This window comes from Nothoprocta perdicaria, unplaced genomic scaffold (genome assembly GCF_003342845.1).
Source record: "Nothoprocta perdicaria isolate Ctin4 unplaced genomic scaffold, notPer1 scaffold_134, whole genome shotgun sequence".
Lineage (NCBI taxonomy): Eukaryota > Metazoa > Chordata > Aves > Tinamiformes > Tinamidae > Nothoprocta > Nothoprocta perdicaria.
This window is the reverse complement of record NW_020454472.1, coordinates 380,114-452,202: the sequence shown is the minus strand read 5'-3', so window position 1 is coordinate 452,202 and position 72,089 is coordinate 380,114. Positions and strand designations below refer to the sequence as shown.

The 72,089-nt window shown below is 37.7% G+C and overlaps 1 protein-coding gene and 1 long non-coding RNA gene across 2 annotated transcripts; one reads left to right on the top strand and one right to left on the bottom strand.

The window, feature by feature from the left end:
* Positions 1-24,073: 24,073 nt before the first annotated feature.
* LOC112942835 lies at positions 24,074-27,543 on the bottom strand. Its single transcript, XR_003248460.1, has 2 exons — positions 27,482-27,543; positions 24,074-25,340 (listed from the first exon to the last, which is right to left on the bottom strand). It is a non-coding gene; the product is annotated as an uncharacterized LOC112942835 (long non-coding RNA).
* Positions 27,544-29,411: 1,868 nt separating this feature from the next.
* Positions 29,412-59,332, top strand: TRPA1 (transient receptor potential cation channel subfamily A member 1). Its single transcript, XM_026033873.1, has 27 exons — positions 29,412-29,534; positions 31,890-32,052; positions 32,668-32,843; positions 33,533-33,640; positions 34,260-34,368; positions 34,729-34,874; positions 35,580-35,716; positions 37,764-37,812; positions 39,940-40,039; positions 41,068-41,168; positions 42,005-42,174; positions 42,263-42,427; positions 43,851-43,965; positions 44,710-44,876; positions 45,774-45,867; positions 46,434-46,493; positions 46,901-46,999; positions 47,905-47,975; positions 48,408-48,555; positions 50,221-50,310; positions 50,531-50,700; positions 52,729-52,858; positions 53,021-53,203; positions 54,399-54,467; positions 56,308-56,418; positions 56,960-57,057; positions 58,272-59,332. Exons 1-27 carry the CDS (start codon positions 29,412-29,414, stop codon positions 58,501-58,503), a joined length of 3,384 nt encoding a protein of 1,127 aa, XP_025889658.1. The 3' UTR covers positions 58,504-59,332.
* Positions 59,333-72,089: the final 12,757 nt, after the last annotated feature.

Here is a 72,089-nt window from a genome sequence, read left to right as displayed (position 1 = left end):
GGCGAAACAGAGGCCTCTTTCCGCTCTTCCAGATGATTCTTATCTGGAAGAGAGTGAGAAGTTCAAAGTTCCCTGAACCCCCAGGCTTTTTCTAATATGTAATAAACTAAGACTTTTTTTCCCCGTAGTATTCCCCTACTGCATAAGTAACTTGTGAAAATGCTGCCATCATCTGGATGATTTAAAATATAATTCTTGTTATCTTGCTACTCTTGTGCTGTTGTGCAAAAAAAATCAGAGAAAGTAACAGAGTAGATTTCTACAAAAAAAAAAAAAAGGTGCAAAATCATAGTGAATAAAAAAACAATTTCAGGATAAGAGCACTGCTGCTGTAGCTGTGGCACTCTRTGGAAGTAATGACTCTTTAATACATTTAATACAGCGATTGATAGAGCTGGTGTATGTTTGTGGGAACATAAACTTCAAGAAAGTGAAGAAATATTTGTATTTCCAAAGAATCTCTGTCTTCTTAATGGCATCCATAGGCCAGTTATAACTTAATACTTTCCCCTAAAGATTTAATCTGTTTTGAGAGACATTCACAAAGTTTCATAATTCTCCTCAGAATCAATCAAAATTCCTTCAAAATCATTTGTTTTTGAGCTCGGAACAATCCTTAGATGTCTTTTGTACTTTTCTCCTTCCTCTATTTTTTCTTTCTASTGATAGTCAAACTGGTACATATATATGCATTAACATTACTAAATCTAAATCTCATCAGAAATTGTGTGAGATTTGAAAGACAACAGTTTTGCAAATATTTTTATGTTTTGTGAAAAAAACTTGATTCTGCTTATTACTTCCATATCCAGTAAGATATAATAATTTGATACAATTTGAAATTTTAATAACACTTTATGTTTTTAGTTTGAAAAGTTTGTTAACTGAATTGAACCTTCATTGACTTTTTTAAACTGACAAGGACCTATGTTACTCAGAGAAGGCAAATCTCATATTTTTTTGCCCATTAGAGAAAGGCAAAACTGCATATATTCATATACTGTGTATATATTCATATACTGTGTATATATTCAAATTAATTATCAGAATGAACAACTCCTAAACATTTAAAATGAATCTAAATGCACATGCTGAAAAGAAGGATAAAACCAGAAAACATTTTATATTATTTCTTTATAATCCAGAAAAACTGTGGTTCTGTGAACTGTGAAAACATCCAAAGAACATTGGACAGACTTCATAGAGTCTGAGCAAATCGTTCTGCAAAGTGTCTAGATTAGCACAACATCTTGAAACTGTCAGCAATCAGCATAAGACATAAACTTGCTAAGGTCTCTGTAAAACTTCAGGCTGTTAAATGAATTTCTCTCCCACTATCTGTCCCTGATTGTACATGTATCTCTTAATATTTTTTATGGGAATTTTAACGTCTAGAGAAGAGAGAGAGAGAGATGATTTTAAAAAGTCTATGACTGTCATATGGTGAAACCTGAGAAAGTGATTACTGCCATGGATTCCCATATGGAGAAACTGCCATTTGTTATCCCATACTGTTCTCAAAGGAATCTGCTTACACATCTATAAACACTGAAGTAGAAATTCTGAAATAATCCCTCCAAATCTTTAGAACAACCAGGAGATAACCAGTAGCTAAAAGTCAATAAATACAAACCATTTTTTTTTTTCAAGGCAATTATCGAATCCAGTACAAAGGTCCTGCCTTTCCCCTGGGCCTCCCAAGCAGGATCGGGGAGATGCTCCCATGCATCCAGGGTACCTCTGATCCTCTTCTGGGTGAGCAGTGAGAGAGCTGCTGCCACAGAGATGCAGTAAACTCAGCACACAGCACATTTCTGCAGCATCAGAGAAAAGAGTGGCTTTCAGCAGAGATCTGTGCAAAAAAAGTTTTTACGTGTTTTTATTAGAATCATATTTTTTTACAGAAAGTGCACGCTTTTAAAACAAGAGATCAAAGCCCCATCAGTTTGAGATAGCCATCATTCCAACTTATAAGACTTAAAATGAAAGTGGCTCACTTAGCAGCATATTCATGACTGAATACAGAGTCATACCTGCTTTCTTTTATTCATTCTTTACAGTACCTCTATGTTTGACAGGAGGTCCCATGATTTAGGTTCTCACTTCAAGAGGGCCAAAACACAAATGCTTGAGCTCAGGCTGTAGGTGSGATTCAGCAGTCCCAGAATCACATGGAGTCTGGACTATGTATTGGTGGTTTAACGATAGCACTGTTTGCTTGCCAAATATAATCCTCAGTCCCTTGGTAACTTGTCCATGCAGTTCAATGTAGTACTGCTGACTTTAGATGCTTTCCATCTTAAGAAGATAAGCACTGCTATGCTTGTATGCTGAGGCACCTTAATGGCAAAAACTGAGGTTCTTCCAAATAAGTAAGAGGCCAGTATGAGGGCTAGAATGCTTTGTTTTCCCTATATCTCATGCATTTACCCATGATGTTGTAGCTAAGAAATCGAACATTCAAGCCTCACAAATTTACTCTAAGCAAATACTGACAATTCAGAAAGAAAATCAGCTAAAAATTTCCAGTGAAATGAGACTTGCCAGAAATCATCAATTCATCAACTCATTGATAGGGAAACATTTATATATAACAAAAAATCTTTGTTTGTTTTTACTGCTTTCTTGGATGCCTAGACATTCTTCCTGTGCAAACTGTACTGGTGGGGGAACTCTGGAGCCAGTGTCCATTCTGCCCCATGGACTTCCCTGCACTGGTCAGGATGCCTTTGTCACCAGGCACTTCTGAGGACCCTTAGAAAGGAGCAGGTGAGGTTTCCAGGCTCAATGTTTGATTTTTTTTTTTTAATACTTCAAAATAGCTGCATTAAAAGAAATAGGGAGATTTTCCTTTCTGTGGAAAACGTCAGCATTTACTCTCCATACTCATCACTGTTTCCCCTTTCCCTTCCACACTGTAGATTTTTCTGGGGATTGCCAACCCTGTGTGCCCACACTTCATTCCATAGCACCACTGGTGGCTGCTACCACCCTTCCAGAGCCTTCTGCCATTCACTGTAGTCAACTGGAGCATTTATGCTGGATGTGAAGGTGGGAAATATCTCTTATTGGTGAATTTGCAAGAGGGCAAAATTGCCATGACTGAGAAAACCACACTTACCTTGACAGAAAGAAAAGCAGTTTCATAATACTTGTTTGAGTAGGAGCATGATATTTCACTACCAAGGAGAAGAGATGTGAAAGTATGTTTCTATATTAATATGTTGTTTGTAACACTATTTTTTTTTTTCCATAGTTAGCTAGGGCGGGCAATAAATAGTGTATTATAACCTCAATCATTACTACAGGAACAACACATCTGCTGAGATCTACTCCAGCTCTCAAGTAGCATTTTACAGCTTTCCTGATTTGTAACTAGCTCTGACTTATCAGAAAAGCCTGAATGGCCCAAATTAAAATGTTTTTGTTTAAAGGGAGGAATGCTTCTTGGCGATTCCCCTCTGCTTACCAAAACAGGATATTTCGTGTAAACTGTGGCTGACATATGCAAGCAACTGGCATTTCCAGGAATCCTCAGGAAAACATTCAGATCATCTTCTCTGAATTAGTTGCAATAGTGTGCAATCACAGTGAAACTGCAAAACTGCTGTTCCACAGACAGAAATAAAGTCATGCTAGGAGTGTTTCATTGCTCTTATAAGCAAGTTTTAAACCAGTCTTAAGTAGGAGTTGTGCCTAAGTCCTGGAAAGAAATTGTTGAAATAGTTTCTGTGTGAAAACTGGCTTTCAGAGAGTCTGCTTGGGGATTGCAGTCAGTCTTCTGGCTTCAGGAGCTTCACCTTTGGAGCCTGCAGGCAAAGACCCGGGTTTGACAGGGAGGAAAGCAGCAGAAGCAGAACGAAGTGTTGATACTGTGAAATGGTAGTTTCTAAAAGAAGGGAAGCACCTGAGCTTGTGAAGATAACAAAAGCTAAAGGGAGATGGGAAACAAGAAGGGATGGCTAGGACATGAAGAGGTGGTGGACATTCTTGGGCTGCAGTTCATTGAAGCACTCAACTGTGATCCAAATCTACTCACAAAAGGTGCAGCAGAAGCCATCCTATCTCTAGCATCCTTCCTAAATATTTTTCTGTCTGTTCCAACCTGCTTCTCCAGACCTTACTAAGGAATAAACTTGGTGAGTACTTGTACTTAACAAAAGTGTGCTCTCGATGCAGAAGACTGGCTTGACTGTTGTATATGCTGAACCCTAAAAATTGTTAAGCAAACTCCATTTGAATGCTGTCAGAATATATATATATATATATTTTAATTGACTTAATTAAAGGCTTCCTGCAAAGGCAAATGGGTTGTACCTCCCTTCTGCTTTGCTACTTAGACTACAAAGAAAAATCTGACTTTATTTCATAGTTCAGCATGGTCCTGTCTTTGTCTTTTTAGGCTCTTTTACAGTGTCTCAGACGAACTTTTTCAGCTACCTCACTTGGTGTTAGAGTACAATTGAGTATTACTTCATAGGATCAACAAGTTCTTCCTTTAAAGGTAGGTTCAAACTGAAAGTTGGCCCAAAGACCTGCTTATTTGCGACAGGCTAAAATTCCTTTGGTGATTGAGGCACTGCTTTGAATGGAAGGAGTCCTGTATAATTTGGTACTTGAAAAGTCTAACTTATTTCTGATCTATAGAGAGTATGTGATTTTACTGATGAGTTTATATACCTGAAAATGGTACTTAAACTAATTAAAATCAATACCTTTGAATATCATGCCACAGCTTTATTAAAACCTTATTGCTATTTACCTTTCCCAACCCCATTTTTCTATATAACAGAGAAGAAGAGAAAATAAGAGTAATAGAGACAGATGCATCAACCAGATAAAGAAATCGAGTATTTCTGTACCATGATTTCTCTCGGTAAATATATCACATTTCTTAGTGTGGAAATCCTATTAATGCAGAAATTAACACAATTTGAGAACCTAGAAGGCACCCAATTTAGACCCAATATGTTCATAATTTGCAGGTATGTACTGTATGAATAGCACCTGTATATTATGTATATTATTATCATCAACAATTTTTAAATAATTTTTAAATAATTTTTAAATTATAAATTTATGCCGCATTTTGTTTTTACAATTCTCTTAACTCACTAAACATCAACAATGCCAACTTCACTTTCAAATATTCATTCTTCAGTGTTTGGTTTAACAGGTAGGACAAATGTTTTAAAAAGCCTCTTGTCTTCTATTAGAGAGCTAAGAAATATCAGGATTTTACCACACCAAAATTTCTGATGACACAACAGAGCTAAACTGAAGTTGATTGCATTTTAGAAACACAGGTGAAAAGGGAGTATGATCTTAAATGTTTATGTGGTTTAATAATGTTGACTCATGAATTGCATTCAATTATCTGTGGAAACAAGATTTACTGGTTGGGTATCTAGTTATCTCCTGAAGACTAAGAATTAAAAATAAGGAGCGAAATTCCCTTATATAAAATGATCCATTTCTGTTTAAATAAATAAAGTTCTGCCAGTTCTTACTGATTTATCTGCCTCCTACAAATATTTGATAATTAGTTAAGATATCTTTAGAGAATATGTTCATTCTTAGAAGAAATTACAGGAAACACATACTTCCTATGTGGCAGTCAGATGTCTGTGTAATTTTCTCCTTTAAATCCTAAAAGTACTTCAGTGGAAAGAACAGATATGCTTAACTGCTGGATAGAATTTCATCCAAGTCCAGGCTAGATAGTGAATACAAGTCACATTTGCTCGCACGTTTGTTAGGAATATATGAAATGAGTTGCTCGTCATCTCCTCTTTCTGCTTGACAGATGTGGTTCACAAATCACCAGTAAAAGGGATTGTGTTGGCAACGCATTTAGTAGGAAGGCAAAATAATGAACGTGTATGGAGATATTTTAGGGAAGTCTGAAGATGGTCACGAAGCTAAGGGAGGAAGCTGCATTTTTGAGTTCCTTTTAGCTACTGGACAGATAAATATTGGAATCCACTCAGAACTATTTGTGAGGTTACTCTCTATGTATCTTTTCCATGAGTATTTTTAGTAGTATCCCATTATTATCAAGACAGTGTGCATACAGATAGATCTGCAGTGACAGACATGAAAGGGAATTAAATAATAATGCTATTAATTTTTCCAAAGGTTTTATTAGCAGATTACGTTTTCTCCTCATAATGAATCACAAAAGAGATTGTATCAGGGGAAATAACACAATATTAATTGAGGAAGAAAGAAGAAAATATCATGAAAAATCTTTCAGAAATATTAATAAGGTGAAGCTAGATACAGAATACCATGCAAAAGACAAACCTACACAGAACTGCAGTGGTTCATGGACAACAGGCTTAATATACTGGTAGGATATTTGAAGTGACAAATCTACTGTGAATGAAAACATCATTTGGTAGGTATTTTGCTTAAAACACCTCAAAACTAACACTGGTAGATCAAGCCATAAGAACAGACAGGAAACCAAACATTTAAAAATAGCAGTATACTGAAAGATGTAGTCTCTTCAGATTTCTTCTATATGAAAAATGTACTTATTTTTAATGCTAAATCTTCTTTATTATAAAGGTGAGTGCTTTAAAGGTGAGTGCTTTAAAACACTTCTGAAATATTGAACTGAAACACAAAACTAAATACAGGATCTCCCTACTATAAAACATATTTTTCATGTTAAAGAAAATTCCAGAACTGTAGGAGAAGGATAATGTCAACTTTAATTGAAGCTGAATATAATGTAAGTAAATTACATTTTGATGTTGAAAATTCATCTTCATCGTGATTCCAGTTATTTACAGAAAAAAAAAAGGATGTTTTGCCTCCCCTTATTTTTTGCCATATGGATGTTGTTATTGTTTGTGGGTAAGAATTACATTTCTAAGTGGTCAATGTTTCTTTTTGTTGAATAGCAGACTAGACATTTTCAACATATCTCATTTTAGAACATTTTAAAATTGAAGCAAAGTTCTGTAATACGGCAAGTATTCTGATTTATAAGGAGTCACTGGCAATAAAAGAAAGACATTGCAACTTGCACACTAAAAGAAACTAATCTCAGTATTGCCTTAGAGGACTGAGGTTTTGTTTAAATGGCATAGGTCCACGGTTTCAGCCACAATTAGAAGCGTCTTCCTGACTTTCATGACAGCTGTAAACTACTTTAGGAAAAAAAAAATCTCATCAAGGGAGCAAGTAAAAAGGTTTAGAGAAAAATGCACTGCAGAATCCACAGAATATTGTCTGTTGGAAAAATAAAAGAGCATCAATAAACTAAGGAGTTCATGCACTTAAGTTGCATCCCATGTCTCAGAGAAAGATTTTCAAAATGCTTTTCTTACAGATAGGTGCCTAAAAGTCCATACCAGACAATACAGTCCCTTATATATTGCCCAGAGCAGAGGCAGCTCCATTTCTGTCCACCCACATGCCCCAAAATCTGTCCTGCTGTCATGCTCCGAGCTGCTCAGCATGTTACCTACAGCAGTTTCCTTGGTATAACCAAAAAGCAAAGAATCTTTCCCTCTTCTGAGCTTAAAGTCTTACGAGAAAGGAAAACACAAGATATCGGGAGTACCTTTCTGTATTTAGACATCGTCTCAGAGGAGAAGGTTATTAGATGGTTAAGGCATCCAAAACACAGCTTTGAGGCAGAAGTATATGTACCAGAGAGTAGAATGAGCTGAGTTTCAGTATTTGATGGAACACTCCTCCACAGTGCCAGGAATGTTCTTATTAAGTATTGTGAGGGCTAGTCTTGACTTGAGGATTTAACCCCAGGCCCATTASCATCCATGAAAAGACACTTCCTTGACTTGAACTAATTGTAAGAGGTATGAAGGTCTCATTGTAGAACCTTTATCAGTTACTGAAATACAAGAAAACAGACCCATTTAACTTTCTCAAGTTCTAACTAGAACTAGTTCTATGTTCTAACCACTCTTTAACTATGAAGTATCTTCTGAGTAGAAATGATTTACAGGTTTTTAGTGAGGCTGAAGTACTTCAAAACATTTTAACAAGGACTGAAATGCAATATACGCTTTATGCTTCACATTAAAATTCAATCTGCATGACCTTTTCCTTAATGGGAACTCTGTTCCAAAAGTTATAAGGCCAAAGTGGTTCCACTAAAGCACTAAATGCTAGAATTTTAGTTTCAGTGCTTTAGCCCAAAATTTGTATCCTAAAAACCTGCTCTCCAGTTCTAGGAAGTTATAAGGTCTATGGTCAAAAAGGATTATAGCAGAAACAGAGATGGTGCAACTCTCCTAGAAAACTCCTTAAGCTAAGCTTTATCTGCTAAAGCTTAGTCTATTAAAAGTCCTTTAGACTTAAGTCCTTAAGTCCTTAGTCTATTAAGAGCAAGCTGGGCCTGCATGAGAAGATGGCAGTTGCAATGTCTGTGGTCCAGAGTCAGTGATCCAGTAGCTAGAGCCCTTATCCAGAATCTGCAAGTCCTAACGTAGCAGTCTTCTTCCTCTTGGGTGGATCTGAACCTCATCCTTTACTTCTTCAGGGGAAATTCAACTGGTCGGAATATTCTGGAATATTCCACAGGATATTCTGGAAATAAGCCAGTCACTCTCATTTCAAATGAGTGCTTAAGCCATTAGCAAATTTTCACAACTGTCTTGCCTCCTTTCTGTCATAAGAAATGCTGACAACACCTAATCCCCACATGCACTGTGTGGAGAATCTGCTCCTGACCATAGGAGGGGCACCTGATCAGTGTCTATAAATGCCTTAAGGGAGGCAGTGAGGAGGATGGGGCTGGCCTCTTTTCAGTGGTGGCCACTGATAGAACTAGAGAAAATGGCCCCAAACTGAAGCACCAAAAGTTCCGCAGAAACTTAAGGAAAAATTTCTCAAGAGTGAGGGTGACAGAGCACTGAAACCTGTTGCCAAGAGAGGCTGGGGGTCTCCTTCTCTGGAGATCTTCAAAACCCGCTTGGATGCAGCCTTGTGCCATGTGCTCTAGCTGACCCTGCGTGTGCAGGGAGGTTGGACTAGATGACCTCTGGAGATCCCTTCCAGTCTTAAGGATTCTATCATTCTACGATCTCGTGAGAAGACACTGAAAACATAGATATTACAGCTTATGACTTTTATCCTATAGCATAATTTTTCTATGTTGCTCTGCCTAAATTACAATTATCATCAGGTGAAATGTTGTCTCTTCAGAAATTATAGGATGCTTTTAGCTAACTTTTATGAAGACACTACTCTATCCTAACCAGTGCCAGAAGATAAGCTATTATAGAAAGTCTGCCACTCTGAGGCTGAAAGGATTCTTAGTGAACCTAAAAAAATATCAAGAGAAAAGGAAGTACGAAGTGATAGTGTGAAGGTAGTCACTGAGGTCCAAAGAAGTTGAGGTTCATAGGAAAGGACTATCTTTATCAGTTCCTGAGGCAGCAGGGTAGCATTAATCCTTCTCCTAGATAATGCACTTTACATCACCTATAGATCTTCAGTTTTGCCATCTCTTAACCTCTGTATGCAATAGCTGTATACACACTGTAAACCTTCCTGCGGCATTAATCTGCCATGGATGATCTGTCAACATGAAGTCTTTGAAAGTCATTCTACTTAGGCATTTTGAAAAGTCAGACATGATAAAAAGGGAAATGTCATAATAACTAGTCGAACTAAAACATGGGTGATGATTAAATGCTTTTGTTTTAAACAATAGTTATTTTTATCCAGATAGGACTATAGATTAAATTTGTGTTTTAAAATAATTTTTCACTCTCAGCACATTTCTTAAGATTCAGTTATCAGTCTGTATTAAAGTTTTGTGGAGGTTATGGAGGCTGGAGGAGGAATGGAAACAGATGCAAGGTCTGCAATTTAACCTGCATTTCTGAGGATTCTCCAGAAGGAAAGAAGAAAGCAGTAATTGTACTTCTCTGCAGAGTGAGGGCCAGCAGCTCAGGTATGCACACAGATCCACACTTGGGGCTTTCCTATCTAGGGAACACAGTACACATGCTACTGCATATTCACAGGGAGCAAATGACTTGTGTCAAGATGGCTCTATGCTGATTGAGCAGGAACCGCGTTGGCTGCATCACACATGCCCTATAAATTTGTGAAAAATATTTTAGAGATAGCTCCTCTTAATTCATAACTTTTCTTATTAGTAATATTTCAGTTTAATTCTCTTACATTTTGTTGCTTTTTTTTTCCCCTTCACTTTTCAGTCTGAAAGTGTTTGGTTTTCATTTCTACAATGAGGAGGCACTCATTGTAGAAATGAGTATAAGGCCAAGAAGAGGCACTGTGAATTCACATTTACTGAAGAATAGTAGCTCAGTTCCTTGGCTTTTAGAACAAATGAACTAAAGGAAAAAATCTTCTCTTGCCTTTTTACTAGCAGCAGTGTAAGATGTATGACATGTCTAGCCAAAGTCGATGAGGTTTTGAGAGGTGTTACATGGATGTTTCAGTTGGAAATGTCATTCATACTTACATTTTACAACCTCTGTGACTTCTGCTATACTATAATGTGTAGGAAATTATCAAAAAGACATAGAGATCCTTCTGTGTCTTTTCATATCTAATTTGGGCATTATATTTTGTGTTCACAGAACCACAGAATGGTTAACGTTGGAAGAGGCTTCTAGAGATCATCTAGTCCAGTCCCCCTGCTCCAGCAGGGACACCCAGAGCATGGGGCACAGAGCAACACCTGAGCGGTTTTGGACGATCTCCAGAGAAGGAGCATCCACAACCTCTATGGGCAGCCTCTTCCAGGCCTCTGTCACCCTCACAGTAGAGAAGTTCTTCCTCATATGGAGATGGAGCTTCCTGTATTTTACTTTATACCCATTACCCCTTGTGCTGTCATTGGCTACCACCAAGAAGAGTTTGGTCCCATCTTCTTTACATTCTCCCCTCAAGTACTTATAAATATTATATTGACCAGATCCCCTCTTAATCTTCTCTTCTTCAAACTAAACAGGCCCAGCTCGCTCAGTTTTTCCTCGTAAGATGGGTGGAGCATAACTGCTCCATTCCATTAATCATCTTTGTCACTCTACACTGGACCCTCTCCAGAAGCTCCATATCCCTCTTAYACTGGGGAGCCCAGAACTGCCCACAATACTCCAGGTGCGACCTCACCAGGGCTGAAGAGCCCTGCTAGCAACACTCCTCCTGTTGTAGGCTAGGATCCCATTGGCCTTCTTGACCACAAGGGCACATTGCTGCTTCACGGTTAAATTCTTGTCAACCAGGACTCCCAAATCCCTCTCCATGGGATCTTGTTTTACGTAAGGGCAAGTAAATAAAAGTCTTTTTATACTGAACAGTTGAAAAATCTTCACAATTTATCATCCTATTCTTAGACCTATTCTGGATGTCACCTCCATATTGTTTTGCTTTCAAGACTAGATCAATTAGCTTTTGACTCTGGAAAGTCTTTCAGTTTCTTCTGTGATGAGTCAAGTACATGAAGACTGTGAAGAGTGCTCAGAATCTCAATCTGTGGAGATGAAAACATGGAAGGGGATTAAAAAAAAAAAATAGAAAGTCAAATCAAATCTTGCCCTTGTATTACTGCCTCTACAAATGTGACTCTGACTCATTTCCATGCAAGTGTGTATAAAGCATTTGRTCAGTCCCCTGCAAATGTTCTATGTCAAAACAATATATAGTAAAAGGAGGACAGGAACAATTAGTGCATTTCTTATTCTCCAGTAATCCATCATCGCATCACACCTGGCACTAATGTAAATATTATAGCCTCTTGTAAATTAAACAGATATTTTAAAGTATAAATATAAGAAGAGAAAAAATATGCAACCAGATGTGTAGAGCAGTGAGTTATTTTCCTCATTTGGAGGCTAACTATCAAACAACAGGTGTTTATCCTTGTTTGTTTTTTATAGTCACTTAAAAAAAAGGAATGAAATTGATAAAAGAATAGCTTGGTTGTCTGAGCATTGCACTGAGAGCTAATACTCATGTTAAAACGTCTATTTCTCTCCATAACCTTATGCAAACCATTTCCCTTCTCTGCCTCTGATAGGCAACCTGTAAAGCAGGGACAACAACGATTACCTAATTCACTATGATATGAGAATTATTTGATGTTTGCAGAGTATGTTGAATTGGAAATTAGCGAAGCTTCAATATAACTCCCCATAAAATGCAGTGTACAATCAAAGAAAATAAAAGCTTTCCATTGCTATAATTTCTAGAGTGAACCTGTGTCCTGCTTCCACCCATGTTCCATGATGGAATTGTCATTTTCTCTGTTCGCTTGACAGCTCCTGGTCTTTTTGCTTGTTGCTTGGGAACAGTCCTATTTACCAACTTTTTCACCACTTTAATCAACAATAGAATGACAAATTCAACTACCTGAGAAATAGTTTTCCTGTTCAATAGGGTGTAGGTACACATTTTTTCCCCGCATCAAAATAATAAAATAATATTCAGTATTTTGTGAGCAGTTTTTGATCATACTACACAAAGCATACTTTTTTTTTTTCCATTTTGGCCTTTATTTGTTAATAGTTTTGTGAAGGAATTAATAGGAAATTCATACTTCCCTTTGTTATTTAACCAGAAAATGTGACCTTTTTGAAGATCAAAGCAGTGTATTTTCCATTTTGAAATGGGAAGGGAGGCCCCCTATACAGTCATTATCTCCCAGATTTCAACACTGACGCAATAGAGGTCCAAGAAATGAAGTGTCTGGTGAATGTTTCATTATAGGAGCAAAGTGTTCTTTTATTTAGGTGCCTTATCCTTACTGCTTTTGGATTTCCCATTGCATTTTTCTCACTGAATACTGACTTTAGAACACAAGAATTTGATGATCACAGAATTTTGTAGACAAACAGTTGTGCCAGATATATGCTTATCTTTGGAGGGTAGTTGCCAGTGAATAGTTGTCATTAAGTTCCCTTAATTCCACTAACTTCAGGCATTTTCCACAGTGGAAATGGTGGAGGTCGGGGTGTAATGGGTTAGTGCTCCACATACTTACCTAGTTCATAGCCAGCTGGCTTATCTGCAGGACAGTGCCTTTGCATTTTATCTTGCTCTTTTAACTCTGGTTCTGCAGATTACTTAACTCTGTGCTTAATTTTGTGCTTTGCAGAAGTTGGGTCATGGTACTTGATACTAGACCATTAATGGGCGAATTTGCTACTTTTTGCTTGGAACTTCATATTAGAAATTTACAATGAGAAGAAAAAAAGTATCAGAACGTATGGAGAAAAAAAAAAAAGCAGTACTTGCAGCACTTCCATGTCATTCTTCACATGCCACCATGAGAAACGCCTTTAAGTAATGTCTACCCAAATAAAAAGACACATGATGGTGGTGGTGGGTGCGTATTCCTCATAGTTGTTGGACAGTCTCATGATTCTGTGAATTGCAGCTAAAGCCTCTTTAGCAACACTGATAATTGGTTGTTCACAATCACTATCTAAACACACCAGCAGCTTGCACAAATAAGAAATGACTCAGGTACACCTGCTCATCCTAGGTGCAGATTAGGCGTTGTATTTTTCAACTCAAAGTCTGCCCGAGCCCTATGTCAGTAATGCCAATCTCATTAGTAGTGGAAAACGACATTTTCTTCTAAATCATAGAATATGTACAACAGACGACAAGCCTAGGTAACAGTCTAATTTTCAGTAAAACAAGATTTAATGGATAGAGCTACTCTCAACCTACTGCAGAAAGTGTAATGAATGTTACATTTTCTCCCATAAATACCTGAACATTAGTATTTAAATTGCTAAAATTACTTAGAAGACCTACTGGGAAAAACATTGTAACATAAAACTAAATTCCCAACTACTTGGAAATGCAGAATGATAAGCCTGGAAGAAAAGGCAGTAAGAAAGTGTTTTGAATCTACTTATGCTGAGGGCTCAATTGTTTTTTGTTTTTTTTTTTTGTTTTTTTTTTTGTTTTTTTTTTTGAGAAAATACATAAAAAAGATTTTTTAAAAAAGTTAATAATTGCAGTTCTGTGGTTTATGCTTTATGGTTGACTGAATAATGTATGAGACAAAGGCCCAGCTCTACAAAATATTAGGTACCTAAATCCATTGAAATCACTTTGAAGTTAGGCACAAATTGTCTTCCTGGATTTGGGCTTCAGTGATGAAGAGCTCTATGTCATTTGTGAGTCATGAGATCAAAGCCCTGTGTGCAGCTGTGAGACAGAAAGACAACTTTCTGCCATGAGTCAAGGATGAGACATGCTTTGTTTGCTTCTACCTCTTGCTTATGTTCCTTAGAACAGGATAAACTCTGCTTGCCTATACTACACAGAGAACCTCTACAGGAAGTTGCTAACTACATCTGTGTTTTGAGTTTCAAAATACATCTACATCTCTTGTTGGTAAATAGTGGGAGGACCCTGTACCCTTAGAAAAACTTTTTGGGTAAATGGACATATAATGAAGGGGAAAAAAATGCATTTGACCAAGAAAAACAAAAGATAAAACACATGGAAGAGAGTTAGTATGTTTAGACCATCCAAGACCCTAAGATCCATAAGCAGTAGGTAGGGAAGGAAAGATACAAATCTTAAGAGGTCTTCTATAACAAGTTTTTAGTCTGGTCTGGCCCTGTGCTGCTTACACAGATTAGCAAGCAAAAAATTAATTACTTCTGAAATATTTCATTTGATCACTTCCTTTCTGTGTACAACCCACATGCACRATGTATCTGTGAAGAAAAGTAAGTATTATATATCATGTCTACAATTTACTGAAAATCTGTTTACACCAGCAGCAGGTGTGATGCTCTTACATACCAAGAGCAAAAGAGGAACAGTTGCTGTTAAGTGGTTTTGATCTTACGTTTCAAGATGTAGTGTGTTCACATCAATCTCATTTCAATGGCAGCCTGTCCATGTTGAATGCTTGAATTGAAAAGCAGTGTAATGTATGCACATAATTCTTTATCTTCTCAGCTCCATACTCTTGAGGGCTTCCATTTTCACATTTGTAGCCATGTGAATCTGTGCTATTATCTATGACTTTAAAGCAATCTATAAAGAGCAAGGTGGCAAGAGAGCTATCTTTGGGATTAGGAGTCCTGGGATAACTGTCTGGGATAAGACAGATTTCAAAAGGAAGAAAAATACATTATGAAAAGAGAGACAGAGAGTCCCTTGTACTGTGGCTTCTAAAAATCTAAGCTTGCCTAAGTTAGCTACTGTAGGGTGATATACTTCAAACAAAAGTGATATGCAAAAGTGTGTTCTGGCTTAATCCTTACCTTTTTTGCACATCTTCCTTAGTTAATATGCAGGTGTCTGTGCAGGTCTCCTCACTGTGTGGAAGCAAGTTATTCAATTGCTTCTGTACAGGATCCATATGTTGCCCCTACAAGACCAGTTGTTTGTCCCCTGAAATTCTGAATACYGATCACCAGCAATTGAGTCAAATGACTTCAATGCACTATGTTCAAAAACAACAGAGCAACTTTTAGTTGTCAAATGAATTAATTTTCCTGTGTAATATAAAAAACTCTGTATCCTTTTCTGTGCCACATGCTCTAGGTGTCCCTGCTGGAGCAGGGAGGTTGGACTAGATGATCTCTAGAGGTCCCTTCCAACCTTAACCATTCTGTGATTCTGTGATTCTCACAGTTTAAGCTTTTTTTTATATGTATCTCAGGTAGAAATTATTTTATTCCCATATCTTRGAAAGACTATGAAATGTGGAAATTAGTCCACGCAAAGTTTCAGTCTACCATGACTAGATTGCTCCTTGTACAYGTTAGCTCCATGCTTCACTTCTGTTTTTATCATCAGAAAAGGTAACATTCAAAAGGTTATAGACAGGTGGGCTATATAGAAGTTATAAAATAGTTCATAAACAGATAAAACCTACAAAGGATTTATAATTAGGAAAATGTAWCATGATGTTAACGGGAAGTCCATTACAATACACAAGAAAGTACTCAAGTGTAAAGGGGCACAAAGGCCTCTRGAGAAGAATAAAAATAAGTGGTTATGACACTAGAGCAGGCAAATGCTCCACTYGTATTTCAGGTGATCTATGGCTGCTATTATCACCTACGGATCTCATTACTGAATCTGTATTGCATCTTTCATTTGGATGTCTATGTAAGTATGATTCCAACTCCCATGGGCTGAATGATGTAAATATGGAGCTGGTTATCTCCTATTTACGCGCAAACAGTCACGTATGAAGTATCTAAATGTCCATTCAGGACTCAGCTGCACCAAACTCAGTCAAACACAGTCATACAAAAGTTCCCCAAGCTTTTTCCCTAGACATTGCCACCTGCAGCAGCAGCAGCGCGAGGCACTGTCAGTGATGGCAGCAGCCACAGCTCTGGGCTCTGTCACCTGYTATGGGTCATTTTTAAGAGGCTGGAAATCTGCTGGTTCTGCATATAGCGTGATTCATATTACATTACCTAACAAGGATGCATCTATCTACAGCACAAATAGTTTTATGCTTGKAATTAGGAGTTGCAAACATACAGTGCCTGAACAAATCTCTCAGGAGATACCATGGGTTTTAAGGGATCCAGCTCTTATTTTTTTCCTTTTTCTAGCCTTGTCATGGACATGTTGCTGCACCCAAATTACAACTGAGCCTGAAAGGAAGGATCCTAGACCCATGCCAATCATCARACACTAGACCATGCACAAGTGATACAGGTACATTCCCTGTAATGTTAATAGTGTAATACTTACGTACGCCACAGTGCAGGGTACCACAGTGGTGAATTCTGCATGCACTCTTCCGAAGCAGAGGCATGGGAACAACCCGTTGGTTTCACCTCAGTCTAAGCGTAGTCCCCTCTTTGCTATCAGTCATGGGCGGCTGCCATAGATTACTATGCAGTTCTATACACTCAAGCTCTAAAATTGGTTCTATGCAGCTTTCAGAGCTGCATTTCTTTAATGATCAGAACTGACAATTTTTGTGTTGTTGGCCACCTCCGACATCTTGCACTTGCACTGTTAGGGCCCTCTGCTACATCTCTCTCCCTGCATTTTTTTTCAGCAGCACTTAAATTGCAGCTTCCTGATAACATAACAAATGTTTGGTTAGCACAGCCTAGTCACACAGAATCCGTGTTCTGGGGGTCATTGAATAGCTCAATCTACAAAGGTAATGGTCCATTAGAGGAGAGAGAGAGTACCTGAAGGGAAGAGAGAATGCTTTGGTAACCACCTGTTATTAATAACTATTGGTTACAGCAGCATCACTAGTACCTTCACTAAACAGCATTAAGAGACTGTAATCATTGACTTCAAGGGAATATCCAATACCAGTCTGTACCAGCAACATTTTTTATGAGTATCCTCACAGAGGCCATTGGGCTTGAGGCTATGCAGAAAGTAACTACATATTCAGGTTGTGGTTGATGGGGGACAGCCAAAACATCCTCATGTGTAAAGAGCTTCTCAGAACTTTCTCATGCAGGCAGTGGTAGTTGACCCTCAGGCCATCACGACACAGGTAAAAGAGCTACCCTGTGGCGAAGGACAGAATCATTTGCAGAATTTTCTGAAAGCTGTTAYTTTCGGCAGAGCTAGCTCTCCAACTGCCTGATGGACTTTGGTGGGATTAACAAAAGAAAACACTGACAATTTCAAAGGCCCTTAAATTTGGGGAGTCCAAAAGAGCAGGACAGTGAGCAGTTCCAAGCCTCTAAGAGATTCAAGTTCATCTCCTGGGGAGTTTCTAGAAGATCAAAAAGAACTGAACTAGTATCATGTAAATATCAAGTATGTGTCCAATTGAACAGATCAGTTCTGCTCTTCTAAACACCTTGCTAAGGTTCTGGTGTTTAGTTCAGGTTCTCTAGGACCCGCTGTCCTTGCAAATTTATGGAAAAACTGTAAACTTGAACAGTACTTTCAGCTACATTGATAGAATTAAATGAATCTAAACCAGGCATGAGGACACAACACATTATGGAGAAATGTATTATTTTGGATTTGAGCTTGGAATTTTATAAAGACGATTTCACTTTATGTTGTTTCTTCTTAATGGCCATTCTTCAATGACCGAGGTTTTACTCTTGAAACTGGATTGTGTTATCGAGGGTATTTCCTTCTATTACTCCTCCTGCTGCTTTCTAATTACCTTGCTCTACTTCCTCCTTTCCCTCAGTCTGTCAAACCTATCATCTACAGCAAACATGTTGCCTTCAGTAACTTTTATTTTTTTCCCTCTGAGCTCACATTTATCAGGTTCTTTTTCCCTCAAGGTTGATACTGGTATATTAGATTAAGTCAGTACCCATGGCATAAGAAGTAAGACTGATGATTTTGTGCAATTGCATGAGCAATTTTCTCTTCTGTTTCCAAAGGAGTGTAAGAACCAACTGCAAGCATATATTCAAYACTGTCATCAACTGCAATCTAGCAATTGCTGTGTTGTTTCAAGAAACATATTATTTTAATTTAGATTGAATCAGAGTGTAAACAAAGTACCATTTTATAGTGTTTGCAAGAACATTATTGAAATCCAAGCTAATATTTACAGTGCACAATCCACATAATAAAGTTTTTACTAAAGTTATAAACACAAAAGAAGGAACTTAATGTAAATATTTAAAGCACAGAGATCCTTATCCAGCCTATGGCTAGGGAAGACGGAGTGGCAGCTGCAAGCAGTCATTCCAGGTCCTTCAGCCAGGTTGTGACGTAGGCAAGACATGAGCTAATTTCTATTTGGAAGCCATGTAGCCCATCTTGCATCATCTGATGCCTCAGTAACCATGCCCCAGCTAACAGACCAGCAGCATTTTAAAGACTCTTTCAGACACAAACATCTTACAAATCTAACACATTCCTGCCTTTCAGCATCCCCCAGCTGTATTTGCATTTTTCATGGCAAGATAATTATATTTTTGGATGACATGACTGGTGATCTTGATGTATCTTTTGCAATGTTCTTAGGAAAATAAGAAAATTTTGAATGTCTTATCATCCTCAGTAAACAGAATGAGTCATATATTAATGGATGTGGCCTTGGCTTTTTCCACAAGTAAGCATACTGCTTTCTAGTGACTTCCTATGTCAGTGTCATATTTGCTGCTCTGTTTAAGTAAGGCAATCAATACAGGCCCTCAAAACAGGCAGATGGAAATTTAACCCAATGGGCAACGCTGAAAAACACTGTGTAAAAACTCAATCATTTCAAAAGATCTAGGGAGAGTTAGGAACCCAATTTTAATGGAGTACCTACTGTTTTAGGCTTCTTTAAAAAATCTTAACTGACTGCAAAGCCACGTGTGCAAACAAACAAAATATATCAAACAAACAAACAAAAAAACTCAAAAGGCTGACATTGGACGTAGAGATACCCTAAACTACGCCTATAAGCGTAGGTTCTCTACTAACCTGTGGAAAGTAGGAACTTAATATCCTTTTTCTTCCTAATAATGGCTGTATAATAAGCACTTCTACTACTTTTTCCAGCAACTAAACTCAACTGTTGGCAAAATCAGTACAGCTCTACTAAATCCTAATGCAATAAACATGTAGTGCTGATACAGGCCTTCTCCATTATAAGTACCTCCAATAAAATCAACTGGTTTTGATTACAGCAAATAGTTAATAGCATAGCAAGCAGCACCTTTTGCTTTGTCTTCAGGCAAAATACAAGTGAGGTTTTTTTTTTGAGTTCTGTTTTTACATTGCATATTCTTACTTCATATTGAACATATATTCAAAGAAGACTTTTTAAAATATGATCATTGATATGAATGTAAATACAGAATCTGTATAGGGCTCAATGCAATAGACTCATGGAAAKCATAGAAGGTGGTTAAACTTAGACAAAAGACTCAATATATTATACTTGTTTATCCCTTGATAGAAGATATTTTAAAAAATGGCCATTTATCAAATACGAGGGCAATTGCAGAACTCGGGGATGGGTTCTATTTGTTTGAATTTCTGCAGTTTTGAAAACGCAGGGACATAGTTTCCACCAAAAGCATCCCATTGTGCCTTTCTGGTTTTAAAAATCATCAAACATACAGTCAAAATAGGTAAAACACATCCCCAGTATCTGAGAATCCTGTGTTAGGAGTGGAGTGGTTCAATGCCATCTCTTTCACAGAGCAGTTACAAAGCTTAATAATGTTCTTGGCACAGAAGTGGTGGCTTGAAGATACTTCCTGGATTTATATTAGAAGAGTTTTGCTGCTCTTTGAATTAATGTGAGAAATGACAGCAGAGAAGATACAAAGGATTTGATTTTTTTTTTTTTTTTTGAAAGATATTTTCTTCTGTTTTGGCCAAAAGAGACAAGGCAATCCATAATGATTTGTTCCAAGTAATTTTGTTGAAGTGTTATAATTCTTTAAAATACACAATAATGCCCTAACAATACTGGATAATACTTCATACTATCATCCCACAGAAGTCTGCTACAGTGTAGCTGTCAAAATTTTCCTTAAGTAAAAACAAGTATCTATTCAAGAATCAAGGGTGTAATGCATTTTTTGCAGTGTGCTTTTGACTTTTATACTAAACAAAGTGATAATGAATTGAGATTAAAAAAAGTTTCTCCTTTTCTCTAAAGTAGCACACCTAGTGAGAAGCGCAATGCAAACACAAAGCTTAAACTAAATACAAGTTGTATCTTTAGACATATATTCTACATTATTTTAGCACCTTTTTAACCTCAGCTCATCTAAAATCTTTGCTTTGACTTTAGCACTGCTACCCTTCACTCTTTCTCCATTCTATGGAGCTATTTTCACAAAAATATCTTGGCAGTGATCTTTTTTGCTTTCATTCTCTTTGATTTCTCTGCTGGTTTCGATTCTCAAAGTTGTCTGCTTTCATCCTATCTGTTCCTCCGTTACAGGCATTTTGCTGTGCTCATACATTATCACCTTTCAGTTGCCACGTGACTTATGGAACATTGATTCTTCCTCCTTCACCTCTATCACTTTTGCCACTCCTGTGAATTCCTTTTTACAGGCAGTTTTCCTAATGTTTTATTGTCAGTTTTAAAAACTCAATTCTTAAAAAAGGCTAAATGACTCAGGTTCAAGTCCCCAAGGTATTTAAGCAGCTAATTCCCATTCATTCAATCAGGGTCCATTTTTGATTTTGCACATAATGACTTCTAAATGTTAAAGGAAGCTTTCAATACTTATGTAGCTAGACTCATATTTAAAAACATGGGGCAAAAAGTGAATTTATCTCCACATTATTCGTAGTCTGGGTTCTATTCYGGCTGGCACAGTTGCTTCTTGGTGTTCCTTCTTCCTCACATTATACTACCTCTTGCTTGATTTTTTCCTGAGGGGAGTGTTAAAAAGCTAAATATCCTTATTATGCTTTATGAGCWTCTCTGTCTGATTTATAAATTAAGGTTGGTAGAATTTCTCTATCCCCTGGAGGGATATAAGACAAAAAGAATAATGTAGACCATAGGGACACAGTCAGGAAGGAGAGAGAGGGTGAAGTCTTAGGAGTGCTGTTTGTCTATATATGAATAGTCAAAAGGATGCAAGGGCAACAGAAAGGGTTAAAATGGGTTCAGTAAATGTTCTGAAACTAACTGGCAAGTCATATCTGGAAATCTTGAAAGATCTAATACTAATGTGCCTAAAATTGCTAAGAAGGAAAGAATATGAACAAACTGGAACAGGTTCTGAGACTCTGTTAGGACTTGATACCATGGTGAGGGAAGAGCAACTTAAAAGAGACAAGAGCATTGACCAAGAGCAAATGGTTATCCCTAGAGCATGAACAAATTAGATGAGAAAATAGAGATAGAGTTCCTGACTATTGCAAGGGCTAGTTAGATATTGGAGAAAACTTTTAGCAGGAACAAGAAACTTAACTGGCTTTGAGGTAGAATTTGGTCAATTGGGGAATATGTGAGTCCTTGTGTTATCAGGTGACTTAGTAACTGCAGAAATTCCCCCTTAAATTCATTGTTTTTGAAGATTCCCATCAGAAATAGCATAGTAATATTAACAGTTTCAGAGCAACTTTTAATTTTGAAGAAAATGATTACATCAACTAAATACCATTTATCTTTGTATCAACGAACTAGGGCACAGACCTTCTGTTTGTAGACTCTGTGAACAGGTAACCAATAAATTTCATGGCCCAAGCGATCTATGATGACACTGGAAAATTACTCAAGTGACAGTACTACATCTATCAAGTCTTTCTCAGGCTCCTTATTTTTTAAAAAATAAGGTCCTCCCCTTTTTTTTTCCCCGTCACGATTCTTATTTTTTAGAGATAATCACACTGTGCTACCAAACTTCAGCTATTATTGACATTCTTAATGTGGGTGCAGCTCTTTACTGAGCTAGAGATTCCATTCCCAAAGAGATGCACAAACGGAATGATGCCAGACAGCTTCTGTAGGGAGACATTTCCAAGTTGTGTGATTGTCGCTGGGCTATCATGCTCTTCTTCATCTACCATCTCCAGTCACCAATATATTTTGCTTGTAAGCAGAGCTATCATGCCTAACTTGCCACATCAGGTGTTTTAGCATGCTTAGGAAAGCAAGCTGCAGAATCAGGAGCTGCAGTCCTTTCACTTGCCCATTTAGACTACTTTAATATTTTCTTCTAAATATTTGGTGTTGTTCACCTGCAGTGGGATCAAAATAATGGAAAAGTATTAGAAATGTGCCACTTTAAACCACAAATCAAAGTCCTTGTTTAAAAATCAGAGAGGCATCCCGAAGCAAGAAGATGAAATCTTCCAGAACTTAGGCGGTTTAGATGCATGAGCTACTTTTTCCAGATTATACAGTTATGTAATTTAATATATGTGGAAAGATAACTTGACTGGCATATGCTAATACAAGAAATATTTTCCCATATAAAATTCTAGCCACAGAAACTGTTCTAGCATCCAAGGACTGTATAATCTGACTTCAGTCTAATGAAGATGGGGCCAAGAAGTCATCTGAGAATTAGTTCAAATGAACCAAGCAATTCCGTGCTACTTTGAAAATAAAGTGCCTAAAACGAAGTTTGATTTTCTTTTCAAAGAAAAAGTACATGCAAATCTTATGCTGCCCCTTATTGCATTAGGTATTGATCACAGTCTGATACACTTCATACACCAATTCTAATTTTTTAAACATTTATTAGTACAGTGAATCTTCATAAGTAGACAATATTCTTCTTCAGTGATGTTTAGATCTTCCATTAGAAGCAATTAGTTCATTGCAAATAGGTAAACAAGTACCCTCTAGTGACCACCTAACAAAACTGAAACTACTCTAAGATATTGCATTAGAAAAACTACTGGAACGCCAGGTACATTTGCAACCACGAATGAAAATGGATGAAGTTTGGCCAGATATATTAAAAAAAGAAAGCTTCAAGGGTCACTCGGTAAATATTGATGCTCCTCCCACACCAACCAACACATACCCACTTCTTTTAAATAAGCCTCCATTTACACAGCCTAAGCCACCGAGTGACATAACTGGTGACTTCACACGTCTCAAGAACTTACTGATATAAACATCAGATAAGGATTCAAATTGTTTTATCTGTATTTTTTGTGTATATATATATATATATATATGTTGCTTCAGAGAGAAATCACCTGCAAACTTCTTGAATGGTAAGCATAATATAGTTTTCCTGTAGCTCAAATACTGTTGCTCAAGTTTTTGTTGGTCCTGTTTTCCTTTCGCTTTCAGGCAGCTTTTTATATAGAAAATACAAGATAAAATATTTGGAATTCATAATTAAATTTACATTTGGCAAAATTTAAGCTAACTCGAGAACTGCATGATACATATATGAGTGAATTTTAATTAAATCTATTTTTTGCAAGCAGGAAGATGAAAATAGGACATCCTTTCCTGTTACGACTTTACATTTACTTGCATTGGCAAAACTTTTTCACAACCTAAGGTTTASGACACCAGATATTGTTTGTTTTCCCTAATGGATGCATGTGAAAAAAAAATTCTAAATATTGCACCTATCTCATTGCCACATATTTATTCAACTTGAAAAATAATGTTTCTATACATAAACGATTTAATTTTATTTGCTGAGATTAAAATAGATGATTATTACTGAGGGTCTAGTCATAGTTATATATTTACTAAATACAAAATAGAAAATATTGCAGAAAAACTATCCATATGTATTCCATAATAATAAGCAATGAAGCACAACATCTTAATGACTCTGAGACTACTACCTTCCTTCAGTTACGTTAGTAATGTACAAGACTTGAGGAAATCAAGACCAAGAAAATTACCTTTAAAACTATTTAGCATATGAATACTGTAGTGAAAGATGAGCTATTTTAACCTCCCTTTTATCCTTTAATTATATTTGTTTAAAGTGACAAATTTAAAAGAAACTAYATACTCCTACACTTTACAAATTCAAGTTCAAAACAGGTAGTTTTCAGCTGTTAGTGTCATTTTGGCAGAATTTTCGGCTACGTTGGTCCCATTTTCAAGACAATGTTTTCTTCAGTTTTAAAACACATATTTTGTATGGCCTATATGACAGATCTTTTAATAATTCTGCCTTTTAAGGTAGAATTCTTTCCTGTCCAGAGGATTAGTTTAATATAACAAAAAATCTGCTTTTCAATTTCAGTGAAATGGCAAGAGCGGTTCTTGGAGAAGAAATAAAATTCATAGAGATATTTCGCAAACTAAATTATTCATATTAGAAAGAAATGAAAGCTCGAGATGTGGTCTGATGTATATAAGAGGAAGAGAATGATATTCTGAAAGATCGATATTCTGTTGCAGTTACACCAGTGTGTTTTTCCACAGCGACTATACATTGAAGAATTCCATTGTTAGGCACTTCTGCAGCGCAGGCACTATTTAACTCATGGTTACTCACACAAGAGCTCAGGTTAACCACCAGACAGAAGCCACGTCCCTCTTAGGTTTTATCTTTTAGGTATCACAAATGAGGGAAGGGCCGGATATGGTTTTTTTCCAGAAACATAAGAAGTTCAGAGCACTAAATATATCTCCTTAGTAGAAAAAATGAAAGAACACTCAATAAAGGCTGTAGGAGAAGACAGTCATTGTCTGGATAATTTATGTAGAAATATTGGGAGGGAAAGGAAAAGCAGCCTTAAAATGCAGAGAAGGGGAGAGAAGAACAAGCCGAAGAACAAGCTGACGAAGAACAAGAAGAGCTGGAATGAAGGATAGAGATATTGCCATAAAATTAAGTTTGAAATGCGTATCATCAACAAGCTGGAAATAACATGCACTAGTATTTTACTAACAGTACTTTTCCACACTTGAAGAGACTATTCAAAACAGTTCTACATATGTTTGCAGACTGGATGAAGTAGTCCAGGCAGGTCTCCATGAGCGGTCCCTTGAAAAAAAAAAAAAAAAAAAACATGAAAAATTTTGAGGATTTTGGTCTAGCTGTGAGATGCTTCCTGGGTATGGCACCATTCACTCTTATATGAAAACAGTGTCAGTATTTTCCCCCTGAAAAATAAATGCTGAGACGAGTTTTTCCTCAACTTTACATAGTTTTACATACCTAAAGTTTAGTTCCTTTCTATTTTATTTTTTTTCCTCTAGTTCTCACTTTTCTATTTCAATTTCCATTACTTTCTGACMGAACATATATTTGAAACTCTACCTAATTTCTACAAACATAATTGACTATATTGCTACGAACATAAYTGACTGTATGACAAGATATACATACATCTAATATGTAGAGGTAAGATAATTCTACCACTATTTTAATCCTCTAGCGATAACATTTGTTTTAGAAAGTAACTTACTTATCTAAAAAAGTACATCTTACTTAGCAGGGAACCTCCAGGACCATGAGTTAGAATTTACTATGCATTTCCTTTAGAAAATCATTAGGAAATAATGAATGTGTGGAAAGGTTCAACTCATTAATAAATACAAGTAARGTAATTGTGACAAGGAATTATTCCTACTTATTTTGCATCTCTGTTACCGTACATTGTAAACTCAGTTTTATTTCTGAAGAGTGCTATGAATTACTGGGAGACATTCGGATTACTTTTCTTTTTTACAGTCATTTTTTAAGATTTCCATCTCCAAGACTATATTATTATTGAGGATTACAGACCAGAATGTTTTGGAAGCCTAGCATTTAGGCTTTTCCCAAGTTAAGAGATGTTCATGACTGAGGTCTCTGCTTTACAGCCTGAAGGATTCACTCTTGGAGGCAGCTACCACAAAACTCAACCTTTTATAGATCCAGCTGAACATACCTAAAAGCTTTTGTCTGAGAATAAATTTGCAGCTACCAGTCACTACAATTAATTGCTGGACACCTTGGGAAGTGTCCTCACTAAGCAGGCTCTCATTATGTATCCTGCCTCTCAATTTATTATAAATGGCTTATCATTAACTTTAGGGTTGATTTATACTCACTTTCAGAGTGCACTTTCACTGTCCAGGCTAGTAGAACAAATTACTGCCATAAAAAATACATTTTTTTTTCAATGAAGCACATAACAAAGCTATTGATAACTTAAATACTATGATAAGCATAGAAAAAAAAAGACAATGAAAATGGCTAGACACATAAAATGTGAGTTAATTCATCTTCATTTCCAAAGATACTAGAACTTTTCTCCCGGATAAGTACCAGGGTCCCTAACAACTGGTAGGAGACGATCTGGTCTTGCTTGTTTGGGCAATAATGCAGATTAATTACTAGATGACTGAAATCAATATCTGACAAGTAACAACACAAAATCACTTGGCTTATTACATTAAGCTGACAATCTAAAATTTTAAATATCATTTTACACATCCCAACTTGTGTAACAGTTGCCAAATAAGGAACTTTCCAAACAAAACAAAAACAAACAAACAAAAAAAMCCATGCAGCAGTGCATCCCTCTCACTGTAGGTATTTGGCTGGATTTGCAGTTCCTAAGCCTAAAAAAATTAATGAAATTATATTATTCTCTTACTCTGGCTACAGTACTGGGAGGATGGTACATATTTACTGTATATACAATTTAATTATTAAACAAACATTTTTAATGAAGTGTTGCAGTATGGTTACCTTTAGGTGAATCTTGCTTGTGCTAATGGATTCACTATTCTACCATTAGCAAGATCATATTTGAAATAAAATGGTATGAATGTATTTTAATCCACTCTTGGGAAAAACAAGTGCAAGAAAGGTTACTTATGTGAATTAGTTTCTTATGTCAAATCACTATGTAGAAATAAAAGCTGCGGTCAGCCTACTTACAATTCCATTTGATTCCTTCTGGGAATGGAAAATCTTGGTATTATTTTTCATACTGTGAACATTCTTCTGAACATTTACTAAAAGACTAACACCTAACAATAATTTTAAAGGAAGAGGTAATATAGTCATAGTGAAGAAAATAACTAACCCCAYAGCTGTCCTAAGATCATGACTTAGGTTGTTTCATTCTGGCTGCAGTTTAGGGGATTTTAGGAATAAAAGATAAAATAAAGCTAGAATTTACCAAAACTTACCAGTGTTTCTGTGGTAATAAAACATTTCCAGTCGATTTCCAGTTAATGATTCTGGCAGGAAACCTTTTATTTCAGAAATGTATTTCTTTATACAATGTCTAGATTGCTATTTGTTGAGCTGAATTTCCTATGAAGAGGAGTACAAGCGACAGCAAAGCCAAGGCTAAACAGGGAATTACAGGGAACTTCACCATGGAAAGGTGAACAATCTCACCAGCTCTGGCTGGAAATGCCAGTTCCTCAATGGAAATACCAGGAAAAGTGAACTGGAGAGGGCTCCTCTAGAGTGACTTCATCCCAAGATCACCTTAATGGTTAGCTTTCTTGAGCACCATTTCCTTCCAAARGTGTAAACTACTTACCCTGCTTCTTTCAATTGCATTTAATGATAACATAACTATAAAAATCTATCTTAACGTGCAACTATTCGGTGTAGTAACTATGACAGAATATGTGCTGAAGAAGTTATTTTTTTCCTGTTTTAATGTTGCCTGAAAATTATTATGACCAAAACCCTACAGAACACATGCTTAAGACAACTTAAAATTATCCAGCCTAATGATTTCAAGATTAATTAATTAATCAAGGCTGTGTAGCTTAAGCAGTTCACTATAAAAGGTTCTGGAGTCTCCAGGGTCTAGAAAACAAACACAGCTTTGGCAGAATGAAGCATCCCACGTGTTGCCAGAATCTTCTGAAGAAAGCAGTCACAACAAGTTACAGATGCTCCTGATGATACCATAAATATTTGGATTTTTTGAAAAGTTTCACTAAGTTCCTCCTCTTAGCCGCTTAAGAGAGCTGAACTATAATATGACACGCAGGAAGGATTTTCTGTACCTGATTAAAGCTTATGATACATGGAAAAGGAACAAATGGACTGCAAAGCAAGGAGGTCCCTTTGGTTCCCTTAAAATCAGCATTGGGATCAACAGTGTAAGACCGATCTGGAAGCAGTCACAGAATTATTCAGAATGAGCAGAAATAAAGCTGATGGTGGTAACTGGACAGGGATCCCACAAGGTTTGGTAATGAAATGCCAGAGGAAATTCAGTGACCATTAGAGCTGCTGAATTACAAACAAGTCCATTAAAGACGCAGCAGGAATGACCGGGTTAGAGTGGCTATGGCCATTTACCCTCTGAAATACTTAGTCACGATAAGGAAGCTGCGGCTTTTACTACTTTTCTGATAAATTCTGAAATTATTAATAATAAGAAAACTTGTCTCAATGCAAAATAACTCCTGAGAAATTAATCACAGAAAATTCAGCATTTTAAGGTGACAAACCAGGCTTAAAACAGCCCTCATCAGACCAGAAAAACAATAAGCCAGTAAAGAAGCTGCCCTAAGGCAACTAAGGGACTAAACTGCCACCTAACAAAGGCGCTAAGCACGCCCAAAACACTKTTTTCCTCTCAGTTCGCAACAGGTGTTTGCTGCTGCATGTTGGCACTTATTTATTTACTTATTTCGCACTGAGCTGCCCTCATGGTAGTTTTTTTCTTTCATATATAATGTTCTTTTTTATTTAACGATGCTACGCGGCCGGTCCTCAAGGACGCAATGGCGATGGCTCTGGCACCCGCGCGGCTCCCCGGGCAGCCCCAGCCCTCTCCCGCCGCTCCGGCTGCCCCAGTTCAGGGGATTTTCCTGTTTATTCCTCGTGTTTTCGCCCCGGTGGCAGCACGGCGGGGCTGGGGCCGCCTGCTCTCCTCTCGCCGCGCGGCGGGACGTTCCCCACACGAGGCGGCCGCGGCGGAGCTGCTGCCCGGAGCGCAGCGCAGCGGGGCGGGCGCTACCGGCAGCGCCGCCGCCTCGGGCGGCCGCTCCGCCCGCCCTTCCCCGCCTCCCGCCTCGCCTCACCGCGGGCCCCAGCGCGATCTCTCGCCTCTCCCGCAGGTAGCCGGAGCCGGCGCGGGCGGGCGCCATGAAGCGCTCGCTGCTGCGGCTCTTCCGCTTGCGGGAGAAGGCGGCGGCGGCGTCCACCTCGTACCAGGGCGTGGTGTGCGAGGCCGACGCCGCCTCGGTCGCCTCGCAGGACGTCTTCAAGGTGCGTGCGAGGCGGCGGGGCAGAGCGCGGCGGCCGCGCGGGGGCGGCCGCGGGCGGGCGGGTAGGGAGGCGCGAAATGGCGCCGGGCGCGGGCGGGCAGCGGGGTTTGTTCCTTTGGGGTCTGTCCCTCCTCGGTGTGTCCCTCCTCGCGCTGCGGGAAGGGCGGCCGCAGGGTGGCAGACGGGACCGGAGGCGCCGCGCGAAGTGGTGTCGTCGCCGCGTGGACGAGGGCGTCCGGATCGCGTGGGGAGGTGGCACCTCGCGACGCCGCCATCTCGTGGACGTGGCCCGGCAGGGACGTCCCGCTAAAGAGAGCGGTGCGAGTGAGCCGGAATCCCGGCAAAACGGCCCAAAAGGAAACTCTGAAGGAGCCGGGACCACCGTGAACAGAAGGAGAGGCTGCTGTGATCTGCGAATACAACATTGACTCCCAAAAGATGAAATCTGTTTCCATCCCCGTGCAGGACGAGGAATGATGCRTTTACGTAGGGAAAACGAGAGCTGGCGTTGGGGAAGCATTTTAAAACTTTTTCATAGCTGGGAATAATTAAGCTAAGGAAGAGGCTGGGCAACTTCAGAGGTTTTTAAGACCAGACCAGGTGTGGGTGCCAAAGGCAGTGGGTGGGTTGATGATCCCTCYAGCTCTTTTCCAGCCTCGTTTTCTGTGTGTGTGACCAGACGTAGTTGTTAGCAGCAGCTCTTCTGTGTCACGTAGGTGTCGTTTTAGTGGGGAATCTGCAACTGTGGGGCAGATAAAGCCATGCAGATAAAGCAGAGGAGCAGCTCTCATTCAAAACCACTTGCTTTGCTCTTCCAGAAGTTAAAAGAAGGCACTGAGAACACATAGTGGATTTCTTTTACTATTTTGGTAGGGAAATACTGCAGTAATTGCTAAAATACCTTTTTTTTTGGTTGGTGTTAGCAAAAGGTCTTGTTGCACAAAGCTTTGGTCCCATTTTTTATTAAATTGGCAAAAAGAYTCCCATGGAATTAGAGGAAGAATCTGGTTTAAATCAATGCGAAGATTTAAAATTCACTACAGTTAAAATCAAGTTAGAGTAAAAGACAAGATAAAAGATACTGTGTGCATATATATAGGGCTGTAAAATAAATATTTTCCTTTTGGTAGGCATGAAATGTGTGGGCATTTGTGTGCATAATAGACCTCATTATTGTGATTGTTGACTCATTAAATACCCCTTGAGCTGTGATACCACCTACTTTCCCTCAGCGTGTTCCGACTGTACTTCTGAAGCRGATGCTGCCCATGTGTTTGGCCCCGATCTTATAAATATTTAGAAACATCTGTAACATTGTTCACATGAGTAATCTCACTGTGGTCAACGGGGCTGCTTAGCAGAAGGAAGTTTAACATGAGCAGCTCCATACTGTATATTCACTTAATGAAAACAGAAACTGTTTTTATGGCTTGAGAGACACTGGGAGATCAAAGTTTGGGTTGTTTGGCAGTTGAGGAGAGAACAATGATTTAGAGGATTTCCTTTTTTTCCTCATTTTGCTTCCTTACCTCTCTTTGGGAAGGTTTGTTGCGCTTTTCTTACAGTGAATTATTTTTCTTCTTTTTTTCTTTTTATTCCTATTTGATCTTTTTAGTAACTTATTTTGAGATTCCTATTTATTCCGTTGCAGTTGCTCCCTCTTTATCTTCTCATAAACARTGATGCTTTTTGCAATGCTGCAGTAAAAAGACCAGGAGAACTTCCCATTAGAAAAATGGGAAGGGTTTCCAGAGTGGGCTGTGGTCATAAAATGCAGCAGAAGGTGTCAGAAGGCAGAGCAGGCAGAGGGTGTTTTACATTATACGACAAAGACATTGGGTTGTTTCAGGCTGAGGATTAGCCCAGGGGACACACTGGGAGTAGAGCTGTAAATTAAAGGATTTGTGGCTTGTTCTGATGTGTGGAACGTCATAGAACCCCAAGGGCTGAACCTGACAGCATTGCTCATACTGTCAGTCTGGTAGAAAGGACTAGAAGAGGAAATTATCAAGATTATTCATTTTTCCTCTTGCTGAATTCATTTGACTGGGCCACAGCTGCACAGAGAATAAAAAATGCAAGTGATAAATTTGCCTAATTGCTTTCTTTGGATTTCTTGTGGTGGAGAAAGGATCTTCTTCTCACAGAAGACAAAATAAAGGATGCAAGATCTTTTTTTTTCTTTTTTTTACCAGTAGATATGCCTTTGCAATCTATAGGAATCAATCTATGTTTTGCTGTTGACCTAACTGAGGAGGATCTGGGTACTTCTCTGTGAAACTGCTACCAGCTACATATGACTAACATCTTGTCTATTAGGAAAACATGAAAATGAGAATATTTGTGTCCAAAATAGGTGATTTCAGATGGAAGTGCATGTAGACTGCGGAGCTTCATTAAGAAGAATCGTTCTGGACTTGCCAAAGTGGATGAGTTAAATGCTACACCTCTGCATCACGCTGCAGAAGGAGGGCAGATAGAATTAATGCAGATGATCATGGATGATTCTTCCTGTGAAGGTACCATACTATTGGACTTGATTATTCTGTTAAATAGTTCGTGAAATCAAAGTAATTTTCAGTCTGAAGAACATTTTTTTTTACAGTTTGCTAATTCTGCAGAGTACTTGCTGATTATTTATTATTTCTCATTTCTGGTTATTTATTATTTCTCATTTGAATTATTTGGATTCACTTTTCATTATTACCGCTAAAGCAATAGCTACAAATTCAAGGAAAAAATAATGAAAGAGAAGAAACAAAGAAGAAAATCAAGGAGTTCTGGGAGGAAAAAAAAAGTAAAATATAGAGCTAGAAATAAGACAGTTGTTTTACCCTCTGATCTTTCCCCTATTATAATTTGAGAAGATCTAATGAAAAACTTTAGATATTTCTAACCTTATCACTGTCTAATAGAACACTTTCCCTAAACAATACATTGTATTGGGCAYAGTAATTGGATGTAACAATGTGTGTGGCCAGCACCATGAGTGCATCAAAAGGGCCACTTGGCATAAGCGTTACCATAATCCAGAGCAAAACCCCAATTGAAAACACTCGTTTTTTCAGTATGATCAGAACATTTGACAGCTTGGCTTTGGGTGTTCTCTTTTCATTCTCTCTCCTTTGAGCCAGTATTAAATGTGATGGATTCTTCTGGAAACACACCGCTGCACTGGGCCACGAAGAAAAACCAGGCCGAAAGCGTTAGTTTGCTCCTAAGTAGAGGAGCCAATCCGAATATTCTCAACTCCAATATGATGGCACCTTTGCATATGGCTGTGCAATCCCTGCATAATGAAATTGTTAAAGTAAGTCAAAAAGTTCATGTAAGTAAACAAACTTGTAAGCAACTCAACAGCTGCGTGCCGAACCCCAAAGACTGATTTATAGGCGCTCTCTCCTGGGTGTAGCTCCTCGTGTGCTTTGTGTGGCAAGCAGGATGTGTAACATACGGTGCTTATAGAGAGGCTCGTGTGTTCTCAGCTTAGCAAATAAGAAAAAGTTTACTGATTTGATAAGTGYGCCATTGTAGTAGTCCTAGCAATAAAAAGGGGGGTTAAAATAAGATTTTAAGTAGATATTGTGGTATTTTAACTGCTTATGTTCTGAAAGCTTTTATTTAAATTGCGTAGAGAGTCACAGAATTATGAAAAATAGAGGAATAAATATGTGGTGCAGTGTGGTTATTCCTGTCATCCCTTACCCAAAATACTCTGGAAGCAGTTTATCGTGATACTTGGTAACACTGGTAGCTCAGTGTTAGCTGTAAACACAGGGCTTGGGTTAGGAATACGAAACTGTAAGGTCCCTGCTTTCACTAAATCTAAAATCTGGATAATTTTATTCCTCCTCTGCCTTTGCTTCGTGTGGGCTGCTGGCCTGCGATAGAACAAGTCACGATAGGAGCAGTATGTGTGACAAGCAAGAGCAGGAGAGGAATAGACCTTTCTTGTTGTGTTTGGCTTATGGTTGACTTGTTGTTATTTTCAACATCTAGATTTTAGTCCAGCATAGCAGTACAGATGTTAATCTGGAAGGGGAAGCAGGCAACACACCTATTATTGTAGCATGTTACAAGGATAACCCTGAAGCACTGACACTCTTGGTAGGTATAAACTATCCATTGCCTTTCAWTGTGCCTTCGTTTATCTCAATGCAGTGTGGTTCTTTTTGAGTATTCTGTCTTGGTTTTGTGAGGGAAACTTGCATGGTTACTGCTGTATTACCACAGTCCATTATGTAAAGGGAGCATTTCTTGATTTAAAGCTCAAAAAAAAAGGATATATTTTTCTTACATTAAAGTGTTTCATTTTTCTCTATGCCATTCTTTATTTATGCTTTCGCTTACACACTTTTAAAGCAGCGTGGAGAAGTCTTGCTTAGGAAATGGTTATGATTTACTTGAAAAAACAGTGCCAGAACCTCTTAAGTGTTCTTCTGGAGTTTCTGAGGTGTATATATTTTGAGAAATGTAGTTTGCAAAAATGAGATTTTGTAATTTAGAAAACTGTAGGAAAACAAAAATACTTGTCCTCCTTGTTTATCGGACTTGTAAGTCTTGTCTGTGTTGTGAAAAAAATGATTATAAATTTTMAAATGCAAGTATTTTTTTAAAAGGTGATAGTAGATTCTGTATCTGTGTAGTAGAATCTGTATCTGTGCCTGTGTTCATTGGTCAGAATTTTCTGTATCACGTTGAGCCATATCTAAGGATTATTTTTCAGATTGAAAATGGAGGGAAAATATGTAAACCAAACAAAACAGGATGTATGCCTATCCATGCAGCTGCGTTTTCAGGTGCAAAACAATGTATGGAAATTCTCTTAAAAAAAGGTAAATAATTTGTTCCAAATCAGTTGATGAGATTTAATATTTATAATAACATTGCCAGTTTTTTTGCTTTGCCYCTCAGAGCTGCTCAAGAAAGCCCTTACATATATGATTGAACTTACTAGAARTTAATGCAGTTATTCCCATGGGCAAAATTATTTGCTTGAGTCACTTTCCTAGGATTGCAACAACACTTAACTGGCTTCCTAAATGTGTACCCAATTCATGGTTTAAGGATAGTTGTGAAATGTTCTTATATTGAGGGGGAAATGGTATTCCTAAATTAAAATAGCTGTTCCTTAAAACCTTCGTATTTTATATTGCCTCATTCTTACTTAAAATTTTATTTTTTTCATCTGTCAGGTGAAGAATTAGGTCACTCTGCCAAAACTCATATCAATTTTACCAATAATGGGAAGTGCAGTCCCCTCCATTTGGCAGTTCAAAGTGGRGACTTGGAAATGATTAAAATGTGCATTGAATTTGGAGCTCAAATTGATCTAAAACAGGTAAAATGAGCAATGGAGTGAAACAGGGTTTTGATTTCTTTACACAAGCTATGTAGGATGTTGAGGGTGTGCAAAGCTGGCTTGCATTCAAAAAGCCATTGGGAAAATGCATTAAAGAAAAAGCCACCTACGTCTAGCAAATACAAAGACACTCTCAGTGGCTCTGATAGTCTTGAGTCATAAATTGGAAGAGGCTGGGAGGACAATATGGAGAGGTATTGGTGTATGTTCCCCGTGCTCACAGACTCCTTCCAGTGCACCTGCTGGCGCCCACCGATAGAAATGGGACSTGAGGGTGCCTTGACCTGTAATCCAGTGCTAATCCAATGCATTCAGGGATGCTTTCTTGTTGGGAACTGCACAAAGATAAAATCCCTCAGGCATGTTCCAAAGCTAGTTTGTCCATTTGAGCTAAATGATACCTTGCTCTGGCAAATTTTGTTCCAGTCATTAACTGTTCAATAGTTTCTATGATATTTTAGTTTATGATTGCTTGATAATGTATTACACCAAGCTACTTTTAATAAAACCTGCAGGAAATGGTATTTAAGGGAGGCATCTAATATAGTATTCTGAAATATTAGAAATACTAAAAATAATTGTGTAGGAATTTAGACAACTAGGATCCTGGGCTACATCACAAGTATATTTAATAAGTTGCAGCTTATGCGGTGTTCAAATGTTGTTATCTTGTCCCATGCACAGAATGAAAAGTGCACAGCGCTGCATTTTGCTGCCACGCAAGGAGCCACCGAGATTGTGAAGCTAATGATGTCGTCCTATGCTGGGGAGGAATCTATTATTGATGCTGTGGATGGCAATAAGGAAACGCTGCTTCACAGGTAGGAGACTTCTCTGCCAGGCTTCTTTATAAACTGCAAAGTAGAATACCCTTAACTAGTCTCACCAGTTTAACAGCATCCAGTTATACTAGGTAACCTACTTATATACAGCAGATAGAAATTGGGAGACCTTCCACATGTATTGGAACTTTGGAATTATTTGGAATTATTCCAAATAATTGGAATTATTGTGGTGTGAGAGATAATATTAGTAACACACAAGGCAGACAGTAAGTTGGTCAAAATATTAAAGATATGCTGAGGTAAAAATCAAAATGATGTGATTTGGTTATCTCAGAATCATACGTAGGAATCACTGAACATGCACTGAAAATTTAATCTAGTGAAGGATTAATAGGTGAATCAGCATGCTTGGCAAATGTGGAACAAATGGACATTAAACTTCATCTAATTGGACCTGTATTCTCCAGAAAATTGGAAAAAAAAAATCAACAGTGTTTTTATTTATTTATTTTTTTTTCAATCGTCCAGTAGCTGCTCAGGTAAAGGTAGATGATAGTACAGTTCACTGTGACTGCAAAGTTGCAAATGGCTGTTTGTGTGTGAAACAGCCTTTCAACATCTAAGATCTGTTGAAATCAGAGCACAAAACTGTGGGAGTGTTTTCCTAATCTTCCGTAAGAAAAAGGCACTTACTTAAATGTGCTGACTGCCAGCTTTACGGAAAGTCATTAATCTCACCATCTGTGTTTTTTTGCAAGAAAGATTTATACAGTGTACTTGAATGTAATTTTGCATTGTTACTCTRCAAAGAGTTTTATGATATGAAATAAATAGTAGAAACTTGGAGGCGGTAGATAGTGCTTGTTCTCTCTATAGTGGGTATAAAATGGAATAAACTGTGGCAAAGGAAGGCATTTGAAGTGGAGTATGTTGGAAAGTTAGATAAAGATTAGGTGTATTTGGAAATGTTACAGTGAGAAAACACTGCTGTAGTGATGACAGAGCACCAAAGCCAATTGGGCAAACACGTTGGAGCCTCGCTACCTACTAGGTAGCTGGCCATCGTAACTATGGAAATGATTGTCCTAGGAAAAAGTTCTGGACAATAATGAATGATGCTCTTTTGCTCCCCGTGTCTGTGAAACAGAAAAGAAAATATATCAAGAATTTCAGAAAGCCATCTGAATCTCTCAGAATATATTTAAACTAAGGAGGAACTTTAACATGGTGAGAGCAGTGAAGGAACATAGAGGCTGGACATGGTTCAGTCACGTTCCTAATGCCATTTTTCCGTCCGAGTTTTATAAAAGACTTGCTTTCTGTTCAGACCCCTTGGAATTTCGTTTGGGAGTGTGTGAAACACTCGATGTTTGTGTGTGACTGGAGAGGCCCRCTGTAGATACTGGAAGTGTGTCTACCCATGTAGAACCATGATACTATTATTAAAGACCTTCTTTAGAGTAATTGCTTCCAGCTATAGCGTCTGCTGTGTTATTGCTTCCGATCATGYTCAGGGAGGTGTTGTCTTTGAGATACAGAATAACCTCGGGACTGTCCTTCTCTGTTGCTCATTGTGAAATTCATTGTTGCAACTTAGGAAGTGGATTAATAAATGTCACCACCATTTTTATCAGATGGTATATATATATATTTTTTTTTTTCTAATTTTTGGAGTAGAAATTCCTATCAGGGTCTGATCCACTTATCACAATATGTTATCACAATTTTAACCCTGTCTTTAGGAAAGTAGGTAGAAGGATTTTTTTTTTTTTTTTTTTAATGATTGAATCAGTGAAATTGATGGGAGGCTCTAGGTCTGCATGGAACAAATTGAATCTGAACCTTGTAAAATTCTATAATGACCTTTTGTGGTACAGCAAAAATCTGACATAAAAAGTGAATAACAAAAACGGAAAACAGTATATTATTTAAAAAAAAAGGTAAATTATTTCACTCTTTTTGTGCTGTAATAAAAAGATACTTATTTGAAAATACTTAAAAATGCAGCAGTTGGAAGAACTACTGACTTTGAAACCTCGTGGTCCATTGTAAYGCTAATCTGTTTTTCCATTTTTTCCCACAGGACAGCATTGTTTGATCATTATGAACTGGCAGAATATTTGATTTCAATGGTAAATATTAAATCAAACAACGTGTTTATAGAGATTATTGCTGTCTATAGTCTTACAGGTCTGCACAGAGAAATTCATAAAGGAGATTATTTTCTCAGGTATAGGTTGTTAGAGGTATATATAATGTATATTACGTAATATATATTACGTAATTACAGTGGTAATTTTGGCTTCGTAACAACATCCCAACAACAGTTACAAAGGMTGAAAATCTGCAGTTTTGTTTTTATTTTACTTACTGAGAAAGGTCTCATAAAAAACTGTTATCGACTATGCAAACTCAATCATCCTCACATTCAGAATACGTGCGACGTAAATGAAACGTGTGTTAAACACGCATTGAATCTTTTAGTATTTCTTTTGTGTGTACTTGACAAATAAGCATTGACATATCTGGCRCTTCCTGAGTTTACTTCTATTAAAGATTTTTCCCTTCATAAATTCTCTTGATATGTGTGCTTCTTCAAAGTAATTAAGTAATACTATTACACATTTTTGCCTCTTTTCAACCTTTTTTTCCCTTTTTTCTGTTCCTTCTTTTTCAGTAAAGCAAAACAGAAGATTAAGTTGGTATAAATACTAATTGGTATTTACATTTTTTGCATATCATATTTATAGGTCTGTTCATTTATGTTTAATTCATATATCTATAAATGTATAAATGAAAAGTAAAAGAAGTTCAGAAGCTAAACTTATAAATTGTTAACTCAGCCATATCACCAATATTTGTGTCACTATATGAGATGCTTCTTCTTGTGCTAATACATGATGAATGTTTCTGAGTTCTTTTTGCTGAGGACTGAACAATACTAGCTAGAGAAGAAATGATTATAAGATTATACTATTAACTGTAAATCACTGCCCCTATGTTCACTGAAATGAATGAGCCACTTGGATAGAAAGTCCCTATTTGTTCCTTTGATGAATAAGGACATTTCTCAGAGGATGGCTACTTAGTAGAAGAGTAAGTGGGGAAAGGGTTCTGCATGGGTTACACTCAAACATTTCATCAACTTATACTAGAAGCTTCTTGTTCCCTATGGGGAGTCATTGACCATTTATTGCATATTTCATTTCACTATATTACAGGTTTTATTGTCCTACAAAGTAAATATTGATCAGGAGTATAATTAGTTCTCTTTTGATTTAGAGCTGGACTCAAATATCATGCAGGTTAATGGGAAAGCTGCCAGTAGCCTTTCAGTGATCTTAGGATAATATGTGAAATGTAATTTGTTGTATATTTTTATAACCTCATCCAGTTAGTCTTACAGCTCAATTTCTGGGGGAAAAAGAACAGTGTCTAAAACATCATAAAATGCACTTTTTGTTAGCTCATTTATTTGTATCTTCATGGAGCTGATAGATGCAGATTAATGCTCCTGGTGTGTGATGTGATAATAGTGATGTATTGGCTTGGCCACGTGCCCCTAGTGCAAAAACAGGCAAAACAGCAAAACTGAGCTCTTGCTGTGTTACCCAATTCCCTCCAGTCCTTGTGCTTTCTTTAAGCCAAATAACTAATTTCAAAACTTTTACATTTGGAGAATAAAAATCTGCCATTCATACAACTACTTTGTGCTCAAAAATAACTTGGCTGGTTTAGTTATTTTGGCAAAAAAAAAAAAAAAGAAAAAAAGAAAAGAAAGGATATATCAAGGAATTCAGGTTGAAACAGGCCAGTTTCTGAATTACTAGGACAGTATTCATACGTGTTAGTACAGGGGTTCCGAAGTGTCTTTTTCTGATAATAGCTTGTTAGGTAAGAGCACATCATTCAAAAGGGCTGTAATTTTGTTACTTTTCTGGAACTTTAATCCCATTATTTTCAAGTTAAGATTATATACTTAAAGGAAATAAATGCATGTCAAAGTACAGCAATAAGAGGTCATCAGGCATGAAGGCAGAAGTAGGGCACAGTTACGTAGGTGTGCAAGTATGTATTTAGATGACTRCACTGTGGCTGATAGTTTACTATTACAAACATACTTTTTGTATATAAGGATGTATTCATTGAATTAACTTAGTATGGAGGTACTAAGAATACCTGTAATTCTGTTGTATTTATAAAGGTGAGCACCATTTAAAATTTGTTTTTCATGAAAAACTTGGAATTCTTCATTGCAGGGAGCAAATATTGATAGTGTCGACATAGAAGGTCGATCCCCCCTTCTGTTGGCTACTTCTTGTGCATCATGGAAAATTGTGAATTTGCTGCTCTCAAAAGGTACAAAGGAATAAATATGATACACTTTTTTTAGGTAAAGTTCATACCTGTTAAAACCTTATGTCTAATTTTTCTGTTAATTTCAATTTAACACCTCATCACATAGTTCAGAAGCAACTGAAATAAGCAGCTCTTCTGTGCTGGTAGCTCTGAAGATAAAGGAAGAATTAGGATGATGATTTCGCCCCTTTTCATATAGAGTGAACAGGCTAGGGAAAAGTGTATAGACTATATCAGCCCGTGTCTTCTGAAGGTACAGGTGACGTGCACTCCATCTCTGCTGCTTAGGAGCTCCCCTACTGAGGAATAAATACAGCCCTTCTGCAAAACCATGTTACTTATCAGAAATCAATACAAGGTTTTATTATTATTATTATTATTACTTTATTATTTTATCCCAGATGCCTTCATAAGGCTTGAGCTTTGTTTTTCAATTGCCATTCATTTGGTGCAAAMTAAAATTGGTATATTTTCTTGTTATTAACATAATTTAATTTTTTTTTTATCTTCTTAAAAAAGTTTTAACATAGTAACAATATGAAGGACATTATTAAGACTGTATTTTTTGCAGCTGGCAAAAAGTCACCCATTTCTGGTTGCTTTATATAAAATGTTTGTATGGATAATTACTCAAAACACTGCCACAGAAAATTACAGTGATTTTGAGTGTAGTAAAACATCATTGAGGGAATATGATTACAAAGAGGGTGAACAATAAAAGTAGTGATCATATGCATCTTTAAATCATGTTGAGATTTGTGGGAGCTCAGTACCCCCAAGTACAAGGGCCCTGTGCAGATCTTAGTGCTGTAGTGAGATGTGATGTTGTACACACAGGAGATAATGATGAAATCACACTGAGAAGAGTGGAGGTTTTTGTGTGGTAAAGTGATACATCATAGTATTAACTTGAAATATTTATTTTATAGMTTTGTTTTAAATATTTGTTACTTAATCTAGAATATTGTCTATCAGTGCCAAGGCCAGTAGTTTTGAAACTGCTAGTATTTGTTTTCTTATTTATCCAGGAGCAAACGTATCCTTAAAAGATCATCTCGGTCGCAATTTCTTGCATTTGACCGTCTTGCAGCCTGGAGGATTGCAGCATCTAAATGAGAAATTCCTGCAGGTACAGTGAGCATTAGCTTGTATTCTTCAATTACCATTAGGAGGAAGTAGAAGGAAAAGGCAACAACTTTTCCCCTTTTCGGAATGCTTGTAAAAGATTTATTTAGGTTACCCACTGTCCCTGAAAATAGTGTGAACAGGTACATCTCTCTTCTGAAAACATTTCAAAGCCAGTAATACAGTTTTCTTATTGCCAGGCAAAGGAGTAACATAATCCCATCAATTATTTTTCTGTTGGCAAATTGAATATCTTAAAAGGTAGGCAATATAGTAGAGAATTTTTCACTTGAACTTTCCCAGTCTGCATGCAGTAAAGCTAAGGGAAGTGCTCGTTAGTCAAGCTTTTAGTCAAGCTCCAGGACTTGCACAGTTTACCGCCTATTTTGCTGGAATTATCTGTGGATTAAACTGTAATGAAGATTTTGATTTTGTTTGGAAAAAGTTTTCAAATATTTGGCTGTGCGTAGGTGAAACACTCACTTATATTGCTAGAGCCCCAGCTCACTTGGAGGAAAGAAGTTCTCTTCATTCAGAGTACTGAGTTAAGTTACCTCCTGTGCTTCACACGTTCTGTGGATGTACTGCAGTGAGGGCTCAGAATGGCAAGTTGCTCTGTTCTTTGACCAGTAATTCTTTTAAAAAAACAGTGACTCACAAATCAGTAGACATGTCAAATCYTCACTGTTTTTAAATATACCTTACTTACGGTTTCTTTCATATTTTTAGGCACTACTTTAAAAATACTAAGGCTAGAGTTAGAAACTATTAGAAGCTATGGGGCGTTAGCAGTATGAATGCAATTTTTGTGGTTGTTTTTTGTTTTTCTCTTGATACCAGATGGAACATATTAAGAACCTTGTAGTGGATGAAGATAATGAAGGGTGCACTCCACTGCATTATGCCTGCAGACAAGGGGTGGCCCTCTCTGTAAATAACTTGCTCAGCCTGAACGTTTCCATATATTCTAAGAGTAGGGACAAGAAATCACCATTACACTTTGCTGCCAGGTGAGTGGTGAAGCCTAGGCAATGAATCAGTGCCATTTTTTCTACATGGATTTCTTTGATACTAATTTCTGTGCTAAATCTTTCACAGCTATGGACGCATCAATACGTGTCAGCGACTTATAAGAGATATGAAAGACACAAGGCTCTTGAATGAAGGTGATAAGAAGGGAATGACCCCCCTGCACTTGGCAGCACAGAATGGCCATGAGAAGGTAGTTCAGTTTCTTCTGAAGAGAGGGGCCCTTTTCCTCTGGTAAGYATACAGATTTCCGTTTATTAAGGTAAAGAAGAGTTATCACCTTACATTTGATATTCCTGCCTGGAAAATTATTCATCGCCTGGCAAATAATACAAGCATCTGTCAAAGAATATTTATACATTATTAAATATGTAAGTTGGTATCAGGCCTCATGAAGCTTAAGAACATGTTTGTAAGATCTTTTAAAAGCTAAGCTGGCTGTGCCWTGCTCCTGTCTCGCAGAAGTTTTGGTCAGCTTAAAGCAAAGACTGTAATGCTTGGGAAAGTGAGGTCTCTCCAGATCGAATGGAGAAAACAACACTGACGTTTTTGATGAATTGTAAGCTCTGATGAAAAAATGAATTGTTTTGGAAATACTATCATGTCAGATTCACTAACAGGCTTGGGTGAGAACTCAGAATTGATTCCCTTGCAACTTGCACAGGCACTCTGAAGTGCTGATTTGAGGTCAGAGAATCTCAGATCACTGGCAGCACCACCTCCTCTTAGGATTTTCAAAGCCTCCAGGCCCACACCTGTACATCCAGGAGCCAATGATGCTAAGAGTATAGATTCTTTTTTTTTTTTTTTTTGCAAGATGTGTAGAGCTCTAGCTTTGAAGTCTGGACTCCCAAATCCAGGACGGTCTATAGTGCAGCTGTATCTTGGAGCTAGGGCCTAAATGTTGAGGGCAGATCCCCTAGCAGACAGTCAACTGTGTTCAGAGCTTAAGCTCAGAGAACCCGCTCAATCCACTGCTGCCAGGCCCCTTTCTTCCATGGTTTTTAGACAAGCTTGTCTGCTCAGTTCAGATAGGGATTAGTCAGGAATTCCAAGTCCAGTTCTTTACGAAGCTGGCAAAATTAATTGAGCTTTAGATGTCTGATCACCCTCTCTGTCTGCCTCTCACACATACATACATGCATGCACACACATTTGTGTCTGTGTATATATTTAGTCTTCACTTAAGTGTAAAATTGGGGAGTTTTATGTGACAGAGAAGCATATTGAGTTTCATTACACTAAGATGAAGTAATATGAATAGAAATAGTGTGCTTATACTGCTTTATGTATTCACTGCCTTTAAATGCAAAATCCTGTARTATGGCCTTGTATGTCACATCTGTTGCCAAGTCTTCATAACAGAATATGCTAAGCTTTTCAGTCACTAGAAAGGGACATATAAGAGAACAGGTGCAAACAGGCACAATCAGAGAATGTAAATCATTGAGCAAAAAAAGAGAAGATACCAAATATTTTAACCTTTTACTTCTGAGTGATGCATTGGTAATCACTTAATACTTAACAGAAGCCATGGACATCTCTGCAGTGGCTGTGCCAAAGAAAGATATTGGAGCAAAAGAAGTTGTATTTACTTTCAAATTATGAAAAGCTTTTCCATTTTTAATGCCTATTTTTTATACCTACTRTATCTAAGTGATTACAAAGGCTGGACCGCCCTGCACCATGCTGCCTTTGGAGGATACACTCGCACAATGCAGATAATTTTGGATACTAATGTGAAATGCACTGACAGAGTGGATGAAGAAGGGGTATGTATTCACAAAATATTATTTGTTTCTAGTCTACTGTTGCTTCTAGAGGAAATGTCTGTGTTACCCCATTAGTAGCTTTGTTTCACTATGAATTGCATTCATAATATTCTGTTTTCTTTGACAAGTTTAAAATCGTGATATTATCATCATGATATGTTAATGTTTGTTGCTTAATTTTCCTCAGAAAAGCCTAGATGAGTTGGGAAGGCCCTCAGAAGTAACTTGCAGTGTGACTTGATTCCTAAACCACTTTAAATATTGTCCTACTTCTATGCAAATACCAAGGAATAAAATGCTCATATTAAAAAGCTATGTCTGCAGATTTTCTTCGATTTGTTTATACAAGTACATCTGGATATAATTTGGACTGCCTCTCTTCCTAATATATCCAATGAAGACTTTCTGTATCTGGAGATAACATCACGTTTACCCATTTATGACTCACAGTTTGTTAGCTCCAAAGCTACAAGATATTAATTAATTGCACTTTGTTATTTGTAACTGAGTTTCCGCTTCAGATTTTAACACTCATGTGGTTGTAGACATGGAACAAAGAACTTTTCTGTAATTTCTGTACGAATCTCTGTGAAGAGATTCCCTATTTTAATATTGCTGGTAAAAACATTGAGGACTTGCAACAAAGAGTAGAATGTGACTTTCCGATGTTGGAAACTAAACTGAAATATGCGTTGTTTTAAAATAATTCTCATGAATGTTTTGTTCTACTCCTTTTCTGTACAGAACACAGCCTTGCACCTAGCTGCAAGAGAAGGACATGCGAAAGCAGTAAGGCTRCTTCTTGACTACGGGGCAAAAATGCTGTTGAACAAAGCAGTAGCTTCTTTTTTCCATGAAGCAATACACAATAGGAGGAAAGATGTGGTATCTGCTGTCATACTGCACAAAAGGTACAGTAAACAGAAAATACTTTTCAAGTTTATTTGCTACTGTCCAACTTTTTCCTTTATAGTCTAGTTTAAGTTCTGAAAAGTTATGGTTTAATGATATGATTAAGTGATTGTTTTAAAATTCCAGAGATTATGCTGGGGTCTAAAAAGCCATTAAAAATGGTTTAATTACAATGTGTATTAGATACGTGGCATGTTCTTTTCCATGTTAGGTTGAATGTTTCTGTAAGAAAAACATCTAGGGGCCATGAGAAATACATAATCTTCTCCCATGTTTTCCATCTTCGTACATAGGGAATATTGACCTTCCCTGGAATAAATCCATACAGAGTTTTAAACACAGTTGATATAATACAAGTGATTTGAYTTAAAATTGCTGTTTTAAATACACTGCAAATATTTCAAGTGTGGCGAGTTCTTTGCAACTTAGAATATTTTCATATAAAAATGCTGCCATGCCTGCCATGCCCCATTTCCAGAATCAAAATATTCCTCTTTTGCCTAAAGGTTGCACCTTTTGCTAARAGTTGCAGGAAGACAGGAGGTATTTTACTGAATTCACTATTACCCACCTAATATTGTAACCCAAGTTGTCAGCTTTAGTTCAGGGTTCCTGTGGCRTACAAAGACATCAGCTCACGAGAAGGACTTAGCATAGTCAAAACATTTCTGTTTATTTGATAACAGAATTAAACATGATTCGTTCTTAGGGAGGAATCCAGAGCATTACTCAATTAGTTTCCTAGCATGCAATTTTGGGCTTTCTGGCATAGAAGCATTTTATTGGCTGAGATTTGCAGGAAAGCGTCTTAAATAAAACTCAAATTATCTAAAATCAATTTCATCTTAAAAAGAAGCAATTAATTCATTTTCCATTATTTTAATGCATTTTTGCAGATGGGAAGAAGCTGTTTTGACCTTCTCTCACTATTCTAGTGCGAATAAGTGTCCTTTGTTGGAAATGGTGGAGTATCTTCCTGAATCACTTAAAGTAAGTTTAGTCATTAAGAAATGACTACAGAAAAAGTTATGTTGTACCTTGTGGTGTTTTACCTTTTTGTCCAAATGCAGTACTCACCCTAAATACTCACAAACACTAAAATAATAATATCGGTTCATAGATGAATACATTCAGTTATTTTCTACTAATGCTTTAATTTCTTATTTCTGGAAGAAAAAGTCTTAAGTTTCTGATGTTAATGGAGTTGAATATAAAAATGAGTTGAGTGTAAAAAGGTGAGAGAATTCAAAKCTAAACCAGTAGAGTAAACCATTCTCTATCTTCTCATTAAATACTAAATCAATGTGAGAAAAAAAAAAAGAAAAAAAACCCTTTTTGATTAAAATATCAAGTAACTTGATATTTTGTGTATATAAATACATCTTACATTTGTAAACTTGTAAACTTTCTTGCATTCATATGCCATAAAACCTGATTCCGTTAGGTAACTACCCTACTTCTGGAGATCATTTTTTTTCATATGCATGCATTTTGTATTCTTTCCTAATGAATGTCATTAGTAGTCACCATAATTTACTCTCTCATTCATCTTCAAGCTCGTTTTGGATAACTGCATAATTGAGTCTTCAGAAGAAAAGACGAGTCGAGACTTCTATGTAAGTGGAGGGAAAAATAGTGGAAGACAGTATGTTTTAAAGTTAATTATGATTTTAGGCTGCAACATGTCACAGTGTCTTTAGCAATATGTTAGTGGCAATGAATCTTTAAGCTATAAAATTGTCAGACATTTAGCTGTTGATCCCATACTAGGTTTTAATATCTCTTAAGTATTTGCTGTAGTTGTACAAGAGTCGCAGTGTAAGTTGAAATTGAGTGGCACATTTAATGAATCACGCTAGTTCAGTATTTATTCGCCAAAAAAGGATTTTGAATCTGTACTTTTAATATGCATTTTTCACAAAAACCTTCAGYATTAATAGAATTTTAAAAAATGCTTCTTTGAATATTGACAGTTTTCAGTGGCATTTTGTCGTAATGAAATGCTGGTATCTTTATTATTCAGATTGAATATAACTTCAGATATCTCCAGTGTCCTCTGACGCTTAATAAGAAACTCAAGGATGATGAAGAGATTTTTTATGAGCCACTTACCACTTTAAATGTAAGTTATTTTACATCAATCCATGCTATCTTGTTGGAGTTAACATCATGGATTTGAGTTTTTTTCATCATGATACTTCTCAAAATGTTATAACTCTGTAGAGTTGTGGTAGATTGGAATGACATACAGGACGAAGTACTTATGCTCTAAGTAAGAAATAGCATTTATTTTAGGATTAGGTAGAAATTGTTAGTTATTTGAGCAGCTAATAGTGCTTCAGGAGAACATACTGTAAACGCAGATAGCACCTCACAGAAAACCATGCCCTTGTTGTTATGGTGACCATTTATGGGAATATAAGGCAATGAAAAATGACAAAACTGTTTTTTACATGTTCCCACCTCCTTTTCTTCATATGTTAATTGAAAAATATTTTCTGTACCTTAAAAAATAGGGAATTCTTAAACGTGGTCAGTCTGGTCCCTTAAGTTTTGCCAGAATTAATTTAAAGAATGACTTCGGTGGCTGTATTTGGTCACCTTTTTTGAGCTTCTTATTGGTAATTAGACTGAATGTGCTGATTAATAATGAATTAAGATATTCTAGTTAAATATAGCTAGAAAAGTTATGATTATCTCTCTTCTATAGCTCCCAACCTGAAAAATCTTGAAGTCTTATTTTTATTTTGAAAAATATATTTTGCTGTATATTTTGCAAAATATGCTATCTTTGTACAGTTACGCTTTTTTTTTTTTTTTTTTAATTTTTTAAAACAGAACCTCAGGAGAAAAGGTGGATGCTGTGGTAGGCAAATAACGATCTAATAATAGATTTGGGCCGTAGTGCATAAACACACTGTGCTTTTGGTTAGGCTGGTATTCAAGTGAAGAAGATGGCCTAGCCAGTTGTGCTGAGCATTTTGCTCAGCTAAACAAGTTTGATCCTTTTGCTCTCTTGTTTTGTAGGCCATGGTGCGCCACAATCGCATGGAGCTGCTGAGTCACCCTGTATGTAAAGAATATTTGCTTATGAAATGGTAGGTGTATTTTAATGTATGCAAAATATAATGCTACAGGTTAGACCAGTGGTTGTACCTGAAAACTTTGCACTAAATGCAGGTATTTTTACTAGCATGTTAAGCAAATATGTTTTCCACATAACCACTAATAAAAATATTTTAAATATGCGGTGATTACCATATAAAGTACTTCTTTGCACTTCATAATGACTCTGAGATTCACAGAGGGGACCATCATGATTGTTTTCACTTGTTTTGCAAGAATATGTAATATTATCACTGAATTAGAAAGAAAATGAACAATCATCAGAATTGCTGATATCTTTTGTCCATGTACAACTTGAAGAAATGTTTATTTCCTCATAGTAGAAACCTTATTTGCTGTGAAATTCAAATCCTTGATTTTCTCAAGTTGTAACTTGTTCAAGTGTTCCCATTTTTGCTTTCAAGGATGGCCTATGGGTTTCGAGCACATCTAATGAATTTAGGCATATATTCCCTTGGTCTCATCCCACTGACTCTTCTGGTCACGCACATASAGCCAGGAAGACTCTTGAATGGCACAGAAACCTATGAAGCAAGACCACTAGAATACGAGGTACTGTTTTTTTATTAGTGTTAATATGCTTAGGATTTTTTGGGGGTAGAGATGAGTTATTTAAATAATTCTAAAATAATTTTCTAAAATTATTATCTGTCAACTTTGAGAAGAAAATTGAAGTGCTTGCTTTTATACATTCAGCAACRGTTTCTGTAGCTAAAGTTTCTAAGTTTCTCATTTTTAATCTCTTTTCTGCAAATATCACTTTTGTGAATAGTTATTTCAGTTATTTTCTTTAAGTGAACATTTCCTTTAAGTCGAGCAAGAAGAAAGCATATTTAATTATGAAAAAGTAGAAAGTTAATTCTTTAGCTTTTTATATCTTTTAATGATCAGTCAAAATAACTGGGCATTACATATTATAAATTTGACATAGAAATTTAATCATCATTAAATAAAGTGCTTTTGAGCATTCAGGTACAGTTTTATTTTCCTGTCTGTATACTACTCTCCTTTCATGCACAGTATTTCTTCACTACACTTGTAAAATAAGAAGCTAAGTTAGAATACATTTTGTCACTCTGTAGCAAAGGTAGGTAGAAGTGTAGGTAGCACTCACAGAAGCAAGGAATGTAACTGTGGAATGTAACAATGTATTCATGGAGAGCTCCAAGAAAGGTATTTAAGTGGATAGGAGCTTTCCTAGAATCCTTAGGCATAGACTTTGAAAGCATGAGGAAAATTGTGTTGTACCAGACTGTGAATGAGGTTATTGCCATTTTGGAGTTAGGATAACATCTCAAAACAAAGAACTTGATTAGGTAGCAGAGTATCTGTGCATCATTTTGAATTTTGAATGTTTAATTCTCAAAGTTATTGTAGATGTGGGGGTACATCTACATGTAATGATTTATGAACATAACAGATAGCATCTGATTCATGGTATAGATTCAATGGAAGTTATACCTTAGCATAAGGAAAGCGAGGAAGGGTGAACCCTGTCTCAGGAAAAACCTGACCTCTGTAGCTGTGCTGGGGTTGTTGAGTGAAAAAGCTCAAACCTTTTTTCAGAAGCCAGAATTGGGGTAATTAGGACACTATATTGAACTGAACAAGTTAGACTTGCCAGGCCCTCAGCCGTAGAAGAAGGGGCATTAGAAAAGAGACATTGGTGCAACTGGCCAGTGTYGTTTTGTAAGTGTCTCTTTCCTGCCATTAAAATTAAGCTCTATTCTGTCTCTCAAGAAGGCCAGATTGTCCATGGACTGAATCCTGTAAGGCACCGAGGGGGTAAAACTGCAAGTACTGCTGGTTTTTGAACCTGCAATTCCGTGGTTCCTGTGTACAACTCATACCTCGTGTTACATTCCTGTGTCCTGTTGGAGAGTGSGAGTGACAGAGCTCTCCCTCCAAGAGGCATGAAGTGGAGAGGACCTGTGTTGTTAGCCCTGAAACTATGATGTGCTGGTGTTAGTGCTGAATCTTTCATGCTTGGTTTGGATTACCTAAAAACATACATGTGGCATGGATTTTACTTACTACTACTTTAACCTACTGTTAGTAGAACAGAATTGGGATGGCAAKGAGGAGTTAATTTGAAGCAAGTTAACAGATAATATAATGGGTAGCAGTATAATGTGTATGAAGTAGGTAAAACTTAACTAAAGATTGTTCATTTACAGATTTCTAATTTTTTTCTATGGTCTGTGATTTGTGTTTCAGGATTCATATTTCACAAGGGTGTGTATGTGTTTAGTTTTAATTATGAGTTTACTGGGAATCTGCAAAGAAATATTTCAGCTCATTCAGCAGGTAAATATATACAGAAATAGATCTATACACATTAATGAGAGAGTGTACTGGCATAATTTTAATGGTGGTGAATGGCATCTGATTTTTCTTGTTACAAATAAGATTAAAGATGAGAAGAAGATTTAGTTGTTATTAAGACTATTATTAAAGACTGTTATTAAATATGATCCATTAGTGATGAATGATTTGTAAATATGCATCTGTTTCCATTAAATCCTAGAAATTGAAATATTTGTTGGATTACTCCAATCTACTGGACTGGACRATTTATACTACAAGCATAATCTTTGTGTCTTCTTTATTTATTAATACACCAGCTCATTTGCAGTGGGAATGTGGAGCAATTGCTGTATACTTATCTTGGATGAACTTCTTGCTTTACCTTCAACGGTAACAAATATTTACATATTTTACAATAACGTTTAATTTTCAGACGTTTTATACATACTAGAAGTTGACTGATCACATTTGATAGCCACATTTCTGCTTCTAACTATGTAAGTTGCAGATTAGGACCTTAGACTGTTTTTTTTTTTTTTTTTCATGAACTATAATCTAGGTTTTGGTGTTTTTCATGTTGAGATTCACAAAGCTTATTATGACAACTAAAAAAATAACATATGTATTTTTGTGTTGTGTAAGCAGTGCCAACATTGTATGTTTTTAGAAAGTTTTTCATTGTATTGTACAGACCTTCTCCTTAAAAAGAAAAAAAATCAACCCAAAATACTCTCAGGAAATGAATTAGGAGAAGTAAAAGGAAGATTTTGTTGTTATTGATGATGCCTTGAACAAGGTAATGTCTCTTATCATTTGTAGATTAAGTGGTAAACCTCTGTTTTCTACACCCCCACTGGCCTTAGGAACTGTGATGTGTGATACTATTAGCTTAATTTAAATAAGGGCTCTTTATTGTCTTTAATGGTCTTGATGCAGTCCCTGGTAGAATAGTGTCTTCAGGAGTCTTGAGAACTTCAGGAGATTATGGAGGTAGGGAAGAACAGCGTGGTTGCAGTGCTTGAGTCTGATAAAATACGTTTGTGCCTTGGTGGGAGTACCTTACCCAAAGATGAAGTGCATTTGAAGAGAGGAACAAAAGATGTTCAGAGCTGTTCAGAGTTTAAGTATGACTGTGTGCAGCCATCACTGCCCTTCTGGTTCTTGTCACCCCTGTGAGATGAGAAGACAAGCACAGCATTTGCTGGGTAATTTCCGGAGGGTTTTGCTGTAGTTGTGGTGTTTAAGGGCACAGTCAGGGCAAGGTTTATAAGCATCAGTAACATCATAAAGAGGTAGTAAGTTTAGGACAAACTGCCTGTGTCAGACTTTGGATGACTAATGAATGGGCTTGATACCTCTGTCCTTTGATGCGTTCTGTGGGCAAAATGTGGGATGAGCCTAAACCATAAAAATTGTCCCTCTTGTCCATCTTTCCTTCTTCGCTAGCTAAAATGTTGTCCTTCCCTGAGCATTGGTGGTAGAACTTCAGAGGTTCTCTACACATAGTCCTTCTAACTTACTGAGGCTGCCTCTTCTGGAAGCAGCCTACAGCTCCGTTGACCTCGGTGGAATGATCCCTAATACAAACCAGCATAGGAGACTAGGCCTGTTTTACCTGCAGCCTGATCTTTTCAGCCTCACACGTCATATTTCAGGGAGAAAACCCTATGGAAGGATTTTCTTATTGGCTACTGTTACGGCATGAAACAGTCATCTGGCCCCTGAGTTTGGCAGGAGCACATAAATTCCCAATTTTGTATTTGGGAAAATGCAACTTAATCTGCTTTATGACAACTCGTGTTCCAGGATCTGGTTTATGTTTAAACCAGGACTAGGAGAGGCTTGCCAGAGGCCACACTTCTTGGAAATAMAGACAGCTTAAGAACTATGCTGTACTCCGCTTTCTGAGCAGTGATCTTTTTGTTTGTTTGTTTCTTTACTGTTATTTCTATTTGTAATGACATATTATCAAGTGTAAGCCAGACTTCTTAAAAGGAAAAATCTTATAAATCAGTCTGACTGATGCATCCTGTTCTGGTTCCTAACTGACATTTAAAAACATCAAAAATGGATTTTTTTTTTATTATTATACCAAGTACAGCAGTTGTTTGACAGTATTTTACTCTCTGTGACTATGGACAGAAAAAAAAATTATCCATGAGAAACAGTATGTCTGACAAGTACTRCCTTATTGTGGCAGCTGATGCCTCGGTTGAAGCAATGATAAGTAAAATTCTTTGCATTCTTTTGGACGTGAAATTACAGACTGTCGGACCATCTCAGAATGTGTCAGCAAGACTAAATGTCTGTTATCACATGTGAAAACTGGGGTTGCTTACTATCTTTCGTATGTAATCGTAAGAGAATCTTGGTTTCATATTTAATGTTGGTTATCTCTCACCTTCAATTATTTCCTAGATTTGAAAATTACGGCATCTATGTTGTCATGTTCTGGGAAATTTTGAGGACTTTGATTCGAATTGCTGTTGTTTTCTTTTTCCTCATACTGGCCTTTGGACTCAGCTTCTTTGTCCTTCTGGGTTCACAGGTTAGTTGCATGACGTAGGGGGTTTTATTTATTTATTTATTTATTTTTAATGTATAATTACAGATATCACTCTTTGATCAAGAATCTCAAAGGAGAGCTTACTTATAGATCTTGTGGTTTTACTTTTTACTGTTTTTTTTTTTTTAATTTCTTCTTTTGCAGCAAACCTATAGCACACCTCTGCTTTCTGTCATGAAGACATTTGCAATGATGCTGGGAGACATTAATTATCATGATGCTTTCCTTGATCCGTTACTAAGCAGTGAATTGCCGTATCCATTTCTAAGTTACACAGTTCTCATTATCTTTACCTTACTTATTCCCATCCTTCTCATGAACTTGCTAGTAAGTACTCATTAATATGTATAAGTGGTTATATACAGGTTTATGTACATAGAATAGCTTTCCTTTGGGTCATTTTTTCTTCCTATTTGCTGCTCTAAGTATTTTTCAGTAGTTGTTCCAACTGTTGCAAAGTTGATCCTGTCTRTCTTTAGGGAAAATCTGTGATGGAAGTTGTTGCTGCAAGGGAAGGTATGCAAGAAAATCTTCCCTGCCTCCTGTATGCTTCTCTAGAGTAGACAGAAACATGGCCATCTTCTATGAGAGAGTATAAAAAGATTGTTGTAGGTTAATGGAGAGGTGCCCGAAAAGCAGAAGAAAGTGTTTAGAAACATTAGAAACATTAGAATTAGAAACATTTTCTAATTTTAATCTAACTTTGTGTCAAAGACAGACCCTGGTTTCCACGGGAAAAGAAATCTGTGGTTGATTTGGAGCTGCCATATTTTGATATGAGATCCTGATAGAAGCAATGGGAGAACCATGGCTCAGAGAGATACTTTGGTACATTCCTGCTCCAGAGTCTGGATGTAACCTCAGTTCTGTAACCATTCACTGTATTTTGTCACTGRACCTAGCATTGACAATGACAAAAAAAAGCAAAGACCCAGATCCTTGTTGTGCAGAATCAATCTGTCAGCAGTGTTTTTTGTTAAAAACAAAGAAAAAAGGCCAAAGTAAAACAAAAGAATCAGAAGACTGTCATAGAGGAAAAACAGGAGAGATGTATAACTCATCTTCAGTCACATTCCATTGAGCAACAGCTTTTGTAGGAAATTAGGCTTTTATATGAGCTGGACTAKGGAAACCAAACAGGTCAGGTGTTTGTTAGAATTTGTAGTATTGTCCKGCTCCTATTTCATCTGAGGACAACTTGTATTTTACTCTTAACACAACAGCAGTCATGAAGAACCACACAGAATTAATCTTATTTTTGTGGCAGTTAAGGTAGCTCTTTAATGTGTCAGTGATAGCCAGATAGTTTGACATTAAAAAATACTGAATTTCTTGATCTGGACTTTTTAAATATGCAAAGAAAGATGTTTCCTGTTTTGAGTGAAACAAAGCAGATTTCACTTGAGTCATTTCGGATTCAATTGTGAATGAGAAACACAATTAAAATCACAGACAAAAGAGTTAGTGTGATAATTCTTTGATCCTYTTGATCCTAACCTTCTTTGATCCTAACCATTTTTAGATTGGTTTGGCTGTTGGGGATATAGCTGAGGTGCAAAAGTATGCGGCACTCAAAAGGATTGCAATGCAGGTAAGTAACATACCATAGGAACAACAGCTATAAAAAGTGGGTATCGTTTGGACACCATGGAGATAATTAGCTAATTTAGCATAAACCTACTTCACATGTCTGTATAAAAGCTTAGTGAACATGGGCTTCCTGTTTGGATTCTCATTTTCAGTCACCTGAGTCATTTAAAGGAATTATTTTTCATAAGCAAATGCATCTTTAAGCACTATGAAGAGTCAGTTCAGTGAATTTAAGAATCTCACAAGTTAATATAATGTTTGAAATGGAAAGATTGACTTTTAAAGAGAGACTTGATGCAGTGGGAAGAATGTCAAATTGCACAGAAATCAGGGGAACCCCAAATTCATCGCAGTATATGGCAGCTCACTTCGTGTTCTGAACAGACAACTCTGCAATGCCAAACATAACAAAGCATCTTACGGACATGTTTCTAGATGTATATAGATACCTAAAGTTGTATATAGAGCCTTTTGAAAACAGAAGCATTTATAATATATATACTTCTTAAAGCTATGTGTATCTTGAATATTTTAGAGTTAGCTTTTGCAAATGAAGTCCTTTTTGCTTATACACTAGGTCTAGGAGCAGCAACATAACTTCACAGGGTTTTCATTTTAACAAATCGTAACTTTGCAGTAAAGTTTTGACTTTTTTTCCATGTGATTTTTGTATGTCAAGTTTGACTTGCACAGCTGAAAGTGCACAGAATACAAAGCTCTTACATGAAAAGTAAAGATTCCTTTTCATTGACTTCATTAGAGAAAGTCTGTCCATATAATACCTTGAAGTATTCTGCTTAAAGTCTGTACTGTGGGAAGAACGGAGCATTTGTAAARTTGATGTAGGGAGTGTTTTGCACGTGCTCCCTGATGGCTCTGCTTATCCTAGTGCCAGAGCAGAAAGGAGAGATGTATGCARAGACCGAATGCCCAGGGACATAATTAAAGGATTGATTCCCTTTTAGCGTAAAACTGCCTCCCAAGAGGTATTTCTTGGCAGAGGTATTTTTTTGCTAGAGATACAAGTGACTGAAGCAGAGCTTTAAGGGCAATTCTTGAAGCAGGTCATGTTTTTCAACAGGTGTTGAGGTATTTCTTGGCTAACAAAATGTTCAGGAAAGACTGGGTCTTGCAACATCAGAGAGCGCTATGAAATCTTTATGAAACATGAGACCTTCCATAGGTTTGACAGGATTATGGTTATCTGAAATAGGCTTGTACTTTATATCTTATTCGTTTAAAGTAATAAAAGTACGTTAGCATTTCTGTAGGAATTTYAGAATGAATAAAAAGGTAGCATCACCTGAAAAGGCACTTACATATATAATTATCTTTGCTGTACCCTTGGGAAAACTCTTCCCAGAGGCTTCTCGTAGGCATCTTAATCTCTACAGGCTCTCTCATCATCTAGTAAAAGTCCAATTAAAGATAGAATGATCACTCTCTTTTTCCTTATTAATTGATTTCAAATTCTGTGGGTATGATAGTATTATGGACTGATCATTTCCGCCCTGTAATTCTATACTGTGACCTTCAGTATCATAAACAGATACTCAAGCCGTTATATCAGAGCTATCTCACTTTTGGAATCAGTTTAGTTATGAGAGTACATACCTATGTGGGATACTTATCCCTGCTAAGAAACTCCCTACTGCTCTGATGAGGGAATGTCTCGTGTCTGAGCTCGATTGTTTAAGCATTACACCGTGGTTTGCAGTGGAGGTCTCCTCTGAGACTTGAAATCTGGTAATAGAATATAGTGACTTAAGGGCTATTTTCTCATGGTAATGTGTTTTTATCCAAAGAGAATAATCACACTCTAAATGAAAAAATGTGTTTAGGTCAATCTTCACACTAACTTGGAGAAGAAGCTGCCATTTTGGTTCCTAAGTCGAGTGGACCAGGAATCCATCACTGTATATCCCAACAGACCAAGATACTGTGGATTTATGGTAAGATGTAAAATCTTACACCAAGGTCTTCTTCCTATATGCAATATGGTAGACTTAGGTTTATACTTATTCTGATTACTAGGAACATTGTGTGTTCATCAAGCTCGATCATAAGCTAATATCAGTGGAAGTGTGATTAGATATGCAGTGTCCTCTGAAAATGCTGAATTGGTTTCAGTGCAGCATGACATGTTCAGATATTTGATGTTTCTGAGTGTTCAGTGATCTGTGGTTTTTATTAGGAGGCATAAGTTAAAAAAGATTATTTAGATTGAGCATGTAGCTACTACTTTTTGACACTTGTTCTGTGATTTATTTATTTTTCATTTTAACTCTTGTTGATAGACTSAATTTTCTGGTTAAATGCTATTTTGCAAAGTCTTTTTGCAAAATCCTATTACAGWTAAAATAACTTTATAACAGAAACTCTTTCAACTTTAACACCAAGGTGAAGACGTTTACAGTTCGCTCATTAGGGGTTTGTAATCTGCTGTCAGACTGTAACATCTGATTCCATCTTGGTTCACCATATTTCCTTCAGAGTGTGTTCCAATATTGCTTTGGCTGTGAGGACTCTACCACAGATGCACAGAGCACTGATACCACTTTAGAACTGGAAGTTCTGAAGCAGAAATACAGGTATTCACTGCGTTATTTTATTACTGTGTTAATAAATGGAGCAAATATTGCTCCAGTATTGTCCTTTTAACATCACTGTTGTAAGATTCCTTATTGAACAAAAAAAAATTAAATCTATCTATATTTCTTAAGTGAGTTCCATCACTACAGTATCTTAATGCTTGGTCTTCTGTAATGCATTTCCAAATGCTTGTGAGGTTTTATTCCCAAGGCAGAGAAAGAGCATGGGTTTATTTGTCTGTTAAAGTGAACTAAATGAGAAAAGACACTTTTATTTTGGAATTAGAAGTTTGCATATGGAGCTGTTCAAGACCTTTTAAACTTACAGTTAATGTAATTCCAATTGTTTTCTAAATATACACAATCTGTAATTGACTTTCCAATGGTCGGATGGGGAAATCTGCTTCAAAGTGATTTCCCAAAAATGGACTGCTGGCTTGACAAACAAATCACCTGTTTCCCAAAGCCTTAGAAGTCTTTTCCTTATTCATCCATCTATCTATAGGGATGGTTTCAGAAAAGCTTTCAGTGAAGGTACAGCTGGGAAATCCATCTCTTTTTGCACTTTCTCTTTTCTTTATCTACTAAAATTTATCTACTAAAAAAAGTGAACATTTTTTTTTTCCCAAAGAGAAGGGGAAAAACTAACTTCTAAAATCTGAATCTTGAAATTATTTGGCATGGTTGCACAATATGGAATGTTATATTTTCTCCTTTGAAAACACTGCTTGAAAAGTTTATAATCTGTTGAATTGTTGGAGTTCAAAAGCAAAGCTGGTGACAACTGGACCTGAGGGCATACTCTTTTTTTGCCCTATTTTCTCCTTCTCTGGATGCTAGCTAGTTGCTAGAATATTGAAATTCTTACCTTTTTCACATCCGTTAAAATATATTTACTTATTAACTAAATGAAATTAAACTGTACTTAACAGATGACCTTTCTGTAGCTATAAATGTTCTTTTGTGGCTGTTTTGCTTCCTATTTCTTCATTTTTTTTATAAAAAGATAATAAGAAGAATACATGTCTTCTGTAGGCCTGATACAAGCTCCATAGCTATGTGAATTGCAAAAATTCTCTGGAGAATATTCTTTACTAGCAGAAAAGTGAAGCTGAAGACTGTCAGATGTTTGACACCTGTAATTTTAATGACCAAAATGTCCTTTGAAACCAAATGATGAAGCGTCCTGTGTGCATATTTTTCTTTTGTTTCAGGCTCAAAGATATTTCAACACTACTGGAAAAGCAGCACGACCTCCTTAAATTGATTATACAAAAAATGGAGATAGTGTCCGAGGCTGAGGATGAAGACAGCAATGATTTATTTCAGCACAAGTTTAGGAAGCGACAGTTAGAACACAAGAATAGTAAATGGGATACAGTATTAAAAGCTGTTAAAACAAATGCACCTAACTCAAGCACCGAAAAGAACAACAGCTTCTTCTAGACATGGCTATGAGATTATGTTGTATTATATGTGTATTCTTTATTTTATTTTGTGTTAGGGTCACTTCTCCTAATGTCTGTGCATATGTTACTGTGATACATCATGTGTTCGAGTATAGAAACAGGGCCTGGTCCAAAAGAAAATGGATGGAGGTGTCCAAAACAGTATTTAAGCAGTCTGAAGATGCCTGCATCCCAAACTGGGATCCCCAAATGGCTGCSTAATCATTGAAGTGCCTAACTCACCAGAGGCCACCTTGCTAGCCCGACAGTTCCCGAGGATTCTGGCTAAGTCGGTTCTGGATCTGGCCCTGACACTCTGGGTTATGTATTTAATTACGTTGTTCTCTGTTACAAGTATTTTTATCAGGAATTCAAACTGTMATTCATCTAGTGTTCTGCCCCTTGAGAGAGCAAATAGGTTTTATATAGCATTAAGGAAAAGTGAGGAGCTAAGCTGACAGGCTGCTTTGGGAGTTTTGCTGAGTAGGGACTGCAGGATCAGGCCTGAAAGGTAAGAAATAAACAGATTATGAAAATACAATATTAATGGAAAGACTCTTTTCTCCTGTGGGTAACTAGCTGCAATTCCTGGAGGGATTGTTTGGACTAGCATGAGYATGGCAATGGTAGGAGGACTTGCTCATGTTAAGTCATTTACAGCTTACTCTTCCTTATGCTGCTGCTGTGGTTTGGGCTTTCCTGGTATCCTAAGAGCCRACCTTGCTGCTTTAATCTGCACTTTGGTTCTCTTATTTATTGGGTATTCAGTGCATTATGTAATATACAGTAATGTTTGAAATGTAGAAATAAACATGAATTAAACGATGTTTAAGTACCTGACCTTATGTTCTGTTTTAGTACCTAACAGAATCACAGAATATTCAAGGTTGGAAGGGACCCCTAGAGATCATCCAGTCCAACCTTCCTGCTCCAGCAGGGACACCCAGAGCACGGSGCACAGGGYGGCATCCAGGCGGRTTTGGAAGATCTCCAGAGCAGGAGAYTCCACAGCCTCCCTGGGCAGCCTGTGCCAGGGCTCTGTCACCCTCACAGGGAAGAAGTTCTTGCTCAGCTGGAGATGGAACTGCCTGTGTTGCAACTTAACACCCATTATCCCTTGTCCTATCACTGGCCACCAATGAGAAGAGCTTGGCCCCTTCTTCCCTGCATTCTACCTTCATGAATTTATACATGTTAATCAGATCCCCTCTCCTTATGGAAATACTTGATTGTAATGTTCTGTGGTCTACCTTTGTATTCAGACTTTTTCTTTRAGCACTTAATATACTTAATTCTTCATATAAAGAACAACTATCTTCCTATTTAGTTAAAAGTAGGGTTATTYACATAATGTAAATATTACAGAACTACAGAACAGCTGAGATCAGAAGGGACCTCTAGAGGGCATCCAGTCCAACCCYCCTGCTCCAGCAGGGMCACCCAGARCACGGGGCACAGGGYGGCATCCAGGCGGGTTTGGAAGATCTCCAGAGCAGGAGACTCCACAGCCTCCCTGGGCAGCCTGKTCCCCCAGGGCTCTGTCTCCCTCACAATAAAGAAGTTCYTTCTCACAGGGAGATAGAACCTCTTGTGTTTCAACTTAAACCCATTGCCCCTTGTCACTGGCCACCACTGAGAAGAGCTTGGCCCTTTTGTCCCTACCTTCCCCCTTCRTGAACTTAYACATGTTAATCAGATCCCCTCTCAGCCTTCTCCAGAGAAAACAAGGCCAACTCACTCAGTCTCTCCTTGTACCAGAGATGTTCCAGTCATCCTSGTTGCCTGAGGAATTGTCTCACAAAACACAGGAAGTTGCCATGTTGATCTGTGAGATTTGTACTTCAAAATGGCAGTGGAAGACTTTGCTGTCTACTGTCAGAGGTAGCTGGAGAGACTGAGGAGGTCTTCGGAGTTCATTTCACTAACAAGATTCATCAGTCTTTGAATTCTGTGGCATGAATCTAGACCAGTTAAAGCTGAAGGTGTTTGCTATTTAAATCTGAAGTTCTGGTTTCACTGTACCCCCCTCAAAAAAAAAAAAAAAAAAAAAAACCACCAGGCATTTTTCATTAGAATGTGACTGCATGAAATTAGCCTTAAGTAAGACAAGGCAGAAAATTAGTATTTAGCTGCTACATGCGGACAGTAAGACGGGACATGGACATTAGCACTGCTGTATGACATCTGCAGCCCCAGCAGCGGGAATGGGGCTGCCAAGGATGTCGAGGGCAAAGTGGTGAAAACCCAAGTCTTCATTCTTAAAGCCAGAAAAGTCATCTGAAAATTCCTGACAATCTGTACAAGTGTTTCTTGTACAGATTGAACATCTGTACACTAGATGGCAGTGAATGATAACACTTTTTGATAAGTAAATTGAGCCTCAAACACAGAGTTTTAAGTGAACAGGAGCAACAGAACATTTGCAAGTGAAATGAAGTAGTCATCGTTTRCAGTGTGAAGGTTTGAGCCTCTCGAGCCTCTTGAAGAGACATTGATACACTGCAGCCTCTTGAGATGGAGAGTTAAGCTTCTCTCAGCTTATAATTTGAGAAATACTTTCTCTTTTTGTTCTTAAGAGAATGAAAGCAGATAAACGGAGCAGCTTCGTTTTGGGGAAAGTGTGGATCAGCGTATCCATCCTTCCCACATACACACCCAAAGCTGACCAAAAGCCAGTGGATAGTCCGGCCTCATGCAGGACYGTTTGCTTCAACTGTTTGCAGATTCGCAGATCTCCCAGTGGTTTCGCTCTGTTTTATTTACTGTGACTTAACTATCAAGTTAATTCACAGCCATGAAATTTTAAAGCAAATGCTCTTCTGCAATGAAGAGTGACCACACAGCTTGGAAAGCCAGTGTGATTCTAAGTACTTACATTAACTGAAGATTAGGAAACAAATCCATGCTTGGTTAACAGTTTTTATTCAGAAAGACAAAAGGGATTTTTAATTAGCTAATATCAATATTTAGTCAGACTTTTCTGTGAAAATCCTCACCCAGTGATTATTTAATTGACATGTGGTATTTAGAGATAGTCAWTACAGATGGAGCAGTGCAGACCTAAGAAACTTAATTCATGTCTTACCAGTAGGAACACAAAGGCCAGGTATTTAAAAGTCATGTAGACTGAGCTGAAGAAACTTGGTCATCCCACTGATCACTCRATCCAATCCTGTTGGATGCCTCCATATTTAATAAACAACTATGCCATCATATAATCTTTTATAGTAATGAATAGGAATCAATGCAGATAAGCTCAACTGAAATGAATTCTTATAATCTTGTCTACAAACTATGACTAGCGCATTTATTTATACCCAGTATTTATCAACCACTTCAGTTTCGCAAGTATGGATACGCAGTGCTAGGAGGATCTATAACATATACTTTCACATAGATGTAATTCTTCTTCACTGCTTTCTGTTCAAGCTATTCATCTGTTCACAGATTAAGTAACCTAGGAATCCTTCCTAAAATATCCAAAATGGCAAAAGCGACTTCAGCGGTGACTTCACTAGCTGAAGAGGCAGTTAGACCTTGTGTAGTGTAATCAATACTGTAATTATTAGTCTATATGGAACAGAAACCAGAATATATGGAAATACCACCTAATCTCTATTCAGGGTACAAAGAGCTCTGAAGCCATATGCCAGTATCATTTGTGATTTATATATCATATTTTCTCCCTCTCCTGCATATCGCATACTTCTCATCATGAAGGTAAATACTCTAGTACTCATCATGAAGGTAAATAGACTTCCTGCTGCTCGGCAGTCATAGCAGCGTTTTCCTCCTCAAAGCAGGGAGCAGGATGGTCAAGCTCTGGCCTTGCCTCTTTGAAACAAAAGCAGGACAGGATTATGCTGGATTTCTTTGACCATGTCCCTAGTGTCCCCAAAGGAGGCCTTGCTGGGGCAGGGGGGCCGTGTCTCTGTTTAAGTGACACGGGACAGGCAGGGTTTAAGGCAAGAAATGCTGGTTGTAGCTGTATGATTGGGCTGTCAGAAACAAGTTTAGGTTCTGGTTTAGGAGGAAAATTTCTGGGAAAGTCAGCAGTAATCAGTCTGCTGGCTGTGCAGTGTTAGCAACAGAGCCGTGGTTGCTGAAATCCAGTGTCCAGAGGTCTTGGCTTCCTAGTGAGTGCATTTGCTAAGAACAGCAGAGTAGCAAAATACTTTGCCTGTGCGCATTAAAATCAGCTGGAGCAATAAAATGCTTCCTTACGGGAAAACCTGAAGTGCCCTAATTTGAAATTGACTTCAGCAAGACTACTTACTGGCCACAAACTGAAGCACCAAAAGTTTCACAGGAACTTAAGGAAAAATTTCTTAACAGTAAGGATGACAGYGCCCTGGCACAGGCTGCCCAGGGAGGCTGTGGAATCTCCTGCTCTGGAGATCTTCCAAACCCGCCTGGATGCYGCCCTGTGCCCCGTGCTCTGGGTGTCCCTGCTGGAGCAGGGGGGTTGGACTGGATGCCCTCTAGAGGTCCCTTCTAACCTAAGGATTCTATGATTCTGTGACATTAAAGCATAATAGGTGAGAAACACCCTGCTTCAGACTGAGTATTGGGTATAGTTGTGTCTTTTGACACTACTGGCACAAATGCAGAGCCACACCACAAACCAATGTCAGTATCTTTTTACTTTCCTTCTGTTTRTAAGGAAATGCTCAGCCTTGCGTTCTCCTTACTCTGTTGTGTAGCACCATTTTTTCTACCTGTAGCTTTCCACAAAAGTGGCCTTCTAGAATGTCTCAAAGCAAAATGTAGCCCTTTCTGAGCTGCAGATGATACTTGCTGTAGGGAAAATTGGATTATAGATGAGGTCTGTGTTATCCTTAATGAACAGTGAAGGACAAGAATATAGCAAACCTCRCTCTGGAAGGTTGCTGAAAGCAGAAGAGTGTTTTTGAGGTTTTCTGTTGCAATGAATGGGAAACTAAAAAAGATAGCGAAGGATATGGGGAGTGAAAAAAGAAGTTGATTCTTGAAAGTAGCACTCTTGGAGCAATACAAAGATACTTGGACCGGGTGGTACYAAGCTATAAATCAGCATCAGCTCATGAAGTACAAGAGTGCCCTCTGCACCCTATTTCTAGATCTGGGGCTGGTCTGTGCACAGCCAACCCAAGCCTGTCTGAACCTGCTGTGTGAACACGTTGCCATCCTATCAGTAAATCCAACCAAGACAGTGTCACAATGAGCAAGAGAGAAGGTGCTTCAGGTACTTGGACAAAGAGATCAAGGGGGAGAAATCTCAGCAAAGAAAAGAAATCAAGATGGCAAGGAACCTGCCTTGTGCAAACTACGATGTTTTAGGTTATATGGTTGGGAATTCACAGCTTTGAAAGCAGGTCAGACCTTTTCATTTCAGAAATGAACAATAACCACTTATTTTGTTATTACTCATAATTATTAATAATATCTTTTTAATCAGAAAGATGACTGCAGCCTGAAATCAGTCAGTATCAGGAAGCTGAGGACTGACAAGAACAGAAAGGTCAAACAGGCCTGGAAAAGAAAGGGGGAGAACCTGGGAGAGACCCACACATTAATGCAGCCACTCCAGAAAGGACTGAAAGTCCCAAGGTTTCATCAACCCAAGCTGAGAACCCCACTGATACTCACAGAAATGTCAAATTCAGCTGCACTCAGTGACATGAAATCTAGATCTGGCAGAGCTAATACCATTTATATTTTTAAAACCAAGAAGCATGTTTCTGAACTCAGTCTTAATGATAATTCCTGGATCTCGCCATGCCTGCCGGAAYGATTCAAGGAGGAAGGGTGGACGTGGTGCTGTGATAGGTTGGCATAATGTTTAGAATAACTTCTCACTTGCACTGATTCACTTTCTGTGGATGTGAATTTTAACATTCCCACATGYTTTCCCCGTGTCTGTGAGAATTACAGCTGCACTGAATGAGTGAAATTAGAAGTTGTCATTGGAATTGTTACTGTATCAGGAGGAAAGGAGCTTGTGCATTTCAAAAGATTTGATCTTYGTCGTATCAGCTTGAACGTGGTGTCCACATCTGTGTATGAAAAATGGAGGTGCAGCACCTCTAATGAGGGGTTCTTGGGACAACGGATAGGGCACTTTCCTAGTGTGAAATGGTTTGAAAAWAAAATGCTTGAGAGTGAGGGAAATACTTTGCCTTAGTAAGAATAAGGTGCTATTGTTTTAGCACTTAAACAAAGGGCTATTTCAGGTATTTTAATGGATGARCTATAACTTCGTTAGATCTTTTTTGAGGGGACTTTCTGAATAAAAAARTAAATTTCCTTTACTTTTAACTCTTAACATTCCTGATATTCCACTTTGGGGAATATATGATGATTACACCCAGAGAATATAAGATTGTTCACCAGAGTTACATCTTTTCTCTTTCTCTCTTTTTTTTTTTTTTTTTTCTAATGCATGTGTGTATATATTTTTAGAAAGATTTATGGGTGCCCTTAAAGTTGCTACTTGCGCTCAATCCTTGGCACAGTCACTCTACTCATTGACAAAGGTCTTGCTGACCTTCATGGGCACCACGCATGGTTTTGCATAGCAGTCCTCTGGGCCTTGCACCATCTCACTTATCCCACACATCCCATTTTTTTCTTATCAGCCAAGCTGCCTGTCAGGAGGCAGATTGGGATATAAGGTGTGGTCTGATCCTCTCACCCACTTGCTCCAAACACTTCTTTGGCTCTCTGGTGGTGATCCCTCAGGACTGTTCATCCCTGAGCCCTGCCCCTTGCTTTGAGCCTCTTCTCCCACTGCATCTGCTCTGTGAGCACCCGTTCTAGGCACCCTCAGCATCCACCAGGCCTCAGCTGARCTACAAAGATAAACATCGTTAGAAAGGCTGGGTAACTCCTTTAAGCATCCCAACACTGCTTCCAAGCAAGGAATACCAACAGAATTCAAATAAGTCATCAGAGAAGAAGAAATTTGAAGTTAGCAGGAAAAGAGTTGGACTTACGTCTTCAGCTTGGGTAGAATACTCAGAAAAATGTAGCTGCCTTTTTTGTTGTCCTGAGAGCAGGATATGTAGTAGGTTCATACATATGAATATGTCTGAGATCAAAGCTGCGAAGGAGAGTGATCTTGTGATCTAGAACTTCAGTCTGCTCCCCTAGGATCATGCCCTCACATACCCGTGATGATGACAGCATTATGGCATTGTGAATCTCTCATATAACCGCTCTGTGGTGACAAAAAATGCAGGAAGGAAATCACTTTGCTTCTGAAAACTGTCAGCATCTTTCTTTAATGTCACCRAGGAACCAAAGCATTCAGTTTGATACCTGGGATCTATATACAAGATTCTTCCTGTAAAAATTAATTACTAGAAGAATCACTCACATTTTTGTGTTTAAGATGGATCTTCCTAGATCCATCTGTAATGAAGAGTAACCAAAGAAAATATATAGAAGTGTAATGAAGAGTAACAAAGGAAAATATATTTATTCTAGTCAAAAATACTGATAYCCCTTTTTGTTACCCTCATTTCTTACACTTGCTAAGTCATATGGGACTTGTATAGAAATTTTGTATAGAAAGGAAACTGCATTGAGGAGTAAGCATGATTTACCTGTCTTCAGGGACATTTTATTCACAGTGGAGGCCTATATTATTTTAGGCCTATATTATTTTCTGTCCATTTTAATAATGTGTAACAAACCCAGTCAATTTTACTGTGCTAATAGTAAAAGGATTTTGTCTATTTTCTGTCTGGCCAGGAGGTGGCTTTGTCTGGCCTTGGCCACAAACAAGAAAGTGAGGAAGAGCAATTACTTTGGGCAAAGAGTCAATATCAATACTTGAGAATTAGTAAGTACTGAGGTTATGAATTACAAGAAATTCTCAGAGGACACTTTGTGCCAAGTGAAATGGTCTTGAATAAAATGGTTACCTAGAGTCAAGTTTGTTCTTGGACTGATTCTGCTCTGTTCAGCAGCAGCAGCAGCATCCTGGTTTGACGGAGTTGCCTAAGGATGGGATCCCTGCTCTGCGCCTCTGCTCTGCATCTCCCCCATCTCCTGTGCAGGGCACAGGACAGGTTGTAGTCTGGTGCTCGGAGAGTCCATCCAGGGGAGATGCCTCCCTTTGCTAAATTTTATAAAAACTAGCCAATATTCCTGAAAAAAGTGCACAGTTTTGGTTCAAAGATGTTTCATACACATAGGAAAWGATAGGGAATTTTGCATGACCAAAGCCTTTAGTTTCAACAAACTTTGCTAATTAATAGAACCGGACTGATTTCACTGTATTTACAGTTTATCCCCTAGCTAGTTACAATAGCACTTTCCAAGCATGTTACTTCCTGTTTCTTTATTAGTATATTAAACTAGCTAAGAGCTTTCCCTGCTCTTTTTATTCCTTCATCAGAGTCAAAGAAAGAGTATTTTGCTTTGAAAGCTTCTCTGCTATTCTGTAGCAAAAGCAACTAATAACCAGGAGTGTAAAACTCATGTAACAATTATATCAGCCTACATTTAATTCTCAGAAGAGGACMGGCTGGTCTGGTAGAAAGAATGAAAGAAATCAGTGTTTTTGCTGCTATATGCAAAGTAAAACAGTTGGAGAAATGAAGACTTTCCTGCAGAAGCTTTTTTGCAGGTAGCTAAAGTGGACACACGGGCAGCTAAACACTCAAAATGTGCCCTAGAAAGTGAAGGTGGGGGACAGAATATGTCTATATTTCCTATGAGCCACAGCAGCAGCTGCACTCTGAAACTGGGACCTCCCCATGACCTGGTGGTTTCCTAAACACAAGTGCTTCCCTTGTGGCAAACCTGGACATCAGCACAACTGACCCCTGCTAGGGACTATTGGTGACTTTGGTAGAGCTCAAAAAGAAGGGGAACAACCTGAAAGGTGCAATACTGCAGCTAGCTCGGAGGCCACTTGCGATGCCCTGGCTTGGGACAGCAGTCTTTGCAAGGGTATAAAGCTTCCAAGGTGCTGACTGTGGGAATAAAAGGCAGAGAGTGCTGAGGGAATTAAGGATGGAGCCAATAATTTTCCATAACAAGGACCATGAGTCACCAAGGAGCTTTGTTTGTTTTCCAGCAGAGTCATAAAAGCACCATCCACTTATCTGAATAAACACAACAGTACACAAATTATTCCTGAGGAACTCATAAAACCTGTGTTAATGACTCTAGAGACAAACAACACAAATTAGCTCTAGAAACATATTTTCTGTTTTAAAGTCTGCTTTTTAATCTTCTTCCTACAATCCGACAACCCAAAACAGCCTTCAAACAAAGAACAAATGGGCTCTTCAATTGCAAAATCAAGTAAAAATACATTTTTAGGACTGTGGGTTTCTTTCCTTTTGGACTTTACAAATAGTTAAAATGTTTAGCAAAGGAGAAATAAGAGGGGCTGAAGAAAATAAAAATAAACATCACTTAGGCAAGGATTTTTCGTTTATTTTATAATGTATCTAAATAGTTAGGATCATGGAGGGCAAAATACTTCATTGAGACTAAAGCAAAAACAAAGCAGAGTTAGTTATTCTCAGATTCAGTACCACAGTTCATTAGTGTCATCACAAAACCTGACATGTCTTAATGTACTCATTTGCACTGTGTTAGAGAAGAGTAAATAATAAATGTGGTTATTCTGACCTCTATGATGAATCCGCTTTTAATTTCCATGAGATTTGAGTTTCACCCCAAAATAGTATATGCTGAGTATTGATTATTCTTGATTCTTTGTCACTTGCTGTTGGGAAATATGCCACGCTGGTTGGATGAAGCTCTGGAGCCCTGACCCAGCTCAGTCACCCTGCTTTGAGCTCCCTCCCCTCCTCTCCTGGTCCAGCAATTCACTTTTATTTCCACAAAATGGGGTATACTGCTGCTCTATTGTTTAATTCAACTGGAATGAAATAACCTCAGGTTGGTTTATCACAGATATTCCATTTGGGGATTATCAAAGTTGGCTTTTGCAGTGAATTTTCTCTACTTCTCTGCCACATTCACCCTTCACAACACTTGCTATCAGCCTCATCTACAACAAGATTCTTTGCAAGAGATTACACAAGCACTGATTAAACAAGAGTTCAAATTAAGTGTCAGTAGGTAGCTGAATATTGCCAGCAAGAGATATATCATGGTTTTGCAAAGACTAAAAAGGACTGTCAGGAAAGTTTGCTACCTTTCTGCTTCTTTCATGTCTGCTGCTTCTAGTTGAAAATTCACAGATCTTTTTGCACTCAGCACAGCTAACTGAAAAATGGATTTTTTCTGATCAAATATTCGGTTTTGCAAAATTCAGTATCTATTAAGTACTTGCAAAGGGTTRCCTAGATTCACAGTGGTTTAGATTCACATGTAAGCTTTAGATAAAATACTTTAAGATAAAAAATGTTAGAAAATGCCTGATGTGCCTCCTGACTGCTAGGAAGTCAGTATGGTTGGGCTAGATTCAGAGGAGAAGAGTCTCACATAAAAGGCCTAGGTTGTCCAATGGAGCAGGGCACAGTCCTGAGGACACAGACAGGAGGCAGCATTTAGGTCAGATCTAGTGTTGCAAGCCTCAGGTAATTTTAGAAATGCCTGAAATATTCATGTAAATTATGCCAATCATGCCTATACGTGTCTGAATTCACTCTGAGAAGAATCAACAAGGTATTTTACCCTATGCTATATAATTCTGCACTAAGTATATTCTTCAGTGCAGGAACGAGCAAACTTTTACGTCTGTCAAAGCATGAGTAGAAGTTATGAACCCTTTGCTGTTAGAATTATATCCCCTTTTCTGTTTATTACTGAACTGGCTGTGCTAGCAGGACCTCCATGCTAGCACAGCACTTGTTTCTTGTTTTCTATCATCAAGGTAATTTTTCCAGAGAAGCAGTTGCAATATATCCTGGATATAGCAGGGCTGTTATTGTCATGAGAGATCTCCATTCTACTCAGCCATCCTGCTATCCGTAACTGAATAGACTGGCCTCTTCTTTGGGAGCTCTTGGGCTCTCAAGCTTGACCCAGCTTGAGCATCCCTGGCAGAAAACATGCAGTTGTGAAACACAGCTCGTGCTGCAGGGGAACCCCCAGGGCATCCCAGACACCACTCCATGGGTTATACAGTGTATTTTTATATTCATATAGTCATGTGTTCAAAGATAAAGTTAACCTCCAAAACAATGTTGGCCCAGATGGGACCAAGCAGGTGGTTCCCTAATGAGCTGGGAAACCTTTAACTGGCTACAGAACAGGACTTACATCAACTGTTTGACTTTTGCTGGTTAAGTAGCTCGTGCTTGTACCCACAGGATATTTATAAGGTGAGGTATATGTATTATTGCGGTATCAATATCAAGTTGGTAAAACAGTAAGGTTTCCAAGAGCACCTTCTAGATCAGACCGAGGAAAGCAACGCAGCGACTGGCAAAAAATGTGTAACAGGTGGCATAAGTACTGAAATGTGTGTGGTCTTTCACAAATTGAAGCCATATGATGTTTTCTAAAGACTTTCACAATCACAGAGTCTTGCAGATGCCCCTGCTGTAATACCTCATGTTGGCGCTTTACAGCCTTTTGCAACACAGCAGAGCTGTCCTGGGAGTGGAAGGAGTGTAGATGCCTTCAAAGCTGCTACTTACTGTTCATTCCCTACTCATATTTTGCTATTAAGTGAACTAATTTATAGCTTTATAGAAGTCACTGCAACCATGACAGCAAATCCTGCAACTTGCTGAAAGCAGAGGAAAGATTCATATTTACTTTGGAAAGCTTTAACTCAGATACTGGGGATGCTTTGACATATGCAGCAACCTGAGGACAGTTCAAGGTAAAAAATATACCAGGGATATATATATAAAGGAAAATAACTCAATACTAGTAAAGTAAGAAGGATGGAAGACAGTAGCCCACAAAACTCATGTCAAGACAAAATCCACTCCACAGATGTGAAATCACCAGGAAATTGCTGCAATTCCCATTGCTGAAGTATAGATTTCAGCTGACCTGCTTCTGATGGGCTCGCTCACGTGAGCTGGTGCTCACGTGGAGACCAGGACCACCAGCCAGAGCAGTCTAAAGTGCCCTAAATGAACAGCCCTCACCTCTTTTTAGACACATTTGAAGAGGAAGCAGGGACAAGGCTGGCTTTCCCTCAGAAACGAGACCAGAGAAAGGCAGGAAAAGCCCAAAGCCATGAGGTGTGTTGGCCTCGTTCATGTTAACTGCCAGAATGTGCACGTACAGCAGCTCATGCACTGGTTGTAATTTACAGATGTTTCAGGTGAGCTGCTTTAAGTTGTCCTGTCAAGGCTGTGCCTTGAGGAAAAGCCTCAAGGACAGGTTTGGCATAAGGAGTGCAGAGAAAGGGTTAACGATTCCCTCATGCTAGCCAGGACCTAACTCAGGACTGGTACAAAGTGCTGTGTCCCTATGCAGAGCATACTTTCCTATGGATAGTCTCCTTATATTCATTGGAAACATCAGATTTTAATGTTCACATTGAAAGAGTTAAATCAGGCTTTAGGAAAGTCAATTTATCCTTCCCACAGAAAGAACAGTGTAAAAGAGGCAGCTAGCTGATTCTGCTTACTTTTTTACTTTATAGACCATTAGCTGGGCTGTTAGCTGTCCTCTGACCCCTGTTTCATTAGTACCTAAGCCTTTGAAGGGTGTTTACTAATTTTACAATCCAATCCTTAATAAATTGACCTTCCTTTCATAAATTTCTCCTAAACACAATTTTGGTTACTGAGGGGGAATCTGACCAAGTGAAACCCAAGCTTCACAGACTCCACTTCAAGCTTTTGGTGTGATAATTTCCAGAGGCAGCTGAAACTACCTTGAAAATTGCTCTATCGCCATGGCTCGTAAACCAGCACACCTACAGAAGAGCAAGTATTTCATGACAGATATTTCTCAATCGCTGCTTTTTAAATTTCTTTGGAATCGCAGTCCTTTTTGTGTGTAAAAATACTGGTGACTCTGGGATGCTTTTATCCTTATTCCAATATTAAGTAGTAATCAAGATTGGATAGCTGTTAGAAAAGATTTTGTAAAAACAGGTTTTCCTTTACAGGGCAGCAAATGAAAATCTGAGATTCAATTAATCTGATTATATAAACATAGTATTCTTAATTATTGCAACTATCAATTTAGCAGTCTCAAGAACACTTTTAGATAGTGATTGCCACTCTTTAGATTATTCTTAAGAATAAAATCATGCTTAAAAATGCTGCTTTCCAGTTCTACAGAATCCAGAAGGATGAATGCTTTGTAAGCGCTGTTCATGGCATCTTCATGAAGTCATTGCTCTTAGCTTTGGTACAGACAAGGAAACATCAATGCATATCATTAGATTGTTTTAAAATAATGATTTTACATAATATTTTTCATCATAAAATATTGATTCATATATTGTTTTCCCTCCAAAACTGACAAATCATGGAAAAAATGTCATTTTTGACATCTTTAAATGTGAAGATCCTGACTGCCAGTTTAACTGATACTTGATTTGAAATTTGAGTCAGTTTACTATTAAAAAAAAAGAAAGACAAGCTAAATACTAAAAATACTTTCCAATTATCAGAATTAGGTATCCGAATTTGATAAATC